The sequence below is a fragment of the Balaenoptera physalus genome (genome assembly GCF_965194825.1).
Source record: "Balaenoptera physalus genome assembly, chromosome: 6".
Taxonomy (NCBI): Eukaryota; Metazoa; Chordata; class Mammalia; order Artiodactyla; family Balaenopteridae; genus Balaenoptera; species Balaenoptera physalus.
This window is the reverse complement of record NC_138885.1, coordinates 105,353,538-105,425,626: the sequence shown is the minus strand read 5'-3', so window position 1 is coordinate 105,425,626 and position 72,089 is coordinate 105,353,538. Positions and strand designations below refer to the sequence as shown.

Sequence of the window (72,089 nt, the reverse complement as noted above, 5' to 3'; positions counted from 1 at the left end):
CATTGTAAATCAACTATACTTCAATTAAAAAAGTATTGATAGATTAAAAGAAATTAAGACACCTTATTCAACTATTACACTGACTTCCAATCACTAAGATTATACTCTCTGCTTCCAGGGAGGGCTGAAATTAGTCCAGAAACTTTGTTGTCTATCCTTTTAAAAAAAAGTCTCCCAAGAATAATATCTCATAATCTCTATTATTGAGAGGCGGTGAAATCCCTTCTCATTAGGCAGCTCTGTCTAATGGCTGACCCAACACTGTCATTGTCATCTAAGTATTTTCCCTCTTTACTAAGCCAACGAGTTTATCTCTTTTTTCTACTTGATGAAATATTCATTTACTATAAAAAGAAGTTGAATAGAATCCCATAATATTATGTCCCTTCTTAAATATGAGTGCTCCTATTAATTTTTTCCTTTCAAAAAAGTGTAATTTAATATAGCCATTTATTTATTTCTTATAGTCCACTTGCTTCCAAAAAGAAGCTGTGGTATCTCAATTTGGTTTGAGTATATTATGGAATAGAGTAAGTAAATGTTATAACTAAAATGAAAACTGCTAGAAGTCCAGAGAGGCTAAGTGATTTGAATTTGAGATCAACTCTAAATTTTTGTTAATTTTTCTGCAATGCACTAAATTCTCAATTCATGAGGAATTACCTGCATTGTAATTTGTCCAGGATGATGTCTTATTTTCATTTTAGAAAGTTTTCTGTTTGGCATTCTTACCACCCTGTTGACATAGCCGTTCCCTCTTGAGTGTAGAAAGCTTCTTTGAGATCCAAACACTTAACCTGAGAGTGGGCAGATCTTGCCTTACTTTGAGAGGTACACTTATAAGATAGAAATAGAATACTTGAACACTGAAGCCTTTGAAAATATCAATTCCCAGAATATCTCACACACCTGTCTTCAAATGTGATGCGGAAATCACTTGGATTACTTAGCAAAAGAAAAAAGAAAAGAATGCTTTTGGACATTTTGAACAGAGTCAGTTTATGATTTTGAAATTTATCTGTGGCTTAGAATCAGTGCGTCATAACCTGAGGTTCATGGCAATTCATTGTGTTAGTGGAAAAGGATGGAAACACTGGATGGATGTTACTTTCCCTTACATTCTTCCTCACTTCCTAAGTTGGTGGTGTCTTTTTTTTCCCTTTTATCTCTTCCTCCCCTGGGTGGCAAAAACAGGTCTCGATTCCCCAACTGGCATTGACTTTTCTGATATCACTGCCAACTCTTTCACTGTCCATTGGATTGCTCCTCGAGCTACCATCACCGGCTACAAGATCCGCCATCATCCTGAGCACGTGACTGGGAGACCTCGGGAGGATCGAGTGCCCCCCTCTCGGAATTCCATCACTCTCACCAATCTCAATCCGGGCACAGATTATGTGGTCAGCATTGTCGCTCTTAATGGCAAAGAGGAAAGTCCTTCCTTGGTTGGCCAGCAAACAACAGGTAACTTGTTTTCTGGTCTGCAAAGAAACTCAGAGGACTTTCCTATGCAGGTGATAGCTTCTGTGACATAGCTTTGTGTTGTCTGAGTCATCATCTCTCTCTTTTTTTTTTTTTTTTTAATTTATTTATTTATTTTGACTGTGCTGGCTCTTAGCTGCGGCACATGGGATCTTCATTGCGGCATGTGGGATCTTTTAGTTGCGGCATGCAGACTCTTAGTTGCGGCGTGCGAACGCTCAGTTGCGGCATGCATGCAGGATCTAGTTCCCCCACCAGGGGTCGAAGCCGGGTCCCCCGCATTGGGAGTGCAGAGTCTTACCCACTGGACCACGAGGGAAGTCCCTGAGTCATCATCTCTTAAAAAAATAGATCATGGTTATGAGAATATATTAAAGAAGATAATTTCTTTATCTCAAGAAATTTCCCACCTGAGTTAGGTATTTATGCGTTTCTAAGAACTACAGTTTTATTCAAAATGTAGAAAACACTCTGTTTCAAAGTTCTCTTAAAAGTTATTTTAATATAATAGTGTACTTGTTCTTATAAGATAGATGCTTAAGTACTTAGGGGAGAAGTATCATCATATCTGTACTTTAGTCTCAAATGGATTAACAAAAAGATAGAGAGAGACAAGGAAATGTGGCAAATTCCCTAAGGGAAGGGAGTATGGGTGTTCATTATATAATTTTTATCACTTTTACGTGGTTTTAAAATTTTTTAAAATAAGAAGTTGAGGGGAAAAACTCTCCAATACACTTGAACGAATCATCTTACCATGATTTGAATTGTCTCCTTCACCCCTTACTTGCATTGTTCATAATTTTTAATTTTGCTAATTTTGAGTAGTACTTACATTATTATATGAAGGAATCCTAATGGCAATGATCTGGAAAATGAACAGAAGGTGGATCTGGGCATCCTTTGAAAGTTACGGATGTGAAAACTTTCCCATGTTTTTCTAGTTTCTGATGTTCCAAGGGACCTGGAAGTCATTGCTGCAACCCCCACTAGCCTGTTGATCAGCTGGGATGCTCCTGCCGTCACAGTGAGATATTACAGGATCACCTATGGAGAAACAGGTGCGTTAGTGAAGTGCTACTTCACACTCTGATCGAGTATTCTGTCATGGGTAACACGAAAGCCCAGCAATGGATACAAAATTAAAGAAGCTTTGACAAGTCCATTCGGTGGAGCCTTGACTTTTTTCTAAGAGTATGTGGGAAATATGTACGACATAACTGGTGTCAAAATCAAGATTAAAAAGTTGTTTGTATAATACTAGAGGGGAACAACAGAGCTGAGGAAGAAGGATTTTAAATTCACAAGTATATTATCAGTGGTGAAATAAGTGATTTGTATTTATCTTCCTTTCACTTTCCTATATTTTCAAAATTTTATTTAACATGAACGTATTCCATTAAGATTTTGAAAAAAGACCACAATATATGCAACCTTGGGTTGAGGACTTACCTTCTCTCCCTTTCTAATCTTAATCTACCACATGTTAAAGCTGGAACGTTCAAATAGCATGAACTGCAGTTTTCTCTCAATTTTTTAAAATTTTCTCTCAATTTTCATCAGGGCTTACTACGTGCATAAATAAATAGACCTTTCTGTTCAGGCCCTATTTAATAGCACTTTTTTAAAGGGAATAAGCAAATGTGTAACTTACAAGCTGCTCTCAATACATTAATTCAGTTACTCAGCAATCCCTAAGTGTCTCTCAGCCCCTCACACTTTAAATTAATCCCTTTTCAAACAGGAGGAAGTAGCCCTGTCCAGGAGTTCACTGTGCCTGGGAGCAAGTCTACAGCTACCATCAGTGGTCTTAAACCCGGAGCAGACTACACCATCACCGTCTATGCTGTCACTGGCCGTGGGGACAGCCCGGCAAGCAGCAAGCCCATTTCCGTTGATTACCGAACAGGTACCGACTCCTCCCCTGGGATGACACAGGCTCATTTACTCAGATAGCTTTTACTGTGTTCTCTCAAAGTATTTTCTTCATTGTGGAATTGATTTTCTTTTTTAATAAGATGAAGCAACAGCTACAGAGTTTTGAGCCAGATATACAAGGAAGCACCCCAAGGGCAAGGATTTTTGTCTGTTTTGTTGATTGATGTATTCCATGAGCCTATAATAGAGACAGGGACAGAGGATGTTCAGTAAATATTTGTTAATGAATGAATAGATGAGCTAATAAGGGAAGGAGGCAAACATCTACAGGAAATGTAGTTTCTTTGTGAATGAAGCAGCCATCTCGAAAACAGGCAGTAGTATCAAGATGCAGGCACCACCTCCCAAAATCCTCTGTGTTTCTGCAAAAGAAACACCTGGGGGTCATTAATAGTAGTAAGAGATTATTTTATCTGTATCAGAACTGGAGATGAGGACTTGTCTAGTCTTGTCCCCATGGACTGGGGCTTCATTGGTTTCTCCTGGTTTTTATTTGTAGAAATTGACAAACCATCCCAGATGCAAGTGACTGATGTCCAGGACAACAGCATTAGTGTCAGATGGCTGCCTTCAAGTTCCCCTGTTACCGGTTACAGAGTGACCACTACTCCTAAAAATGTCCCGGGACCATCGAAAACAATGACTGCAGGTCCAGGTAAGAATAGCCAGCATCTCACATACATCAGGATAAACAGAGTAGGACCGCACTATATGCTTTTTTAAATAAATGACTACCTAGCTCTGAGTACTATACAGTTTCGTATCACATGTCAGAGTTTCCCCATTTGTGACTTCAGGGCTCAAGGCTGTTAACAGCTCCCTCCACGGTAGAATTTTTAGGATGAGTGCATTTCTGTTTTTACATGTGTAGTAGTGTTTGATGGTGTGGACATCTCAAATTATTAGGTTCGTCTTTGTGGTTTTGTTTGTCATGCACACTAAGAAGACAGAGATGGGCCTAACTGACTTAGAAAGATTCTTTTAGCTCTTGTTTTTGTTTTCATATAAAATAATTGTGAAATTAGGATTCTAAGGCAATATTTTAAAGTCCAGTTAATTTTTGTTTTTTCAAGAGCAGCATTATTCATTGTTGGTGGCATCATATTCAATTTTAGAGCTTATCCTTTAGTGTGGCTTCACTCCAATATGGTAATTTGTATTAGCAATGAACGTGTCTGTCCAAGAGGAAATCCATGTGTGACTCCTCCATATTTTCATGCTAATTCTGCAAATGAAAATTCCAGGCCACCACACGTTTACTACGGAACTCTGAAAGTCACTTGGTTGTCATAGTGAATGACATAGATGCTGCCTTTGCTTTTCACTCCCTTTGCAGATCAAACAGAAATGACAATTGAAGGCTTGCAGCCCACAGTGGAGTATGTGGTTAGTGTCTACGCTCAGAATCGAAATGGAGAGAGTCAGCCTCTGGTTCAGACAGCAGTAACCAGTATGTAACCAGTGTCTGTTTTTCATGTTCAAAGTCAAATTTTGTGCTTAGGTGTCTGGATACCTAGTTTGTATCTTGAGCTGAGCTCTTTGCGAACATTTTTCCTTCTCAGTGCCAAGGAATGAACATATAGGGAGAGAAGTCGTGGAACTACCATAGTTAGTTGCTGTGCTTTGAATTTCTCCTGCTCAAATCGCCTCAGCAAAATCTTATTAGCCTATAGCAAATCTACAAAATATTTTGCTAGCACCTTCTTTTCTACAACTGGATGGTAAAGTTGATTGAAGTGTGCCTCATGAAACTATTATGTTTCGAGCATTTGTGGCTGGACCAGACTGTGGCTGGACCAACGGTTAATGTAAATATTATATTTATATTAAATATACATACATTACAGTATTCAATGGGGGGAAGGGGGAGAGTTAAAGAAAGAATATAACAATCTGAATCTAACATTGAAAATCAACTTTGCCATCTCCAAGGTATAAAAAATCCAGGTCTGTGAGACTAACATCACGTTGCAAAAACAAATCTTGGTAGAATATCTTAAAATGAGTATAAATAAATCCTCATTTGGGGACATTTTGCAGGGTATCTCCGCATCTCATGTACACCTATGTTTTAATAAGTGATGCGACATTAAATATTTTCTGAACCAAAAAACCTTAAGCAAGGGTCAAGTAATTTTCCATTTAATAGTGGGTTAATTGGAATTTAATTCGTCAGAGAAAAATGGTATCTGCAGAACTGCTTTGCATGTTATAAAAATGCTTATTTCGCAACTTGCTTTTCACATAACCTCTTACCATTAATTTGCCTAACAGACATTGATCGCCCTAAAGGACTGGCATTCACTGATGTGGATGTCGATTCCATCAAAATTGCTTGGGAAAGCCCACAGGGGCAAGTTTCCAGGTACAGGGTGACCTACTCGAGCCCTGAGGATGGAATCCATGAGCTATTCCCTGCACCTGATGGTGAAGAAGAGACCGCAGAGCTGCAAGGCCTCAGGCCGGGTTCTGAGTACACAGTCAGTGTGGTTGCCTTGCACGATGATATGGAGAGCCAGCCCCTGATTGGAACCCAGTCCACAGGTATATCGTTAATTGCACTGCTGGGTGCTCATGGGAGCAGCGGCTTTATGCCCTGCTGAATGCATTATACTTTATCAGGCTATCGATTCCCGTGCAAGTGGGTACCCCAAAAATCCACCTCTCTATTAGGAAAGACCCTCTTTAAAGAAGAATAGTAATAAGCAATAAAATGTAGGTGACGTTTAGATAAAGTCTAATGAAAGGAAATTTTGGAGTAGCTTGGTTTACAAACACGGTCATAAAGCGAGACATTTGAAGAGAACACGAAAATTGTGGATGATTTCCTAAGCCTTGACTCCCTGTGGTTACTTATGCTCATTGTATATAAAGGAAAGAAATTTGGCATCCTAAGGAACCCAAACTGGGCCATTTCATAGCAGCAGGATTCTGAGAACACGTGGGTAAGACCTTCCTTCTCTGGTTAGAGATCATGTGCTAGGTGTATAATTTGCTTAAAGGATTGAGAATCAGACACATAGGAAACAGTTGATAGGGCAAATGCTTTCCACCTTCTTTATCCTCTCATGCTTTATTTCTAAAGCAGAGTGGAATGCTAAAGATGTCTCCTCGTGACAGCATAAACCCTGGAGGTGACAATCCGTATTATTGCTCTTTGCTTCTCTTTTCTGCTTCTGTTGTGAGCCAATTTTCTTCTGCTGCTGCACCACAGAGAATACTTCAAATTTAGCAGTGGTATCTTCCATGAAGTCCAAACAAAGAGAATAAAATCATATTCTGTCTTTGGAGGGATGAAATAGTCTGTGAGATGGTTTTCCATACAAAGATAATTTCTATCAGAAAGGGGCTGCTGCTCATCTTTTCATAGAAATGGAAAGATCAATCCTAATGGCCAATAAGCCAATTTGACTTTAATTTATTAAGGGAAAGCGGAAAAAAACAACTGCTAAAACCTTAAGTCCCTTAGAGTTTTGGCATTTACCCAAGTGCTTCCAGTGATTCTGAGCACTGCTGGATAAAAAACACATTTTTTTCAGCAAACATTTTCTTCATTTTGCATCCCCTTTTGTCCTTTCTTGTACTGAATCTTTGCTTGACTAGGGTACCCACCCAACCAAACAAGTACAACCTATCTACTTCTTGGAATTCGCTTTATTTTCCCCCTTTCCCCATTTACTGTAAGATAACCTCTAACCAATGACCATCCTGACAGCCATTCCTGCACCAACCAACCTGAAGTTCACTCAGGTTTCACCAACCAGCCTGGCCGCCCAGTGGACAGCACCCAATGTTCAGCTCACTGGATATCGAGTGCGGGTGACCCCTAAGGAGAAGACCGGACCAATGAAAGAAATCAACCTTGCTCCCGATAGCTCATCTGTGGTTGTATCAGGACTCATGGTAAGAAGTGTCCTTTTTTTCATTGGACTAAGGACGTAGGTCATTTCTTACACAGTTGAAGGTGGTGGAAATATAATATAATAAATCTGTGTTCTTTGCCTCTGCCGTCAAATTAAATTTATCATAATTTTGTATCAAGTAGAATTACTTTGTGTTGACCTAAGCTATCAGGGACAGAATTTGATGAGCAGCATTGGATGTTGCATAGCTCTTTAAGTGTATTCTGTTTATTTTAAAATGTTGTATTGTGTGTGCAGGGGGAGGCAATTTATATATCCACAGGCTGAATGCATAAATCTACTTTAGTTATGCTTTTTTCTCAGCCCTGTTACCTTTGCAAGGAATATTCTCCAGTTTTTACCAACCCAGCCTGATCCTACCTTCCTTAAGTCATTTTTAATCCTTCTAGATGTGCATGCAGAAAGTTAGCCAGGAACCTAGGAAATTGTTCTACTTCTTAACATAAGGCCAATTCCAGGAGAAACTACAGAAAGAGTCTTCAGAGATAGATTATTCTCTTTGTCTCTCTATGATCAGAAAAATTCATGATTTGCACCTGTCAGATCATAAAAGAGAAAAACAGGCTAATACCATTTTCCTCATTTTGTATCAGCTTAGCATAAATATGTAAGTTATGGCTTACTTGGGCTTAACCCCAGGTGCATTTTTAAATTCATGTAATTAAATGTGTTGTCACTGTAGGAAGGAAATTAATATAGGAACTTACAGTTCTGCGGGTTTTGCTAGCTTACTTTTTCTTTTCTAACCATTGCATTTTTTCTAATGCTGGAGTGAAAATTCCTGGGCTTCAGAAGATCACATTGCTAAAGCTTACTGCTCCCTTCTTTCTAGGTGGCCACTAAATATGAAGTGAGCGTCTATGCTCTTAAGGACACTTTGACAAGCAGACCAGTTCAGGGAGTCGTCACGACTCTGGAGAGTGAGTAATCAAACTTATTAGTGTCAACAAACGTTCTGGATAGACAAAAATTAAAGAATGGCAAATGCCTTTCTAGATCACTAAGTGAACAATGGAATGATTCCCAGTTTGGAAATTGATTTGCTTTCCCAGTTACTACTGTTGCCTTCCGTGCCTCTCCAGAAAGTGGTCTACTGGCGCATACGTGGAATCACTTCATGATGTGATAGTGTTGGTGCAGGGAACTAGGACTAACACCTAGGTTATGTTCTACTGGTTAGAATTTGTTTTCATAGAGTTAAGTTTGAGGAGGACACGTTGGCTTCTGTTGTATCTTAACAGTGCAGTAAGTATTGGACAATACTGGGCCCAGGTTCTAGTTTTCTGCCATATCAATAAGCCACAGTTATTCTTTTTCAGAAATCACATAAAGTGTCAAAGTCTTCTCATCTATGAAATAAGGATGGCGTTGCACCTACTGAGAAAAAATATGACTCTATATAAGAAGGACAAAATACTAGCAATACATTATTATATATATGAATATATATACCTTCCTTATATTATTACACATATTTTATATTATAATAACAATAATTTTAACACTTACTGAGGTATTTGTAGATATATAAAGCCAGCCTTGGGAACCACTGACAGTACTTGTAAAGCTTTTCAGTTCTTAAAAAAAAAGTACACGAGGTGAATATTTTCATTTTTCCTAATTACTGTCTGCTTTTTCTCTCTGTATGCCACAGGAGAAAATCTATACATTATTAGTCATGTGTAGAAATTGATGTATTTGTATATAATAAGGAAACATTTTAAAATATCGAAACCTTACCCATATGAGCCAGCCAGGCACTAATCTCTGGCTGTCATCCCGTGCAGATGTCAGCCCCCCAAGAAGGGCCCGTGTGACAGATGCTACTGAGACCACCATCACCATTAGCTGGAGAACCAAGACTGAGACGATCACTGGCTTCCAAGTCGATGCCATCCCAGCCAATGGCCAGACTCCAATTCAGAGAACCATCAAGCCAGATGTCAGAAGCTACACCATCACAGGTCCGGGAGCTCACTCTACTGACCACATTTTTTTTTTTTTTTTTATAAATTTATTTATTTATGGCTGTGTTGGGTCTTCGTTGCAGTGTCAGGCTTCTCATTGCAGTGGCTTCTCTTGTTGCAGAGCTCGGGCTCTAGGCGCGTGGGCTTCAGTAGTTGTGGCACACGGGCTTAGTTGCTCCATGGCATGTGGTGTCTTCTGGGACCAGGGCTCGAACCCCTGTCCCCTGCATTGGCAGGTGGATTCTTAACCACTGGGCCACCAGGGAAGTCCCCTGACCACATCTGATAACTGCCATTCACAACATAAATTAGCTTGTTAGTCTTTCTACCACTTGCACTGATTAAATTTATCTTCAGTGTTTTATGATAACCCAGCTCTATTTTTTACAACGTATTTTCATCCCATGATCAAAACATTTTGTCCTGTGAATGCCTGGTTTTGTCTAATGTTTGCCAGAGGAATGGCATAAGTCCCATTCATCAGAGATCTTTCATCAATGAACCCTCTCTTATGGGAAAAAAAATTATACATAATGCTTGAAAGCCAAAAGAAACTCAGTGATAGTGTCTAGTTCTTAACATTCACATAGACTATAAAGCAGAATTAAATTTGAAAAAGCAAACGACAGTACTTAATAGAGATCAAAGCTGTTGTCAGAGAATGTTCAATATCTGGGTCAATTTAGGTCTTTTTGAGATTGAAAATTCTGATTCCAGTTCCCAACCAGTGACCATCTGATAAAACACAGTCAGTAGGTGCTGACCCCTGTCACCAAGATAGTCACTTCTAACAGCACTTTTGGATTTCAAAGTTTATTTTAGCCAATGTCTTTTTGTGCATCTGTGCCTTTCTTTTGAGATGTCTTTCTCATGAGCAGTTAACACCCATACCGTGCTCTAATTTATTGTTCAAATGTGAACCACTTCCGTGGTCTGTATAAACAGGCAATGATAGGAAGAACCATGAAAATTGCAGATGAGTTTGAAAATTTTCCTAGTAAATGAAGAACAGATAAAAATCATCTCTTCACCAATCCCAGGTTTACAACCCGGCACTGACTACAAGATCCACTTGTACACCTTGAATGACAATGCCCGGAGCTCCCCTGTGGTCATCGACGCCTCTACTGGTAACTACACTTTCTACTGAAGAAATGACTTATATGTTTGTGTGATCAGTCACGTGAACTTGAGCAACAAAAATGAGCTGATACTTTTGTATTCCAGATCACAGTGAATCATTTTTACTGTTTACAGAACTCTCAGATTCTCTCAAGTCTGTTTTTAAGGGCTGGGAAAAGAATGTGGGAATAATTTTCTTGGTTATTCATTTCCTTAAAGAGATATAATTTGTTTTCTTTTAGCCATTGATGCACCATCCAACCTGCATTTCCTGACCACCACACCCAACTCCCTGCTGTTATCATGGCAGCCACCTCGTGCCAGGATTACCGGTTACATCATCAAGTATGAGAAGCCTGGGTCCCCTCCCAGAGAAGTGGTCCCTCGGCCCCGCCCTGGTGTCACAGAAGCTACTATTACTGGTATTGCTGCTTCCATGCTGCCATTTTCCTCTTTACTCTCTAGGACACACAAAGTGCTTAGCAGACTCCAACTGTGTCTTTGGTGCTGTACCATGAGAACAAGAAGCCCCATTGCTGACAACTTCAAAAAGCATTCTCTATGGAGGAGCTGTCAAGCTTGATACATCTCAGAATTCACAACAAAGCAATAATTTCAATACTGTCATAATGGCATAACTAGAATCTTTTTATCTGCTGTACGTTTGCCAGACAGCTATCAGTTCTTCCTAGAAAAAGACATTTTTCAAAGCAAACTAGCAAATTTTGATACTGTTCTCTCACTCAGCAACCTAAAGAATGATAAGTCTGCAGGATTTGCCAGACTGCCACCTGCGATGGCCCTCATTATCCGGTTTCACAGGATAGGCCTTGAGGCAAAGTGATTCCCAATCACCCATACTGGAGAGAGTGCTTGGGATGGGGAATAAGAGATCATAGGCCTCTGGTATTGTTTTTGTCCAAGAGATTATACGGTAAACTGTGTATACAGGTTATCATCTAGACTTAAAAATCCTATAGAACACACAGCTACCAGAAGGAGACACTGCTTCTTTAGAAACTTTGGAGACAGGAAAATAGAATCAGATATGGAAGGCGTTGAATTAGATACTTCCTACAGGGACCGCACAAAGAGTGGTCACTCTTTCCTGCAGAGCACTTTTTTGTAGTCTTACTTTTTCATTGATCCTGCCACTGAGAGCCTTCTGTTTGTTAGGCCTAAGTAGACTCATGTATACAGTCTGCACTGATCTCTCCCAAGTGTGTATTTCACTGGCAGTGTACAACGCTGATAGATTTTCTTGAATTCAAATAAGCAGATGAGACCACATGTTAACAGAATACCCAGGAAAAGTAAAGTGCTTATTCAGGTGTCAGACTTGACAGGAAGATAATTAATTTGCTAAGTGGCTGTTGTATACAGAGTATTTGAGTGTGTGCAGAAGCAAAACAAAGTCAGTTTTGCCTTTCAAGAGGCCAATGGCCAGCTGGAGAGAGGATGCTTGCTTCCCAGTAGTATCTCCTGGTGAGATCAACTTTCATTTGACTAGCTGAGCCCACAGACATAATGTGATGATCTGTCCTTCCATCAGGTCTGGAGCCAGGAATCGAGTACACAATCCAAGTCATTGCCCTCAAGAACAATCAGAAGAGTGAGCCTCTGATCGGGAGGAAAAAGACAGGTAAAGAGCACCTTCCTCGGTGGTTAACAGGGAAATGGCCAAGACAAAACTAATTACGAATGATTCATTTTGCAGGGAAAAAGTGCTCCAGGTTTCGATGCATTTCTCATGAAACTTTTTTTTTTCTCTAACAGCATATAGCATGTATACTGTGCTCTTTGATAGCAAGAATAAGCTAACCATCTGCAGAGCTGTTTTATTTTTTTCCTAGCCAGTCAACATAAAAGCCTTTTATTCATCTTTAAAAAATTCAAACCAGATATTAAAATGTAAAAACCAAGTTGCGATCGTTGCTGTTCTTCTATACATTCTTTTGAAGTTAAAAATGTTTTTATAAGAAGGGGGGAGGGGAGGGAAAAATCTTTCTCATTTGTCTTTATTTATTATTTGGTTTCTAAAACTTCGAACTAAATAATGTCTTACTTTTTTATCCAATTTCAGTTTCATTTGAAGAACGTGCTTTATTTATGCTGATAGGAGAATTTTGAAATAAATTTTATGTGTGTATTTTAATCTATTCTTAGCATTTCAAACTATGAAAAACTACTGCACCAAACCTCTGGAATTCTCATACTTCAGACGCTGATATAATTAGTCTGGATTCTAGTCCTCATAACACGATTCTCAAGTGAAAAGGAGAAAAAAGGCTGCATATTTCAGTTCCATTAGGCTTAATTTGAGCAGAGGCAGCTTCTATGGGGCTCAGCGGTTCAAAGCTTTGTGTGTATGATAAATTCATACTAACACTTTTTTCATTCCAAACTATAAAGAAAACTTTGAGAAAAATCATAAAGATTTCTTTCTGGAAAAAAAGTGTTTTGTGACCTAAGAACTGCTTATTTTCCAGGAGCTTTGATCTGATTGAAAAAAATAGTCGTTGTTGCCTGAACTGATAACGGCTCCCGAGGCTACTTCTGGGAGCTTAACGCGCTTTGCTTTTTTTGGCTCTAACCTCTCTTGGCTAGATGAGCTTCCCCAACTGGTAACCCTTCCACACCCCAATCTTCATGGACCAGAGATCCTGGATGTTCCCTCCACAGTTCAAAAGACCCCTTTCATCACCAACCCTGGGTATGACACTGGAAACGGTATTCAGCTTCCTGGCACTTCTGGTCAGCAGCCCAGTCTTGGGCAACAAATGATCTTTGAGGAGCATGGTTTTAGGCGAACCACACCGCCCACAATGGCCAGCCCCGTAAGGCATAGGCCAAGACCGTATCCACCGAATGTAAATGAGGAGATCCAAATTGGTCCTGTCCCCAGGGGAGACGTAGACCATCATCTCTACCCTCACGTTCTGGGACTCAATCCAAATGCTTCTACAGGACAAGAAGCTCTCTCTCAGACAACCATCTCATGGACTCCATTCCAGGAAAGCTCTGAGTATATCATTTCATGTCATCCAGTTGGCATTGATGAAGAACCCTTGCAGGTAATTCATGTTTCTCTTTACTTCTGGGCAGCCTGGGAAAAAAAGTAAGCTAGGCTACTGAAGTGACCAGAGCTCTGATGTCCAATGGTCATACTTCTAGAACCTCTTAGAAAGGTGGCGTGCTTAAGTCCTGATTTTCTTTTTAATCTCAGTACAGCTCTACTTTAGGGGATGTTCCAAAGAGTGTCATTAGCTTTCGTTTAGTAGAGAATAAAATCATTTCTATTATTATCGATCATTTGAGGCTCCATGGTAATATAGACAAAGAAATGATCTTAGAAAAGAGAGAGAGAGATTCTGCCTGAATTTACTTTTGTCCAGGAAGGGCTAAAATGCCATCGTTACGGTTTGTCCTTGAGGAATCCCATTACCTACAATATGTCAGAGGAGGAAGAACTTGGCTGAAGCTGTGCCTATAAGTGATTGATTCTCTGACTAAAACTTCTATGCTTTAATTTGTCTTGCTGATATCAATGTTGACTGTTTTCTTATTTTTAGAAAGTGGCAGACTTTTAAAAACTGACTACACTGTGGAGGATTTATGAGCTTAGAAACATGAGTTTGAGGATTTGCCAAAGGGTTTGAAGGACCCCATGTTGGGGTCAGATGCCACTTGCGTGGGATGCATGTGTATCCCACATAGCGCAGCGTCCACCTTTTATGGGAAGGGGGCATGGCCACGGCTGCCAGTGGGCTTGCCCAGACTGCAGCTACAGCAGGATGAAGAGGAGGCTGTCTCTAGAATTAGTGAGGGTTCCTGGTAACTGTGGAGCACGTAGGGTAGATTTTTGGCAGGAAAATCTGTCACGTAGAAATGATAGCCCCTCACTCAGGCTCCATTTCTCTCCTTCGCTGGTTGGTACCTTTACGCTCTTCATCTTTGTCTCCCTTTGCTTTGTTTACACAGTAAGAGTTACTGAGAAGAGAATAGGGAAAGTCATATCAATTCCTCACTATAATGCTTTCTCCCCTACTTTGGATGTGCTAATAATTGCAGTTCCGAGTTCCTGGAACGTCTGCTAGTGCCACCTTGACGGGTCTTACCAGAGGGGCCACCTACAACATCATAGTGGAGGCAATAAAAGACCAGAAGAGGCACAAGGTTCGGGAGCAAGTAGTTACTGTGGGCAACTCTGGTATGTGAACATCGGGCTTATTTGGGCAAAAGCTCTGGACTGCCCCAGAGATGCTTCTTCAAGTGACTGTTCCTTTCTTGCTGTTGTCTTTTGACTTTAGGAAATAATTCCATGAAGTAACTGAGCAACTTTAAATTCAATTATTTTCCCCTCAGAGTATCGTAGTATCTTGTAAAACACATACATAAATAGAGTCTCAAACAGTGATACAATGATAGACCTGGAAGGGACTTCAAATATTGTTTAGTCCAACACTGTGAGTCCCGGCTAGTGAGTATCTGGGTTGATATAGGACACAAGTCTCCCGATCTCTGTTCCCAGACCCTCTTCATCTTACCAGGTTGCTGTCCTCCTGAGTAAGTTTTAAGTACTGAAAGTGATTACCTGTAAAGGAACTGCCTTATCTGCCGACATCAATGCCTGCTGGGTTTTGGTCCTGATGTAAGATGCTACCAGCATAGCCCATTTCTGTCCAAAGAGCTCCCTTATTCCCACGTTATTTCATGATTATATAGGCCTAAAACCACAATGAGGTTAAATGGTCATTGACTCTTTGTAGCACCTGGAAAGTTCCATTAAACCAGTAGTGTATCACCCGGCTTTTCAAACTCCAGCAAGCTGGAGAGTCACCAAGAAACATGAGATAGGGAATAATCAAAATTATGAATCTCAAATTTTCCAACTGGAGGGTTCTCCGTTCCCCATCAGCAGGGAGTGCTGAATTCTGTCTGCCAAGTGACAGGCTTTATTCCTATGGCCAGTTACTTAACCTCAGCCTCCTTCCTCATTCGATAGGTGACTGTGTTCTTTTACGTGTATAAAAGCCTGTGAATTAAGCAGTTGAGTTTTTTTTGGGGGGGGGATTATTTTGTGCTTATTGTATTATATATCCATGGTAATGCACACTTTTTGCTTCATGTGGTTTTGTTAGTAGAATGCCATGTGAAAGGAATTTTCAAGAGCACAAAGCTCTTTGTGCTTTTTCCACATCATTTTTTTAAAAGATTCCATCTCCAGAACTTTGGTCAGGTGGAATTTTAACTCCTGGCTATCTTTAGGAGGGTTATTGAAACCCCTCATAGCAGTTTAAGTTCCTTCCATTTTTCTTTCCAACTCCTTGTTCCCAGCAGCAATATTCTGCATTCTAGCCAGGTTCTCCCAGCTTTGAGACATTTCAGACATCTTAGTTTCAACAAAACTCTATTTTCTTCCACTGTGATGCCTTTCAAAATATTAGACACTTCAAATATCTATTGCTTTTGAGCTTTTGATTTTTGCACTGTGAAAAGAAATATACACAGTGGGATTCAAAGTCACAGAAGTTAGTTTACTTAATTTTTAGAGAATAATTTGGAGCATGCTTTGTTTGCATAGATTATTTTAAAATAAGCTTTCCCAAAACATAAAGACCAGATCTTAGGCAACATGAAGAGATTCCATTACTTAATTTCTAAGCCATCGATATCCCATTGCTTTCTCTTATTTGGAACAGTTGGTTTTATTGATAGAGTAAAGCAGTCTGACCATTATGAAAAGACTGTAGAAAATCTAGGCTTTTTGCACTATTATACAAAAAAATGCAATAAAATAAATGCGATCACATTTTAATGGTATATAAAACTGTGACAACTTTTACATTAAAAGCAAAAGATGCCCTCTAATAAGTATTCTTTATTTGGTGAGCACTTTCTAAGTGTTGGTAATAGGCCAGTGCTTTGAATTCATGATCTCATGTAATCTTCACAAGATCCTGAGTAGGTGGAGATATTTTTATTTTTATCCCCACGTTACAGAGGAGGGAAATAAGGCAGAGAAATGTTAAATAACTAGCTTAGGGTCACTCAGGTACTGATGGAGAGGAATTTCCAGTCTTCGCATCCCACTGAAGTTCTTAATTGCCTCACGATCTGTTCCATGTTATATAGACTAGATTTACCAGAAATGATTTTTTTTTTAGAACTGAGGGCAAAAGTGAAAGATGGGCTCCTTTTAAGAGGCTTGTGGCAAGTGTTCACTAGCAAAATCTAAGCATTGTTTATTAGAGCAGTTGATGCGCTGATAGAACAGATGAGTGCTTTTTACTGCTACCGGGATTTTTGTTTTCGAATAAGTCGTTATATACAATAATTCAGTTCTCTTATGGTCCAAAACCATAATAAGATGTCTTTTTTTTTTTTTTTTTTGCCTTTTCCTCCTTTTCTTCATGTAGTTGACCAAGGCCTAAACCAACCCACGGATGACTCGTGCTTCGACCCCTACACGGTTTCCCATTATGCCATTGGAGAGGAGTGGGAGCGATTGTCTGAATCTGGCTTTAAGCTCTCATGCCAGTGCTTAGGCTTTGGCAGTGGTCATTTCAGATGTGATTCATCTAGTGAGTAGCTTGCTTTGTCCATCTCTTGCATTCGCATGCATTCGCACAATGTGCCAAAGAAGGAAGCATGTTTGGCAGATGCAACCTCTTCCAAACATGAAGCAAACGAGGAGAGACTGCTTGACTCAAAGTAACATTTTGCATCATATAAAAATGATGGGAAATTTTACTTGTTGAATATTGCTTCATCTCAAAGGTTGTATTTCAATATGACTATTAATTAAAAATAAATTTGCAATGGTAATACGATTTTTAAAAATTTTTTGTTAAATAAATAAAGTCAAACTCTTTGGAGCCAGGTCTAATGAAGGGTATCAGAGACAGAACGGAACCTCAAGTCTCTTTTAATCTGTAATGTTGAGTGAGCTCAGAGGTGAGTATTTATACTTACAAATATTCTATCTCTTTCGACACAAACCAAATATACACATATCATAGTATATATACACACTCACACACACACACTTTCATATCTGACATACACACTCATACCATACATACACATACACACATTGGGTAGCTTGAATCTTGCCAAGTAATGAGAGTACAGATAATCCATTTGTAGACAATTAAGAATCAACTTCAATTGAAAAATATTTGATTTTCAAATTATAAAAGGATTTTATTATTTAAAATTATTTTTTAGTTAAAATAATCCTAGGAATTACTTATCATGCTTTGAGGTTTAGTATTAGAATTTATAAATCCTTCATTTCTGCTTTGTTTTTAGGGGATGTGATTATTATTGAAAATTGGTTCATTTTCATAGGTGTTAATCATTATGCCTTATAACAAGCCTCCTATAGACATGTCCAGGAATTGTACTGGGTGAAATATGACATAATGATTTTTTAAAGATCTTAAGAGTATTTTACTTAACTTGTATACACGAACTGGTTTAATTCAGACTGAAATATAAAAACAACTAATTTTTTCAATGCAGACTACTGTGCTTGAGCATCTGAAAATAGAAAGAAGTGTCATATGCTGTTTAGGAGTTGGAAGTTTTAACATTTGGCATCAGTTAGGTGGTTTTTAATTTCTGAAACTGAGCTATTTTTAAGTCTGTATATTTATTACCTATGTAAGTATTAGACGCAACTGTGGGAGCAGAGCTGTAAGTTGATTTATGTGATTCTTTGGCTCAACTTACATATTCTTCACTTAGATGTCATAATTATGGACTAACTTTTTTAAAGTTTTAGGAATGACTGACGTTGATAAAATAGAAGTTGTGTATATTATATAAACTTCCAAAGTTTGTTTTGTTTTAGTATAAACTTTGAAGATTCAAAAGTCATCTTTTATGTATGGTAGTTAAAGATATATAACTGTGAATTTTAGACGTTCCTTAGAACCAGTCTTATTTGTAGGATGATAACCATTGATTTATCATTTTGTTTGTTTTTGTTTTGATACATAGGTTTATTCTTTCACTTTTCCCATTTACAAGAAACAGGTTGTAGTGTGTAGAAACCAGCTGATCTTTGCGTTTTGGTTAATTGAACTTTGTATCCAGAATCTCTGCAAATCCAAAAGTGACTTTTCATCTATTATCTATTTTTAGCCTTCCCAATTTTAAACCTTAATAGGGAGAATTCAAACGAAGGTCATTGACTATTCTTGTGAAATGATTATGATGGAATGGACTGGATCTTAAAATATCCGAGAAAATGTTAAGTGGTAAAGATAATATTTTAAAATCCAACCAAAAAAGTGGTTTTTCAGAGAGATCATGACCTTCATCTTTCCTTGCCACTCCTTCCAGATACCTGGCTTTGAAAATCTGGTGACATGTCCCAGTAGGCTCACCATCTTGTGAGTCAGAACACGCCAATAACTCCTTGCCTCTGATCTTCCCCACCCCCCAGAATGGTGCCATGATAATGGTGTGAACTACAAGATTGGAGAGAAGTGGGATCGTCAGGGAGAAAATGGCCAGATGATGAGCTGCACGTGTCTTGGAAATGGAAAAGGAGAATTCAAGTGCGATCCCCGTACGTTGCCACAAACCATTCTTAGTGCCTTCTTGAGCACTCCCACCTTCATTACTGAGCTGTAACTCTCATCCCTAGAAATGATTGGAGACTTTAGGTCTTCTTCAGGAGTGAACGGTGGGTTTGTTAATCTTTTGATTTGGGACAGCAGAGACAAGCTTCAAAAATGAGCCATAATTTAATGTTGTTATAGGGCACTTTAGCACTTTTCCGACCTGAGTATTTTGACCATAATCTGCAGTGAAATGTAACAAGAAAGCCTTACGGGTCTTTAGATTCAACTTTTAAAATATGATCTCTATCTTTACATTGAACCTTTTCCAGTTTATTAGATCTAGTCTTTGGAAATGCTGCCCTAAGATCTATACAGCAGTACCTCTCTTACGGATGATTCCCATTAACATGTGGGACATGGGCTGTGATGATATAAATTTAGGAGAGAAACAAACCCACCCCCATAGAGGGGTCAAGTCTGTATTATTGTTCTCAGTCTTACATGTGCTTATGATTTGTGTGTCCACGTAGATGAGGCAACATGTTACGACGATGGGAAGACGTACCACGTGGGAGAACAGTGGCAGAAAGAATATCTTGGCGCCATTTGCTCCTGCACGTGCTTTGGAGGCCAGCGGGTAAGACCAGATAGGCCAGGCTCTGTGCAATTTAGACAAGGGGGGGAGGTTCCTATACGGACAATTAGGAGTTATGCTTCCTGTGTGTATGCTGTGCACACAAGTGTGGTAGTGCCCCTTATGAAATGGGGAAATACTTCATCTCCTGTTGGAACATAAGGCTACTGAATACCCCTTTCCAGTTCTCCCCCTTTGTGGCAGCCTTAGCCCCCTCCCCCATACCTACTATTCTCAGACTGCCTCCGTTCTTCAGCAACTGAAGTGTTAAACGCTGGGTAGCACTGGGCTTCTTGCTCCATTCTGTTGGGCAGGTGCCCCTGTGATACTGCTGTTAAATATTTTGAATACCCAGATCTAAGAAAATACCACTTCTTTGTACCCTCTCTCAGTCCTCAACTAGATTCCTGCCATAGGTCTAGTGCTATGCTCAGGAATATGGGACACACAGAGGGAGTGAGAAATGGTCCTGGCTCTTAATGATATAGTTGGAGACATTAAATTAGCATACATTGAAAGCCCAGCTAATTAAGTCAGGTTCTGAGTGGGTCTGACAAACCCAGTTCCCACGTAGGCTGATGTCAGCAGGAAAGGTTTGGTGGAAAAGAGAAGCATGAACTGGCTGGGTTTTAGGGTATTTTTTAAAATTAATTATTTATTTATTTTTGGCTGCGTTGGGTCTTCGTTGCTGCGCGCGAGCTTTCTCTAGGTGTGGCGAGCGGGGTCTACTCTTCATTGCGGTGCGTGGCTTCTCACTGCGGTGGCTTCTCTTATTGCAGAGCACGGGCTCTAGGTGCACGAGCTTCAGTAGTTGTGGCACTTGGGCTCAGTAGTTGTGGTTTGTGGGCTCTAGAGCACAGGCTCAGTAGTTGTGGCACTGGGGCTTAGTTGCTCCGTGGCATGTGGGACTTCCCAGACCAGGGCTCGAACCCATGTCCCCTGCATTGGCAGGCGGATTCTTAACCACTGCGCCACCAGCGTAGTCCCCTGGCTGGGGTTTAGGATGGTTACAATTTGGTTGAGGGATGGGGGAAGCAGAGTGAGCACAGCCCCCTGGAATGGGAAGGAGCTGGCACATGTGGGCTCCAGTCAAACAACCCTCTGCCTGCTGTCTAGTGGTAAGACATTAAATGGGAAGAAGTGGGGGCCACTTATGGAGGGCCTCGGAAGTCTGTTATTTATGCCAGTACTTCTCAACCATTTCTAATCTGTGTCCTACTTCAATATAACAGAAAAGTGCTGTGCTTTCCTCTAATCTTTGAAATTACAAAATAAAATGCCTTATAACTCAAATAAAAGCAATGAAACATAATATTCCTTTGTTTTCAATGGAAACATACCCTCCCCAACAGCTTTTCAAATTCTGGTCCATGAAGAGCATGCTCCCTACTCCCGGGTAAGGCTCACTGGTTGATGCCTTTGGCATTAGCCAGTTGCAGGTGCCCAAGAGAAAGGGAACATGATGGAAAACGGTTTTTAGGAAGATTAAACTGGCAGCAGAGAAGGGTCTTCAAGGGTCTGGCTGAGGGCAGCCCCTGGAAGCTACTCTCATCTTATTCCACCACTCGTGGTTGGGTGGGGAAAGAGTCTCTGTCTGTCTCTCTTCAACACATATAAAGACCGTGATCACAGAACTCAGTCATCTCTGGTCATGTGCTCAGTGCAGAAAAGTGTGATGGAAAGTGAATTTGTTGAGAGGTCTGTTTTGGTCTCACTTCAGCCTCTCTGCCTTATGATTTACGTACATGAAACCTTTCACGTGTGACACCTGTTCTGTTCTAAAGCGAAGTGCGAAATGAAACACTTTAGACAGGAGTGGGAACTGTTACGTGTTTATATGATAGCGAGATTCACTGATTCTGTAAGTAGGTATTTACCCGTACTGTCTTAGGTATTATGGGGAATATGCTTTTAAATGGACAAATATGTCTGAAATATTTCACTTACAATATAAGAAAGAAAGTGATTGTATTATTTAGGGTTCTTCTGGTTGTAAGAGAAAAGCCCAACTTTGGTTAATTTAGGCAAAAGAAGGCTCACATGACTGGAAAGTCCCAGGATCTCTCAGTAGAAAGAACATGACCGGGAGTCACCCAGCTGGGTGGCAGTCCCACTCCACTCACAGGTCACTGTGTGACTTCCCTGCCCCCCAGTCAGTCATTCCTCTGGGTCTCCTTTCCCTTACCTGTAAAATGAGGGTGTCTGTCCATGTGATCTCACGTTCCTTTTAAAAGCTCTAGGATTCCAGGAAAACCTCCTCCATCATGTAGTGTGGAAAGCTTATTAAGGAAGTCAGGACTGGAGTCAGCCTTAGCAGATGGGTGGGGTTTGTAAGACATTTCAGGAAAAAGGAAAAGCACAAATAGAGGCAGCTATAAAATATGAGTAATCAGCCAACATGTATTCTGTACGTTATAAATGCATGAAATCATCCTCAAAGCTTCCTTTGTGACTAACTGCATATATTTTGCCAACTCGTAAGAGCTGAAATTCTTCGACACAAGCCCTAAGTTGCGATGTTCTTGTGTTGTCATAAACCCCATCCGACTTCATGCCTCTGCTCTCTCAGGGCTGGCGCTGTGACAACTGCCGCAGACCAGGGGCTGAACCTGGTCACGAAGGCTCAACTGGCCACTCCTACAACCAGTATTCGCAGAGATACCATCAGAGAACAAACACTGTAAGTGTATTTGCACCCTGCGTGTTTCTCCCCTAAATGCAATTAGGCACATAGTAGGGAGTCTCTTTCTGTAGGTACCTTTCTTCTGAATGAACCAATTTTAAAAAACTCTTTTAAAAGACTTAAGAGTAGAAAGAATATTGTATCCTGTAACATAATTTGGGTTCTCTTGAGTATCTCCCATTGCCCAGTATATAGCTAAGCTCTTAAAGCAAGACATATTTTCCTATGCATAAGTAATTGTCAGAGAAGCCACTCTCCCCTTTTTTCTTCTGTAGCCTTTACAGCATTGCTGTTAATTTTTCTTCTTCTTTTTTAACAGAATGTCAACTGCCCAATTGAGTGCTTCATGCCTTTAGATGTACAGGCTGACAGAGAAGATTCCCGAGAGTAATATTTCCAACCCAGAGAAACAAGCACGGATCTCTGTCAAGGTCCATCCAAACTGGAGTGATGTTAGCAGATCCCAGCTTAGTTTGTTTCTTTCTTATCCTCTGCTCTGGAGTAACTTCTCCAGCTTCAGCTCAATTCACAGCTTCTCCAAGCATCACCCTGGGAGTGTTTTTAGACTCTTCTCATAAATGGGGCAGTATGTTGCCGGTTCTCCAAAGTATTCAATACTGCTCAGTATTTTAAATGAAATGATTCTAACTTGTGATTTGGATTGGGATCAATAGGGAAGCACATGCACCAACCAAGATACAAAATGTCTTGAAAATGATATTACCAAAATTTTCAACAGGAAAGTTACCCAAACACTTCTGCTTCCACTTAACTATCTGGCCCACAATATTATAGGAACGGCATGTCCTTGTTACTGTGATATTTGAAATATCTACAGTACTCACTAGTTCCAAATGATTCTAGTAATTGCCTAGAAATCTTTCTCTTACCTGTTATTTATCAATTTTTCCCTGTATTTTTATATGGAAAAAATTGTATTGAAGACACTTAGTATGCAGTTAATATGAGGAATTTGGTCTAATTATGGTTGGTGATTATTTTTTATACTGTACATGCCAAAGCTTTACTACTGTGGAAAGACAACTGTTTAATAAAAGATTTACATTCCATAACTTGAACATCATGGCTTCTTTTTTACATACAGAAATTTGGGGGGAAATAAGAATCTTCCTGAATGTTTTTTTCTTTGCTATTCAGCAAACATTTGAAAACCCATGATGGGCACGGCTCTCTAAATTTTGGTGATTTATGTACAAGCTTTTCTATGTCTGTCATTCCCAAAACCCAGATTCAGTCTTGTCATTTTATCTCTTCAGTAATGGAGATAACTTTATATTTTCCACTTTACCAGATTTAGGTGGATTCAAATACTTAACTTGCTAGCTAGCTCTTCAGAAGTATAACCGAAACAACCTTCTCATTGTTCTTTTCTAACCATTATAATTCTTTCCTCCCTCCCACTTCCTTTCCGTCCTTCATTAAATAAACATCTATTCAAAGAGATTACCTGCAAGGAAAATAAAAAGATGACTGAGATGTTAAAACTACTTAAATCAGGAATTCTCTGGTGGTCCAGTGGTTAGGACTCCTTGCTTCCACTTCAGGGGGAGCGGGTTTGATCCCTGGTCGGGGAACTAAGATCCTGCATACCGCACAGTAAAGCCAAACAAAACAAAACAAAACAAAACAAAAAACCACCAAAAAACTACTTAAATCGCATGGCATAGAGGGGTTCTGTCTTAAGGAAACGCTGTGGTATAATAACGTCTATCCAACTTGTTAAAATGCCAGCTGACCCTGGACTGCCCCAGATGAACAAAGTGTGTGTAGTCCTGGTCTACAAAGGCCTTTTTTTTTCAATTTAACTTCGGGGAACCAACAAATCTAAAACTTTGGGATTAAATCTGGCATCCAAAATAGTAAAATAGCGGCACTGGAAATAGTCAATTATTAATTAGTAAAAGATTAGTAATTCATAATATACAAGACATGGAAAACACTTTTTTATACACCACTGTAACAAAATATTTCAATAAATACCTGGCAATAAATATTAAGACTAAATACAGAAAGAGATTTCCTCAGGGTTCATTTTTTTAAAAAAAACAAAAAACAAAACTCATGTTGGAATGGATTTAGTTTATAAAATTCCTTGCCATTTAGCATCTCATTAGGGAGAGGTTATTTTTTTTTTAACATCTTTATTGGAGTATAATTGCTCTACAATGGTGTATTAGTTTCTGCTGTAAAACAAAGTGAATCGGCCATACATATACATATATCCCCATATCCCCTTGCTCTTGCGTCTCCCTCCCACCCTCCCTATCCCACCCCCGGAGAGGTTCCACAGTCTAATTTTACAGGACTCCAGCTCAAATGAGTTTTCCTTAGCAGGACACAGACTCACACCCCGGACTTCTGTTAACATCACTAAACTTTCAGCTTTGTCAAGCCAGTAGTTACCAAGAGAGCTGCTCTGTACATGTGAAAAAAAGGAAAAATCACAGGAAGAACAGATCATGATGATATTAAATGACTGTTCCACATACATGGGTCATCATTGTTCATGGAGAGAGAATACGACCCAATACAAATTCACACACGGCGTAAGGGGAAGCCCCACTGTAGACACACACCAAAGAGAAAGCGGGCTCCTGCCTCCATCTTTAATGTGAAGAGGAAGCCCAGGTACTGCACTTGTGAAAGTCTGCACCTCAGCTCCATCCTATTGAAAGGTCTTTACATTTAAAAACACAATGAAAGAACACCTTTGGGTTGAGACTGACTTTGCTTCAAACCACTTATCTAGAGACAAACTTAAAACTATTTTCCCCAACATGAGTTTAAGTAAATCCAGTTGGACTATATTAATTAAATGGATAGTGAGCCCATCAAAACCTTGCACACTGAAATGTAAAATCTGCAAGTTCCACATTTAAGATTTTAAAAAGTACCACTTTTTCCAGAATGTCTGCTAGATTCTCAAAAGCAATATATTAAACTTACAAATGAAACTCAATAGTGAGTCAGTAACTACATTTAGATAATCAGAACAAATTAAATTTCAATGGTCTTTTATGTTTTGGCATCACAAGGCAAAACGGTAAAACTTTCTTTTTTACTATTTCTCAGCAAAATCATTTAAACACAAGGATTTCCAAAGATCTTTTACAGTTTTTACTGACTCATGTTACTGTTGTTCCTGAGAATTGTCTTAAGCAGGCCAGACTGAAAAGGCATAATTAAAAGACCAATCTGGATTCAGGCAAGAAACTGGCAATTCAAGCAAAGTCAGATAAAAGTAGTAAATATATGAGTTTAAAAAGAAAAATCATAATTTTGAAGCTATACCTTGTTTTGCTGGACGTGATTTGTAATAAAATTTATTGTTGAGTATTTTTGTTGTTTTCAGCTCTAATGACCAGAGTGAATTATGCAAGTTAGTCAGTATAACATCACTATAAGCCTGTAAGGCACACATTCTGCGGAGGTGAATAAAGAAATGCTCAGGTGGAAATTACAAGTATAGGAAATGACTTTTCCATTTAATTATAGTTCCATTGAAAATTCTATTCCATTTCTAGTTGTATGAAACTCATTAAAGTGATTAAGAAACACACATCAGCACATTTAAGTGCTGAAATTGCTTCCTATTCAGTAAGTTCCCATTACTGCGACAGGGAAAGTGGCAGCCTCCAATTAAAAAATCCCATTTTCAGGAGATACATTTCAACCACTAAAAAAAAGATCACTCTTGGGACTTCTCATGTTTGGGGACATTTAAAGATTACCACAAAGGCTGATAAAGCAGACGCAGCTCAAAGCAGGGCAGCACCTTGCCCTGCCCTGGATTTTTCAGACTCAGTTATTTTTAAAGAGTATACATGGCAGTCATATTTGAGATGCAAGTTACTATCATTGCCACATCATCCCATTTCATATTCTCATTAAAATAAAAGAGATTCAATTTGAATTGCAAACAAAAATCTATATAAATTACAACGGAAGAGAAGAAAATACTGTAAGTAATAAAAGAGCAAGAGAAATGATGCTTCAGCAGAAAGCCCCAAACGGGAAATTCCTTTTTTAACATTCCTCAGTAGAGTTAGGTATGAGATATTAAAGCATGTTTTACATTTCCTTGAATTCCTCTTTAGAGACGTAAAAGTTCTAACAATCTGAGGAGCCAAATTTATCCTATTAATGGCTCTTGTGTGGAGCCTCCAGAGGCTTGAAGTTATTAGCTTTGCTTGGAGGTGGCCAGCAAGGGGTGATTGTCAGCACCCAGTGCTGGCTAGGGCTGGAGTCACCCATCCTGCAGGCAGCCCGTCCCAGCAGACCTGCCCTTACGGAAAATACACTGCAGGCCAAGGATGCCCCCAGGGAGCTCTCTGCATCACGGCACCTCGGAAACCACCATTTCGTTCCAGAAGGAAACACTGCCTCTGCCAGGAGACTGCCGGTCAGGGCTGTACAGTGAAACCTGCTGATCCGTAAAATTCAGCATTAGTTGTAAGATGCCGAGCCAAGCGCCGAACATGCCACTTTGGTGGAGAAACTGGAACCCTTTCATACACTGCTGGTGGAAAAAGTAAAATAGTGCAGCTGCTGTGGAAAACAGTTTGGTGGTTCCTCAAAAAGCTAACCATTGAGTTACCATATGACCCGGCAATTCCACTCCTAGGTATATACCCAAGAGAACTGAAAACATATGTTCACATAAAAACTTGTACACAAATGTTCACAGCACCAGTTTTCGTTAACAGCCAAAAAGTGGAAACAACCCAAATGTCCATCAACTGACGAATGAATAAAAAACATGTGGTCTGTCCATACAATGGAATATTATTTGATCATAAAAAGAAATGAAGTATTCATACATGCTACACCATGAACCTTGAAAACACGCTAAGTGAAAGAAGTCAGGCACAAAAGGTCACATAATGTATGGTTCCATTTATACACAATGTCCAGAATAGGCAAACTAATAGAGACAGAAAGTAGATTAATGGTTACCAGAGGGAGAGAAGAATAGAGAATAACTGCTAATCAGAATGTGGCTTCTTTCTGGGGTGATGGAAATGTTCTGGAACTAAACAGTGGTGACGGCTCTACAACTTTGTGAATATACTAAAAAATCACTGACTTGCATTTTATATGTGTATTTTATTTCAACTGAAAAAAAATGGCACTTTAGTTACAGAAAACCTCAATATCCTTTTGCTTACTGGTAATGTTACCAAGGCTGTTGCCCCAGAATCACACCCCTGCCCCTCCCTTGAATGGAAACCAGTTACTCTAATCTAAGTTTCAGGAGGAAACTGCAAAGAGAAAAAAACAAGAACTGGTTAGAATCAACTAGACCCAAGATGGCAGAAGATCTGACTTCCGGTACACTTTGAGCCTCATTCTATGCTCGTTGTAATACATTAGCATGCTAACTGACACACCCACCAGCGCCACTGTGAAAGCCCATACAAAGACTGAAAAGGAGTGTCGCATCAGTCTCCAGGTCCAAACCACATCCCTGTTCTCGGATAACTCATGGATATTCCTTCCCCTCTTTCCAATTCCCTCCCTTTTACCTTGACCCTCCTATATATTTGGTGTCTCTGCTCTAATCGGGTTAGGAAGTTGATTTGTGAACTAGGTTCCTGCTTCTCCACTCTTTGACCATTAAATAAAGTTTGTGCTGTTCCAGTCTCAGCATCAGTTTTGCTATTGGCAAAAATGGAAAAAATAGGAAAAAGAACCTCCCTGGCCGAGGCAAGGGGTCCCGGCCCGGGCTAGGACCCTGGTACGGGTCTAGTCGACCAATTCGGTAGCAGTAAGAAGTGGTTTGGGAAAACAGAGTAGATGAAAGATTGAAGAGAGACTTCCCTGGTGGTCCAGTGGGTAAGACCGTGAGCTCTCGATGCAGGGGGCCTGGGGGCCTGGGTTTGATCCCTCATCAGGGAACCAGATCCCGCATGCATGCCTCAACTAAGACCCGGCACAGCCCAAATTAAAAAAAAAAAAAAAAGATTGGAGGAACTCAAACTTTCTGGCTACCTATTCAAAAACTGAGGCAAAATCCAACTTCCACACATTAGTATCATCTTCCACTACCTTCCATGCCCCAAATACACAAAAGCATTATGAAAATAAAATAACTAGCTTTTTTTTTTTAATAGCAGTATTTATCATGTCTGAGGTGGTGTTAAATATTTTGTTTCATTTACTCCTCAGAGCAACCCGAAGAGGCAGGTACTGCAACATCGGTTTATAAGTAGAAAGTGAGGAAAGGCTAAGTGAATAACCTACCATCACACAGTTTGTTAGTAGCAGAGCTGGAACTTGAACCTGACAAACTGGCCCTGGGTTGTGTGCTTTTAACCAGGAGCTATTCAGCCTCCTTGGGAGCAAATGCATCTCCATTTTATAGATGAGAAAACAAATTCCAAGAGGTTAAGGCATGTGCCCAAGATCACCAAACTGGTGAGTGGCAAAACAAGGGAGAGATGATCATAAATGGCCCAAACGTGGTTTCCTAGAAGGAAAGAGGGGGCCATAATCAAGAACAGGTATGGGGGGACATGGCAGGGTAGCTGCTGGCAAAATCCTTTTTCTGTACCTGGTTGGTGGTGATATATGTTTATTTAAAAATGATTCTTGGGAATTCCCTGGTTGTCCAGTGGTTAGGACTCTGTGCTTTCACTATCGAGAGCTGGGTTCAGTCCCTGGTCAGGGAACTAATATCTGGCAAGCCGTGTGGCACGGACAAAAAAAAAAAAAGATTCTTCAAGCTGTAGATGCTTTAAGCACTTTCCATAGGCATGGTTTTTTACAATTTATTTTTTAAAGTAAATTTGTGCCTGTCACAGTGTTTAGCAAAAGTGAGCTTTAAGAGTGTCCAAGAATGGAAGGCACTGGGAGCTTAAAGACCTGCAGGGACTTGTGCTCTCAGGAAGGGACAAGGGACTGGGCTTCAGAAAGAAGGTGCCTCTGGAGGCAACAGGATGGGTTCAGGGTGCCCTTGGTGGACTATTTACAAATGAGTGAGGGCTCATGCTTTTCTTCCTGGGCCCCAGACGCTCCCCCAATTCAACTCACTCTTTACTGATCCAGATGTTTTGTTATGGGTTTTCTGCTCAGTCTAGAGTAAGCCATTTCTCCAAGGAGTCCTGGATCCTTTTATTAGATAATGGTATTAGAAACCAAGATCTTAGCATTAGGTATGCTCATTGCCACTGGGGTGTCACACTTCTTGGCCCTTTCAGTTGACAGATGTAGTCATGCATTTTAAAGTGTAAGAATATTCATTTAAAAAATTATTTTTTAAGTTACTTTTAGATTAACTGATTGAAATATTTACAGATGAAATATCTATAGACTTTGCTTCAAAATAATCTGTGTTGAGGCATGAGAAATGGAGAAACAGATATAACTAAAGTAGTCATAAGGTATTATAGTTGGATGATAGATACATAGAATTTTACTTTTTTTGTGTTCATACCAAAATATCCATAATAAAGACCTTTTAAAAATTGAGAAAACTACTTATAACTACATACTTACAATTTTGAAAACTTAGAAAAAATGGTAAAATTCCTAGGGGGAAAAATATACCTTGCTAGAACTGACTTAGAAATAAAAAAATTATTTAAGAAACTAAAGCAATTATTAGAAAACATCCTATGATATTTATTGGTGTTTTTTTATTCTCTTAATGGCAAAGTAGATTATATTGAACTAATACCCCTGCAGATAATTATGAACACTTGACAAAAATATTAAAAAACCTATTTAAAGCCCCTGGAAGGCAACCAAAAGCTGGTTGGGAAACCAGAGGGATCAACCTTCAAAGGGGATCAACATCAATTCTCCACAAACTGATCTACAGATTCAATGCAATTCCAATTAAAATCTCAAGAGGCTTTTTTTGTAAAAATGGGCTAGTTGATTCTAAAATTTACATGGAAATGCCAAGGACCTGGAATAGCCAAGAAATCTTTAAAAAGACTATTTATGAAGCACTCACACTACCCAATTTCAAAATTTACTATTAAGCTACAATAATCAAGACAGTGTGGTGTTGGTATTAGGACAAACATAACGGTAGAACAGAAAAGAGCCCAGAAATGACACACAAATATGGTTGAGGCAACAAGGCAATTCAACAGGAAGAGTTGTCTCATCAAACGATGCTAGAACAACTGGATAAATGTATGGAAAGAAATGAAACTTGACCCATGCATCACTTTAACACTGGATATTAGATAACAAGACCTAACTGTAAGAGTGAAAACTATGATTGCCTAAAGGAAAACATAAGAGAAAAATCTTCACAATCTTTGGATAGGTAAGCGAAGGTCTCTAGTTTTTAGATGCATAAAGACGCAAAGATGAAGATGGGATACAGGATGAGATTTTCTTGGAGGAGACCCTGAGATGGGATGGGGTAGGGAAGTTGGGGGCACCAAATGTTTAGAATAAGTTACTGCTCAGATTCTAGCTTCTGTTTTGGGAGATGAGGTCACATTACTATTACATTACTAAAAATATACACATAGACCAGTCTGTCATGAACTACAGATTATGATTATTCCAATTCTTTATGTCTGAGGTCCAAAATTGAAAAATTACCTCAGAAAGTATTAAAAGGAAATACTCTAAAGAGCATTTTGAGGGGATTCCCTGGTGGCACAGTGGTTAAGGATCCACCTGCCAATGCAGGGGACACAGGTTCGAGCCCTGGTCCGGGAAGATCCCACATGTTATGGGGCAACTAAGCCCGTGCACCACAGCTACTGAGCCTGTGCTCTAGAGCCTGCAAGCCACAACTACTGAGCCCATGCACCACAACTACTGAGCCTGCACTCTAGAGCCTGCAAGTCACAACTACTGAGCCCGTGAGCCACAACTACTGAAGCCCATGGGCGTAGAGCCCGTGCTCTGCAACAAGACAAGTCACCGCAATGAGAAGCCCGTGCACCGCAACAAAGAGTAGCCCCCGCTCGCCACAGCTAGAGAAGGCCCGCACGCAGCAACCAGGACCCAATGCAGCCAAAAATAAATAAATAAAATTAAAAAATATTTTTAGAAAAAAGCATTTTGAGTCTTTAAAAATTAATACTGTGCCTGCATATCTGGGCAGTAATGGTGGGTGGAATTTCAGCTCTCACACGGTCCTCTTTTCTGCAAATGTAAAACAGTGATTAGAGAATGAATTAATTTGATAAATCTGGACATAAGTATTTATATCTAATTGAGATAGTTTGTAGTACCATTCTTTAAAATATTTATGTAAACGAGTTCAAACCATAGAGTGTTAAATGGAGAAACAATTCTTCCAATAATTATACCCTCAGTGTTAACCTTTGGTCAAGGGGAGATAGAATGCACACTTAACAAGTTATAAGCCAAAATATGTATCAGCTGTTTATTGCTACCTAACAAAGCACCCCAGAACTTTATGGCTTAAAGCAATACATAATCTGTTTCTGTGTACCAGGAATTCATGAGAAGCTCCTTTGAGCAGCTCTGGCTCAGGTCTCTCAAGAGGTGGCAGCAAGATGTCGCCTGAGACTGGAGCTCCACTTCCAAGGCAGGTCTCACATGTGGCGGGCAGGTAGTGTTGGCAAGATGGTTTCTCTTTCAGCAGGGCTGCTTAAAGGTACCTACAGCGTGGCACTGGCTAACTCCAAGAAACTAAGGCTGAAGTTGTAATGCGTTTTACGGCCTAGCCTCAGCAGTCACACATTTTTCCTACAGTATTTTATTGGGCACACAAGTCAGCCTTGTTTTCAGTGTGGGAGGGTACTAACTATACAAGGGCCGGAAGATTAGTCAATACATTAATGACTAGAAGGATAACCTTAAAAAAACCCGTCAGAAATCTTTTAATTTAGGGCAAGTGGGTTAAGGACACGGGAAGAGGGCAGGACTCAACTTTTAAGGTGAAAGATGACAAAAGGTTTCAGTTGGCCTTCGGTGTAATATGTGCACAATCAGGACCACATGGGCAGGGCACATACACGCACAATTATGTCCTGATGCAGGAAGGCGTTGCCATCCACTGTGCCCTACTTCCTTCCGGTAGTAAACCTGGGAGAATACCGGGTCCATTTCTGGGCACCAAACATTGAATACATTTTTTAGGTAGCTCCAGAGGGGACATCAAGGACTGGTTTAAATTATGGGAAACATTTCACTTAACAGAGGAAAGAGTAAGTACTGGCAGTGTCCTAATGTCGGGCCAACAGAAGCTTTAATCTCCCCTCAGTTTCTAGTCCACGGCTTACAATCTGCTGTTTGTTCAGAAGGCAGTCAACCACACTCTTTAGAACTATGATTAGAGGAAACTCATGAGCAGAATCCCCTATGAGTAAATTACTGGGACTTTAAGATGCCTGTGCCACCTGCTACGGTGGCTGCTCGTTTCTTTGGCTTACCTAATGATTTTCAGATGCTCACACAGGTAACATTTTGGGATGAGCTGAGCCCCAGGAGGCAGGGATGCTCCTGTATTTCTTACAAAGAACCATGTATAATGTTTGTCAAACTAAAGAGCCTACAACTAAGACAAATTAAATACAACTGCCAGACACTATGGCTCCAAGATTATTAAAATTTAACGCTTTATTTTTTAAAAAAGGTTATTTTCAAAATTCCATATGTGATTTTTCACCTACACATAGGCAGGGTATAAAGTAATGAGTGAAGAAGTCAGTGATGGAAGAGCCGGAGATTCGTGTGAGCGAGGATTATTCCCAGCTCATCGCAAGCCTCGATCACAACTTTGTCAGCGGTGGAACCGGAAGGGGCAGCGATGTAGGCCACGCCACTCTGAGGGGGAGACAGAGACGGACTCTCAAAACACAGCCTCATGCCAAAACATGTCCAGAATCAACCCCTCACACCCAGTAACAAGTGCAAGCTAACAACGATTCACACTGCAGACTGATTCGGTCAAGAGGCAAAATAATGGGATTTGGGTTGTCCATACAACAAAAGGAGAAGTCAAAACAATACTCTAGATGTTACTGATATATCATATCATCATAGCCTGGCTATATAATATAACTCATAGAACTGAACTGAAAAATCAGAAGCAGCATCTCTGAAATGGTTGCTGCATAATGACCAAATCCATACACACACCAATCCCATACTTACCCTTTTAGCTCTGTCTACATTGTCTCGGAAAGGAAAGAAGGCATCAGAGCTGATGGAAACTTCACTAAGTTTGTCAACCCATTCCTTCTTCTCTGCCTCGGTTAATAACTCGGGGACCTGCTCAAACAGTGCCTTCCACTTGATCAAATCTTCACCCTGTGAGTGGGGGCAGAGGGGAAAGACAGGTTTTACACCATCTTCAGTACTATCTGATACAAATCAGAATGCCAGAAAAACACTTGGGCATTTTTCCTAGGACTTAATTATAAATAATGACTCATTTATATCCAAGTCCATATTTCTAGAACCTTTTTTTGATGCTGTATAACATTTCATTAAGGAAGAAAATTAATCTTAAGTGTACCAAATAAAGACTGTACCATTTACAAGCCAGTTTATTCCAAATATATTTTGTTCTTTAATCTCTAAGTTAAATCTACTGCTTTATATCCCTGTATCAAAGCAAGCAAGGAAACAGATAATTTATAGAAGCACATTTCTACAATAATTAGTCTTAAGTACAGAGTCAGTCTAATAGACCAACCAGAGCATGACTCAACAGTATTCATTTTTAAAAAGTACTTCTATTTGGGGTTTAAGCCAAAAGGCTTAAACAATATACTTTTATTCTTATTCACATATATAAGTTCTCTTCCAGGACTTACAGCACAATTTGTTGTGTAATATCAAGCAGAAAAAGCAAATATTAAAGTAATTTTTTAAAAAAGCTGTTTGGGGCTTCCCTGGTGGCTCAGTGGTTGAGAATCTGCCTGCCAATGCAGGGGACACGGGTTCGAGCCCTGGTCTGGGAAGATCCCACATGCCGCGGAGCAACTAAGCCTGTGAGCCACAACTGCTGAGCCTGCGCGTCTGGAGCCTGTGCTCTGCAACGGGAGAGGCCGCGACAGTGAGAGGCCTGCGCACCGCGATGAAGAGTGGCCCCCGCTCGCCGCAACTGGAGAAAGCCCTCGCACAGAAACTAAGACCCAACACAGCCAAAAATAAATAAATAAATTAGAAAAAAAAAAAAAAGCTGTTTGAAGCATTTCCTGGTTACAAAGCACACTCTCCAACGACACCTGTTGATCTTGTCATGGATTCCTATCCCTGAATGGACAACCCAGTGGAGTTGACTTGCCCCCTCAGAAGACCACTGAGTTTTTGATTACCAAGCTTCTCTTTGTGTTTTGCATCCAGTACCTGTTAAGCATTTCTATTTCCAGAAACTGGGCTAAATCCTATTCTTTTAGCAGGCTACCTAATACTTGCAATTTTAATGCTCCCATATACCTGCTTCAAAGTAGGAAACATTAAAGAACATGAAATATAACACAAGTACACTGAGTTGTTAATGGAGCTTGTAGAAAACGTAGAGGGACATTTGTTACCTGCTATCAAGTAATTTGTATGCAATGTTAAATACACACCTATCACGTAGTAAGCATCATGACTGGCACTGTGACAGACACCCAAGATGGGTGAAAAACAGCTCCTGCCATCAAAACTTATAATCACGGACTTCCCTCGTGGTCCAGTGGTTAAGAATCCGCCTTCCAATGCAGGGGACGCGGGTTCGATCCCTGGTCAGGGAACTAAGAACCCACATGCCACAGGGAAACTAAGCTCGCATGCCACAACTACTGAGCCTGCACACTCTAGAGCCCGCGCGCCACAACTAGAGAGTCCACGCGCCACAGCTAGAGAGAAGCCTGCATGCTGCAACTAAGACCCGACTTAGCCAAATAAATAAATAAATAAACAAACAAACAAATAAATCTTTAAAAAAAAAGAGAAAAGCTTACAGGGACTTCCCTGGTGGGGCAGTGGTTAAGAATCCACCTGCCAATGCAGGGGACATGGGCTCGAGCCCTGGTCCAGGAAGATCCCACATGCCGCGGAGCAACTAAGCCCGTGCACCACAACTAGTGAGCCCGCGTGCTACAACTACTGAAGCCTGTGCACCTAGAGTCCATGCACTGCAACAAGAGAAGCCACTGCAATGAGAAGCCTGCGCACCTCAACGAAGAGCAGCCCCTGCCTGCCACAACTAGAAAAAGCCCACGCGCAGCAACGAAGACCCAACGCAGCCAAAAATGAATAAATAAATTTATAGGAAAAAAAAAAGCTTATAATCAACAGGGGAGGTACAAAACTAAACCAGTGGTTATAATCTAAAAAGACAGATGATCTGTAGTGTCAGAAAGGGATAAAGAACGCCAAAGAAAGGTAAATGAGACAGAAGAAGTTTAGATTAGTAAATTTAGATAATACAGAACTTCAAGAAAAGTATCTTTTCTCTTTGTAGTAATGAAGATAGTCTGTTACACAGAAAAGGGTAAAGATACTAATACACTCCACCCACACTCAACGACAGCCCTTTTACCTCTCCGATGGTTCCAGTAACATATTGATCGATGGCGTTGGAGATTTCTGCTCTCTTCACTCCAGTTTTAAACTTCATAGAAAGCACTTGTGGGTGATGTCTAAGCCACCAATAGTTTGCCTTATCCCCTGCAAGGCGTGTGCAGTGTATCCGAGACTGCTGTCCAGCTCCAATGCCAATAACCTGAAGAATGAAGAACATGGACGTTAAAATGAATAACAACACACTTCCCAATGGCTCTTTTGTGCATATTCCCCCAAATCCATCAATTTTGTGGGGGGAAAAGAAAATCAGGCTGAAATAAGAGAAATACAAATAATTTTTAAGTCATTAAAAAGGTTAAGTGTAACATGTTTTAACTATTATTTATATGTTTTACCTCTTCAGTGAAATCTGAGGTATGGCTATTAATTAATATCTGCAAGTTTCTAGAGCTCCTGGACATCAGTAGTGAAGCGTGGTCTTGCTGGAACTTATTAGACAAGTAGCCACAGTCTCCCAGGTTTTTGGTATTACAGATTAGCAATCTTGCAACAGTAGGCAATCACCTAAATTCCGAATTTGAAAGGGTCTTCCAGGTCACATGCCAATTAATATCCATCCTCCCTTCCCACTTATGGGCCAAATAATTTAACAAATGACTAGAGAGGAGCTCAAGACACTATGAGAAGAAACAGTGCTAAAGCCACAGCAAAACCAGGTTTACCCTGGAGCTAGGAGAGGCCCAGTGACGAGCCAGCTCAGCCCTGCATCCTATGGCTTTTAACTAGGAAAAGTTAAATACCTAGCTTAACATCAGATAGCAAGAGATGGTCAATATTTTGACTGTGGTAGTGATCACGGTCAAACAACTATATAATCTGTGCAAACTGGTCAAACTCTACACTTAAAAAGGGTGAATTTCACTGTATATAAATTATGCCTCAGTAAACCAGATTTTTCATCATGTTAACTCTTAGTCTACAGATTCTTGGTAAAATGACGTTAGAAGTATAAATAAAGATACCCTTTATGCTGCAAAATGATGGGCTAGTGGGTGGCAGTATGTTCTACTCCCTCTTCACTGGAAATGCTACTGATAGGGACGAGGGGAGCAAAAAAACTAGTTCCCTAGCAGCCATTGTCCCCTAACCCAAAACATGCCAACTCATTCCAGGCAAGAAGCAATAAGAACAATTTTAATACTTAGTTCCAAAGATAGTTTGTAATCATTACTGAGTAAATACTGACAAACCGGGAAGAGAAAAACTTGGCAAATTTTCCTTTTCAAGCAGTCTAGTTCCCAAGACAGATGGATTTTTGGACATCATCTTGTAAAACAACAGTCCTCCCAAGGTGAGTCTGACAGCTTGGTTACCTGCCCGTGCCTGGCATAGCACACGGAGTTAGACTGAGTATACTTGACAGCAATGGTGGCCACAGTGAGGTCTCTGAGCGCAGATTCTGGCAACTAAAAAAACACAGAATGGTAAATGGGGCTTTTTTTTTTTTTTAAACCTTCATTTAACTTTTAGCATCTTATGTGTCCCTTATAACAGACCTATAATATAGTTCTATCCCTCAAATAACGGAGTGAAATTAACTGTTCATAGGAGACACTATCATGTTTTACTGAAAGAATCATATTTAACATATTTGTCATGGAACTCTGTGTGACGCCTAATGCATCACAAACTCAAATTGATGCCATTTTGCAACAAACTTTGGCTTAAGCCTCTTTACATATCACACTAGATACGAAATACTATAACCACTCCAAAACTGACAAACAGTATTTTCTCTATCACAGTAGCACCGAATAACTGGAGATGTGATAAAATTTATGTTCAAAAAAAACACTGAGAGTAATTTTCACAGACACTACAAATAACTGTGATGCACATACAGCCAAGACTGCTCAGGAAAAACCAAATTCGGATCATTTTTTGGTTTGCCTAGAATATTCTACGTAGAAAGTATTCAAAAATGTATTATGTACTACCGGTTCAAACAGAATGAAACAACTACTATAACTAAAAATGTCCCTATCTTTAATATAAAGAGCAAATACAAATTGAAAAGAAGAATAATGATCTATGTTGGTATGCTAAGCGGACAAAAGACATAAGCACAGCTAATTGATAAATTATCTAACTGAAAAACTGTTAAGTCAGACTTCATCAAAACTAAAGCTTCTGCTCTTAGAAAAGATCCTGTATTAAGAGGATAAAAAGACAAGTTACAGACCATGAGAAAATATTTTGCAAACCACATATCCAACAAAGAACTAGTATTCACAATATATAAAGATCTCTCAAAATTCAGCTACAAGAATAAAAATATAATTAGAAAATGGGCAAAAGACATGAAGAGACATTTCAAGAAAAAGGATATACAGATGGCAAATAAACACATGAAAAAATGTCCATCACTAGGCATTAGGGAATGCAAATTAAAATTATGAGATATTGCTACACACCTATCCAATAAGAAAGCAACAACAGCGAAACCTGGTAAGGATGCAGAGAAACTGGGATCGTGCATGCGTTGCTGGTGTAAAATATAAAATGATACAGCCTCTTTGGAAAACAGTTTGGCAGTTTCTTAAACTAAATATGCAACTATGATGCCAGCCAGCAAATACACTCCTGGGCCTTTAGAACAGAGAAATGAAAACTATGTTCATACAAAAACCTGTTCATGAATGTACAATGAATGAAAGTTACAGAAAGGGGAACAGAGGAGTAGTTGCCCGAGGTTACAGAGGAGGCAGAGGCAGGAGAGAAGTGAGTGTGGCTATAAAAGGCAACAGAAGCCTCCTTGTAGGGACGGGGATGTTCTGTGTCTTGACTGCATCAATGTCAGTCATCAAGGTTGTGATGCTGTATTAATAGTTTTGCAAGACACTGTCCATTAGGGGAAATGGAGTAAAAGATACATGGGAACTCTTAAAACTGCATGTGTATCTATAATTTTTACTTTTTAAACTCAAAATTAAAAGCTTAATTAAAAACCACTGTTAGAATGTTTTAAGAGTTTATTATCCTAAGGTGCTATTGATGTATTGATAGTATATCCTTTCCTATCTGTAGTTGCTCTTTTCAGCTGCCAACTATACATTTTATTCCTTTGGTTCTAAGAAAGATTAATAACAAAAGCCAGCCTTCCTAGCTGCCTACCTTCAAATATAACCCTAGTATCCCGAGTTAGGATCAAGGACCATGAGACACGTCAAGGGGTGGGAGTGAGAGAATCCAGTGTAATAAACATGGCACATATAGTTAAAACAAATTGAAGCATTATTCAAGAAAAATGGGAGAAGAGAGAAAAATTCAAGCGTGTTCGTTAATATTTAACACACACTCATTACACTTCTCCGGCTTTCTCAGGACTGAAACCATTCTAGACCTAATAGTGTAATCTGATGATTCTGAGGCTGGAATATTAATAAAAACCTGTTTTAAAAGAAGGGAGGGGAATATAAAGGAGGATAATACCATCATTCTCATCCTTAGTTAGGTCTCCAAATTTCCATTAAAAATACATATGAACAAGTACAAAAGAATGTAGATAAAAGATTAAAATCAAACCCTTGTAAAAATATCCAAGCTAGCACAGCCAGAGGCAAAAAACCTATCAAGTGCTACTAAATTAATCAGTCCAATACCTATAAAACTACAAGGAAAACTTACAAAAGTAAGAGTCTCAATAGGTAGACACAGTTGTCAGCATGGGTACCTCTAGCTCAATACCCTTTTGGTATTTTAAAAAATACATTAACCAGCCAGGTTAATAAAGTTAAAAAAAAAAAAGGAGCCTCATTTTACTGTGAGCTGCTTAAAAGCATTGCTACCCCAGTACCTCAGGGCCTTGACCAAAGGAGTGGATTCCAAAGGACTGAAAGATCTTTCTATACATGAGTCCTACATGTTCCTTCACTTCAGGGCACCATTAAGTTTCAAAGATAAAAATGAAAGAATAACCAGTAAACCAACAAAGATCATGTCTTAATCACTATGTATTTATTAACAGAACCATCCTGATAAAGATTTTAAAGCCTACTTTCAGCATTCTACTTAAAGTCTCAGGACTCAGACCCTGAAACAATAGCGAACTCGTTGTCCACTTGTTACAAAATGACTTCTTCAGAGACTAATCCTTTTCTAAGAACAAATAAAAAAACTGAACACAGAGCTCATAAAATATCAAGTACTGAGAGGCAAGAGGCAAAGACCCCAGAGATAAAGGAAGCAGGAAGAAATAAATGTGACTATGCTTTTCCCCTCAAGGCATTTTCCAAGTTGCAAGGCAGTAACTAAGAGGTAAATGAGCTAAGCCCCGCATAAGTCAACTCTGTAAAGGGAAAAAAACACCATCCAGACCCTCAAAATATCTATATGGTTCTTTCATATTGCGGACCAAAAAACTGATCAAATAGTCAACCTACAAAAGATATGGAAAATTTTATTTGAGACAACCTGAGGAACCCAGGAGACAGTCTCTCAGAGAGCTCTGAGAACTGTTCCAAACAGGTAAGGGCGGAGGCCAGTATACACGTGATTTCGATGAAGGGGCACGTGCAATCAAGCACATTTCTCGACAGAAGGTTACTGCTATTCTAGAGGAACAGACATCTTCGTTAATGGTTTTAAGTGCTTTTCTAAGTATGGGAAGATACAAGAAACTGGGTTCACAAAATCTCCTGAAAGTATCTAACTATCTGAAGGCCAGTTCTGTCAGTTTTCCCAGAGCACAAAGTACCTCATCCTGAATTCCTTTCAGTGACTGCAGTGGCTAAAGACTTGATTCTTGCAAAACTGGATGGTGGGCGACATTCTTTATTTTACGATCCCCTCCCTTTTGGTCTTAATTTCAACCAAAGTTTGGGAGGCATTTTGTGACTAATTTGTCCCATGGTGCTAGGAATGCTCATTCAGTTCAGGCAAGGATTTCGTTGATAAGCCACTCGATGTGCTATTACTGGACTAGGCCTTGTTGGCAGTAACCAAAAGCCTCTGGACCACCTGCCTTACTAGTCTATTATGGTCCAGGAAATGGTTCCCTCTTGTTGCTTCTTCCCATATCTATAGTTACACTATTATAATCATTGATCTTACAGAAAGATGTATTTGGCCAATCATTTCAACTCCCCTAGTCATCGTTATTTTTATCAAACGCTCAGTCACATATTTGGAAGAAACAGTAATCTTGTAAAATAGGCAGAATAGAAATAAAATAGCTAGTAATATTAATAAGGTCATAAGTAAGTATTTAAGCTAAGAACTCCATTAGGTGCAGCCCAGAATCTCCCCACGTTGTCTGACCAGCCTGCTCTGTACCAATCACTATCTTTAAGGGAAGTGATATGTTGGCATTGTACATAAAGTTCACCAAAGATGTCTGCATGCACAAGGCAGAGTGGTGGGTCATCATGACCCCTCACAGGATTGAGAAAGGAATGTTATCTTCTAAGGAGCGACGTGGCTGGCACCAGAAGAAGAAAAATTGAGCTTTATGGTTGAGCAGGTATTTCTGCCACTGAGGACGACTGGTTAACGCATAATGCAGATGCACAATGCACGCTAGAGGGGAAGGAGGAGGCCAAAGGGCAGAGAAGAAGTTTCATGTTTAAATTTTTCTTGCCTTGCCTTAAAATATGAAATTTTTATTTCATCAATATCCAATGCCCAGCATGCAATCAAAAATACCAGGCATACCAGCAGATAAGACCAGAAAAAAATGAAGTCAGTTACACATCTGAAGTACTGAAAAGAAAGTACAGCCAACATTAGACCCAGCAAAAATATCCTTTAAAACTGAAGGCCCAATTAAGGGATTTCAGAAAAACAAGTACTACGCTCATCCATTTCCTTATAGTATAACCTTGGGCAAATGTCTTAACTGTCCTCTCTGTCACAATTTTGTGATCTTTACAACAGAGTTGACAGCAGTCACACCCTGCCCAGAGGGAGCTGTGCATATTAATTGATATAATACATGTAAATACAAAAAGAAAACCATTTTTATCCTAGGAATATGTCCTTCTAAAAGATGACAACAGGACAAGAGCAAAATCGTGACTATGTGAAAACATCAATCACAGCACTGAAAATGGAAACAACTTAAAAATCCATCATAGTACATGGATTACCACATGGCCTTTCAGATGAAGATGTGGATCTATGTTTCTTGATACAGAAACACACTTGTAGCTCAGTGCATAGAAAAAAAGGCAAGTTACAGAACAGATTTATAAAAGACATGATCCCATATATGTAGAATTGAAGGTAAATAACTACATATATACATATGCACAGAAATTTCTAATATGGTCTTCTGTTCATTTTTTAAGTTCTCAAACTTACTTGACAACTCAAAGATGAGCTAGCTCTTTGCATATCGACCAGTTTTAAATACGGGCCTTAATAAATGCATAAGCATATAAATATTAAAAACAGATCTACTGAATTACTAGTATTCAGTTCAGATATTTTCAGACTTACATCTTTATTCTTGGTAACAACGTTGCTAAATAATGACCTGTTGACGACACTATTATTTCTCTTCTGGCTTAAACGAAGACCAAAGAGAGTTCGAACTTCGTTTTCATCTGGACTGTAAGACTGGTCCATCTAAATAAAACACAAATTTAAAGACTTAAAAGAGTAAAAAATATGTCTACATCCCTCAAAATTTTTCACTTAATTTATGTTCAAGATATTTCATTATAAGCAAGGCTATATGCATTTTTTCTAACTTAAGCAGGTACAAGATCATTTCAGGATGGGTGTAATAGAATGGCCAGGCACCAATATTTTGCTCCAAAATTTTTTATAGGTTTTATAATCTTATAGGGTTTTGTAACTTATACCAAACATTAGAACCAATGATTCCAACAGAGCATTTCTGGTTTCAGTAACTGAAAGCACTGTACATATGGTTTTTAAAAAAAAAAAAAAAAAAAAACTAAAACAGATACGCTAACAAACAGGCAGTGGCATAAAAACTAACCTCTAATTTTTTTCTAAAAATCTATTACAAATACTTAACTAAGACTTAGATTAAAAAGTTAAAAGAGTGGGCTTCCGTGGTGGCGCAGTGGTTAAGAATCCGCCTGCCAATGCAGGGGACAAGGGTTCAAGCCCTGGTCCGGGAAGTTCCCACATGCCGCGGAGCAACGAAGCCCGTGTGCCACAACTACTGAGCCTGCACTCTAGAGCTCGTGAGCCACAACTACGGGAGCCCGCGTGCCTAGATCCCATGCTTCGCAACAAGAAAAGCCAACACAATGAGAAGCCCACACACGGCAACAAAGAGTAGCCCCTGCTCGCCGCAACTAGAGAAAGCACGCATGCAGCAAGGAAGACCCAACGCAGCCAAAACTAAAAAAAAAAAAAAAAGTTAAAAGAGAGAGAACAGCATTTGTAGTCTGTGTCTGTGTTATTTGAAAAGGAATACGTCATCCACTGCTTTCTTCCTCTCCCAAATTTTTAACTGAAATGATAGTAAGACATGGGAATAATCTGCAAAAGACCACTCTCTCCCTAAACATTTTTCCAAATTTGACAGTATTTCTTCATTTAACCTTTGGATGATCTTTGACTTAGAAAGCACTGATACCTGTAACTTATAAGCAAGCCCTCATATTAATTCTGCTTAGTCTGCATTTTCCTGAATTCTAAAATGGTCCTTTTCCCTTTGTATTATAAAATTTCTAAAACTGAGATGTGCCTGCCTATTAACTGATGTCATAAAAAAACCTCTCGAATAAACAAAATATTGAGGAAGCCCTGGTGTTCTTTTGACACCCTGAAACATGATACTGTCCGGTGGTAAAGAGGTCATGATCAGGGTCAGGCTCAGGATTTGGAAAACATTCTCCATGATGCTACAAGTAATTGCTAATAGCCATAAGTACTTACTACTCTTAATGACAACAACAACAAAAAACAGTTAAGAGTGAAGAATACAGTGGCAGCTAACTGAATGATTAAGTAGCTTTTTAAAAAGCTACTTCTGTCAAGTAGCTTTTAAGAAAGTATTACATTTAATGTCGTATTTTTGTTTTCTTTCCTTGAAAAGCTGACATGGAATCTATGGTGAACCATGTAATTATTGGTTTCTTAAAATGAAGAATAATAACTTTCAATATATGGAATTTGGATTCCACAAATTTTTTTTTACATTAATACCTTCTGAAAAACAGTACTATGAATTTTAACTTTCAATTCAAATAACTTTTTGCTTTATCCATTTATGATCAGACTATGGGCTAATTTCCCTAATGTATAAGAGCTTGTAAAAATCAGTAAGGAAAAAATTCAACAATCTATTAGAAAAGACAGGCAAAGAACATGGGCAGACAGTTCATAAAAGGGAAGTAAAAACACTCTTAAATGTGAAAAGATGTTCACCCACACACAATGAGAAACTAAAACTGCAATGAGATGCCATTTTCATCTATCTAACTGCTAAGATAAAAATGTTTAAAAACTTGATGCTAGCAAAGGTGTTAGGAAATAGGCACCCTTACACATTCCCATTAAGACATAAAACTGGTTGTACAACCTTAACATGAGCAGCATCTATCAAAGTCACCAATACAGATAGTCTGCAACCCAGTCCTAATTTTATTCTCAGGACTTTCCCTCTAGCTTATTCACTGCAGGGTGTGCGTAATAGCTAAAGACTGGTGACTGGCTAGATAAGATACACAGATACGGGACAAACTTCCAAGATGATGAAGCAGTGTGCATTTGTGTCAATGGGGAGAAAAAGAAGAAATGCAAGTGCAAATATTTGCTGAATATGTATAGACTACCTATTTCAGGAAAGGTGAGCAAGAAATTGAAACTATTACTTTTAAAAAAGGTAACAGAGTGGCAGAAGGGAAGGATGAGGAGACTTCATCAAATAACCTTCAATACCTTTTGAATAGGAAACCACATTAAATATATTATTTTTAAAGAAATGAAAAGTAAGGGTGAGAAAGCTATCTTGATCTTAAACCCAAAAAATTAATAGGAAGAAAAAATTTGCAGGGTTAAGGATAAAAAAACCATAGTAAAGAAGGATAAATTAGAAGGGTGTCAGTATAAAGGAAAGATTAAATATGGGGAAAAAGAGACAAAATAGAAGAGCAAATTACTGTTTCAAACATGAATTGCACTAACCTGAAGAACACAGTAGTTCCCATTTTTCTTTTTAGAAAGTAATTTCAAAGCTTCGTCTTCATATCCCGGGGCAATAATACCATCAGATACCTATATGTGTATTAAATATTAATTTCTCTTTTAAAAAATTAGAGAACACCGCTTAAATGATCTAGAGATAATTATCTGTCGTAAATAACGCAGTGGCAGTTTCTGGTTTCTGCCTCCACCAGATAACACAAATACTATACTTGGAAAAGGTAAGTCTATGCTAGAATACAACTTTCTACAGCTGATCTTATCTCATTGGCTGTCCTTTTGGTTGTCTGTTTCAATTTTAACCAAGAATATATGAATGATTCGCTGTAATACATGTATCTTAGGAAGAAAAATGATTTTTTACTCTTCTGTTCACGGGGTGGTTTTGTGCTAGAAAGAGCATGTTCTTCTAATTCTGGCTCTGCCAAAACCTGGCTAAGTGACCCGAGGCAAGGCAGGCTCCTCAACAGCAAGAAAAGCGGTCAGAGGAAATCAGATTTAACACGTTATAAAGACACGAAAGTCATAGCTCACACCCCAAAGCCTCGTGCTGTAACCTGTAACGCAGCATGCCAGCTCCACGGCAGCTGGGGAAGGTAGGGGTGATGGTAAGGATCCCTAAAGCAACTAAATATTGTCAAGTCACAGGCCCTGTTAGCCTTAACTGCTAACTGTTTATTTCCCTCCGAGGCACCTAAGCTCCTTCATTCTTCTTCTCTATCTCCCCAGCCCCACCCCCACCTTTTCGGAATGCCTGTTTGGTACTCAATTGATGGGGGTTAGTTTTTTAGAGTAGTTTATAATCCCCCCCACTATACAGTCTCCTTCATTACAGACCTAATGAAAGTTTACAGCCAGGTTCATTATTACATCACCATCCAAGATAGCATCCTCTATTCTTCAGAAACAGTAACTCTGGCATTAAGACAATGACTACTAGAAAATTTTAAAGAATTAAATATATAAAAGTTGATCACATTAGCCAAATACAAATATTATAGGTTATGGTTTCAATAAACACCATGAACAAATTAAGCTCTACTTAGTTATGCATGGGACAAGATACAGAATGTCCACTAACCTCTCTAGAGATAATTTTGGCAGTAGGGACATCACAAATATCAGATAATGCAACAAAATCACCAAAGGAAGACATCCTATCAGCCCCTGTAAATAAAAATTAAAATGTAGTATTTATCACAGATTATCCATCCTTATACAGAAAAAGGTAATGTTCAACAAACCCCAATGTGATCATACAAAATCTAACTTGACTAAGATTTAAACAATAGATTAATAAGTCATTTAACTGAAATAATCAATAAGAAATATTCTTTCATTTTACCTCCTAGAGCAACATTCAGCAAACTTTTTCTGTAAAGGGCCTGATAGTAAATATTTTTTAAGCTTTGCGGCCACGTGATCCCTGTTCCAACTCCAAGACTGTGGTTAGCAATCGGCCACCGACAATACTATGTGGCCCTATTCCAACCAGACTACATTTACAAAGCTAGGTGGTGGGCTGGATTTAGCCAATGAGCCAGTTTGCTAACCCCTGTTGTAGAAGGTAAACCATGAGAAAGTGTCTCAATAATCTCCCATTAATTTTACAATAATATTCACAGGTTATTAAGCTCATGAATTAGATACTTGTGAATTATATAAAATATAACTTTAACCAAATTCAGTGTACTTAAATAATCATACAATTTAAATTTAGCAATACAAATGCATTCAATAGCCTAATCTGAAACTTCACGCACCAAATTCCAATTGTGCTTCCCTTTATTACATTAAATACTAAAACTAACACACACTTTTATAAACAAATTTATTCCAAGGCTCTCATAGAGTCATTCTGAAGTATTAAGAAAAACAAATTAAGATAATTTGACATCCTATAACAAAACAAAGGATATTACTACTTTAAGATAAAATATTGCTTTTCCTCTCAAAAAAAAAAAAGAACAGAAAAAGCGCTATTATTCTTCTGACCTCTTGCTCTTGCATATGCAGTGGATATGGGTGTGAGGGTTTTGTACATATCATAGACCATGCAGACTTTGGCTTCATCTTCACTGAGTGGAACTCCAACAGCAGCACCTGGTATAGAAAACCATAAATAAACCAAAAATCTCAAGTTACTACTTATCAATTCCTAAATCAGGACATTTTTCTAAACATCTAGTCTAAAACATCTAGTCTATATAGCATAATTTCTAGTGCTTGGGCCAAATTAAACAAAAACCTGTTTGGCCAGATAATTAAATGCTAAAAATATAACTGCAGGGGAGGGTGAGGCGGGGGGAATCTCTTCTCCAGCCTCTGAAAACAGAGCCACTGTCTTGAGTCTGCCAGCACCAGGCGTGTGTATGAAGCTACTTTACTTCATTACTGACTCTCTGCCCTGCTTGATATCACACACCGTTTATTTCCCTGCCACTCCCGTTGTTTTAATATCCAAAAACTATCTGAGAACTAATTATGTGTTGAATTGTCAGTAGGTGATATAAATAACTAAGCTGTAAAGCTGACTTAAACATAGAAGAAAAAAGGTCTCTCATACAATGGCCTTAAAAGTTAAAAGTGCCATAAGAACAACTTCTTTATGTCTACTCAGTTAAATTTGCAACCATGTGGAAAAATGTTTAGTTTAGTCATACTGCATTAAGCAATATCACTTTTATTTTCTAAAACATGTTTCCACTACAAATAAAACTATTATCTGACGTTCCTGTCTCATAATAGTGTTACATATTATATATATGTAAAAGATATGTGCGCATGGTATTGTTATCAGATTTTATCCAGTTACTACATTGATATTATTATTAACAAGAGTGGTTTCGGACTGCACAGAATGTCTATATTCGCTTTTGAGTCTTGTCAAACTTCCAAAAAGTTTTTAAAAAAGTGTATTTTGAACAGTTCCAGAGAATCCCAGAGTGCAGTGCTTTACCTGCCGGGCTGACATGTTTGAAAGAGGCAGCGGCTGGAATGCCTAAAGCTTCTTTGAGTTCCTTCACCAGCTGCCAGGCATTCAAAGCGTCACACAAGTTTATAAATCCAGGGGCTCCATTCAAAACTACATATAAAAATATAAATACACATTAACAAGCCAGGTCAATAAGATCAGATATGTGTACATTTCCTAGAAAAATTTTAAAAACACATATATAAAGATTGCACAAATATGTTTCAAATAAAGTAAAACGAAGAGGCAAACAGATATACACGAACATACAAGAACTTGGTGAGACTGAATAAAGCACCTGAGTCTGAGCCCATCTTAACAAACACACACACACCACAGAGGTGCAGGAACACACACGTGTGCACACACCACTGGTAGACCAAAGCCAGCCAATCCACAAATAAATCAACAGAGAATTCAGGAACAGGAAAAAAGTATGACTAGACTAGTGATCAACAGGGATCCACTTCAGTACAGAAATAAGATCAAACAACTGTGGCAACTTTACTGTACAATTTATAGTATAAAATTTAAATTGTAAGTCATGTCAGTTTAAGAAATAATGTTACAAACTAAATCAAGAGTTTAGTGGGTGGGAGGGATGGAGGGAAAAACGTGTGTTGGGTTTCTCTTCTTTTATACCAGACTCGGTAGACTCAGCCTAAAGTTGAAATGCAGTTAAAAAGGAGACTACAACTTTTTCACTGCCTATTTTCTTAACAGCGGCAGGATTTTTAAAAGCCAAAATCTTGTGAATAAACATTTATAAGAAGTTCAGCGCACACACAAAACTAGTGGGCCACTAATTAAAAACAACTTCATAATTTCATTTCCTTTGTGTTATCTTGGATAGCAGATAGTTTTAAAAGCAAAACCTTGCCAAACATCTACTGAGTGCCTACTACAATGTTAGGCACTGTTCTAAGAACTTGGGATATTATCAGTGAATAAAACAGTCCCTCCCAAATTACTGTCATCGACAACCCTCTTAGATAGCCTCATCCAACAGAGGGCAGACAGCAGAAGCAAGAAGAACTACACTTCTGCAGCCTGTGGAACAAAAACCACATTCACAGAAAGATAGACAAAATGAAAAGTCGGAGGACTTTGTACCAGATGAAGGAACAAGATCAAACCACAGAAAAACAACTAAATGAAGTGGAGATAGGCAACTTTCCAGAAAAAGAATTCAGAATAATGATCGTGAAGATGATCCAGGACCCTGGAAAAAGAATGGAGGCAAAGATCGAGAAGATGCAAGAAATGCTTAACAAAGACCTAGAAGAATTAAAGAACAAACACAGACGAACAATACAATAATTGAAATTAAAAATACACTAGAGGGCTTCCCTGGTGGCGCAGTGGTTGAGAATCTGCCTGCCAATACAGGGGACACGGGTTCGAGCCCTGGTCCAGGAAGATCCCACATGCCGCGGAGCTACTAGGCCCGTGCGCCACAACTACTGAGCCTGCGCGTCTGGAGCCTGTGCTCCGCAACAAGAGAGGCCGTGATAGTGAGAGGCCCGCACACCGCGATGAAGAGTGGCCCCCACATGCCACAACTAGAGAAAGCCCTCGCACAGAAACGAAGACAGAACACAGCCATAAATAAATAAATGAATAAATAAATAAATAAATAAATAAAACTCAATCCCATTCCTTCCTTCCCTTCCTCCCTCCTTCCTTTAAAAAAAAAAAATACACTAGAAGGAATCAACAGCAGAATAACTGAGGCAGAAAAACGGGTAAATGACCTGGAAGACCGAATGGTGGAATTCACTATCATGGAATAAAGAAAAAAGAATGAAAAGAAATGAAGACACCCTAAGAGACCTCTGGGACAACATTAAATGCAACAACATTCGCATTATAGGGGTCCCAGAAGGCGAAGAGAGAGAGAAAGGACCCGAGACAATATTTGAAGAGATGATAGTCGAAAACTTCCCTAACATGGGAAAGGCAAGAGCCACCCAAGTCCAGGAAGCGCAGAGAGTCCCAGGCAGGATAAACCCAAGGAGAAACATGCCGAGACACATAGTGATCAAATTGACAAAAATTAAAAACAAAGAAAAATTATTGAAAGCAACAAGGGAAAAAAGACAAATAACATACAAGGGAACTCCCATAAGGTTAACAGCTGATTTCTCAGCAGAAACTCTACAAGCCAGAAGGCAGTGGCATGATAGATTTAAAGTGATGAAACGAGGGGCTTCCCTGGTGGTGCAGTGGTTGAGAGTCTGCCTGCCAATGCAGGGGATGTGGGTTCGAGCCCTGGTCTGGGAAGATCCCATATGCCGCAGACCAACTAGGCCCGTGAGCCACAATTACTGAGCCTGCGCGGCTGGAGCCTGTGCTCCGCAACAAGAGAGGCTGCAATAGTGAGAGGCCCGTGCACCGCAATGAAGAGTGGCCCCCGCTCGCCGCAACTAGAGAAAGCCCTCGCGCAGAAACGAAGACCCAACACAGCCAAAAATAAAATAAATAAATAAATAAATAAGCTTTCATAAAAAAAAAAAAAAGTGATGAAAGGAAGGAACCTACAACCAAGATTACTCTACCCGGCAAGGATCTCATTCAGATTCGATGGAGAAATCAAAAGCTTCACAGACAAGCAAAAGCTAAGAGAATTCAGCACCACCAAACCAGCTCTACAACAAGTGCTAAGCGAAATTCTCTAAGCAGGAAACACAAGAGAAGAAAAGGACCTACAAAAACAAACCCAAAACAATTAAGAAAATGGTAATGGGAACATACATATCGATAATTACCTTAAACGAGAATGGATTAAATGCTCCAAACAAAAGACACAGACTGGCTGAATGGATACAAAAACAAGACCCACATATATGCTATCTACAATAGACCCACTTCAGACCTAGGGACACATACAGACTGAAAGTGAGGGGATGGAAAAAGATATTCCATGCAAATGGAAATCAAAAGAAAGCTGGAGTAGCAATTCTCATATCAGACAAAATAGACTTTAAAATAAAGACTATTACAAGAGACAAAGAAGGACACTACATAATGATCAAGGGATCAATCTAAGAAGATATAACAATTGTAAATATTTATGCATCCAACATAGGAGCACCTCAATACATAAGGCAAATGCTAACAGCCATAAAAGGGGAAATCAACAGTAACACAATAATAGTAGGGGACTTTAACACCCACTTTCACCAACGGACAGATCATCCAAAATGAAAATAAATAAGGAAATGCAAGCTTTAAATGACACATTAAACAAGATGGACTTAACTGATGTTTACAGGACATTCCATCCAAAAACAACAGAATACACTTTCTTCTCAAGTGCACACAGAACATTCTCCAGGATAGATCACATCTTGTGTCACAAATCAAGCCTCATTAAATTTAAGAAAACTGAAATCATATCAAGCACCTTTTCTGACCATAACGCCTTGAGATTAGAAATCAATTACAGGGGAAAAAAATGTAAAAAACACAAACACAAATACATTACTAAATAGCCAAGAGATCACTGAAGAAATCAAAGAGGAAATAAAGAAATACATAGCGACAAATTACAACGAAAACACGACAATCCAAAACCTATGGGATGCAGTAAAAGCAGTTCTAAGAGGGAAGTTTACAGCAAGCAATACAAGCCTACTTCAAGAAACAAGAAAAATCTCAAATAAACAATCTAACCTGACACCTAAAGGAACTAGAGAAAGAACAAATAAAACCCAAAGTTAGTAGAAGGAAAGAAATCATAAAGATCAGAGCAGAAATAAATGAAATACAAAGAAAGAAAACAAGAGCAAAGATCAATAAAACTAAACGCTGGTTCTTTGAGAAGATAAAAATCGATAAACCATTAGCCAGACTCATCAAGAAAAAGAGGGAGAGGACTCAAATCAATAAAATTAGAAATGAAAAAGGAGAAGTGACAACAGACACCGCAGAAATACAAAGCATCCTAAGAGACTACCAGAAGCAACTCTATGCCAATAAAATGGACAACCTGGAAGAAATGGACAAATTCTTCGAAAGGTATAACCTTCCAAGACTGAACCAGGAAGAAATAGAAAATATGAACAGACCAATCACAAGTAATAAAATTGAAACTGTGATTAAAAATCTTACAACAAACAAAAGTCCAGGACCAGATGGCTTCACAGGTGAATTCTATCAAACATTTAGAGAAGAGCTAACACCCATTCTTCTCAAACTCTTCCAAAAAATTGCAGAAGAAGGAACACTCCCAAACTCATTCTATGAGGCCACCATCACCCTGATACCAAAACCAGACAAAGATACTACAAAAAAAGAAAATTACAGACAAATATCACTGATTAATATAGATGCAAAACTCCTCAACAAAATACTAGCAAACAGAATCCAACAACACATTAAAAGGATCATACACCATGATCAAGTGGGATTTATCCCAGGGATGCAAGGATTCTTCAATATACGTAAATCAATCAATGTGATACAGCATATTAACAAACTGAAGAATAAAAACCATATGATCATTTCAATAGATGCAGAAAAAGCTTTTGGCAAAATTCAACACCCATTTATGATAAAAACTCTCCAGAAAGTGGGCACAGAGGGAACCTACTGCAATATAATAAAGGCCATATATGACAAACCCACAGCAAACATCATTCTCAATGGTGAAAAACTGAAAGCATTTCCTCTAAGATCAGGAACAAGACAAGGATGTCCACTCTCGCCACTGTTATTCAACATAGTTTTGAAGTCCTAGCCACAGCAATCAGAGAAGAAAAAGAAATACAAGGAATACAAATTGGAAAAGAAGAAGAAAACTGTCACTGTTTGCAGATAACATGATACTATATATAGAGAATCCTAAAGATGCCACCAGAAAACTACTAGAGCTAATTAATGAATGTGGTAAAGTTGCAGGATATAAAATTAATACACAGAAATCTCTTGCATTCCTATACACTAATGATGAAAAATCTGAAAGAGAAATTAAGGAAACACTCCTATTTACCATTGCAACAAAAAGAATAAAATACCGAGGAATAAACCTACCTAGGGAGACAAAAGACCTGTATGCAGAATACTATGAGACACTGATGAAAGAAATTAAAGATGATACCAACAGATGGAGAGATATACCATGTTCTTGGATTGGAAGAATAAATATTGTGAAAATAACTATACTACCCAAAGCAATGTACAGATTCAATGTAATCCCTATCATATTACCAATGGCATTTTTTACGGAACTAGAACAAAAAATCTTAAAATTTGTATGGAGACACAAAAGACCCCGAATAGCCAAAGCAGTCTTGAGGGAAAAAAACGGAGCGGGAAGAATCAGACTCCCTGACTTCAGACTATACAACAAAGCTACAGTAATCAAGACAATATGGTACTGCCACAAAAACAGAAACATAGATCAATGGAACAAGATAGAAAGCCCAGAGATAAACCCACGCACCTATAGTCAACTAACCTATGACAAAGGAGGCAAGGATATACAATGGAGAAAAGACAGTCTCTTCAATAAGTGGTGATGGGAAAACTGGACAGCTACATGTAAAACAATGAAATTAGAACACTCCCTAACACCATACACAAAAATAAACTCAAAATGGATTAGAGACCTAAATGAAGACTGGACACTATAAAACTCTTAGAGGAAAACACAGGAAGAACACTCTTTGACATAAATCACAGCAAGATCTTTTATGATCCACCTCCTAGAGTAATAGAAATAAAAACAAAAATAAACAAATGGGACCTAATGAAACTTAAAGGCTTTTGCACAGCCAAGGAAACTACAAACATGCCGAAAAGACAACCCTCAGAATGGGAGAAAATATTTGCAAATGAATCAACAGACAAAGGATTAATCTCCAAAATATATAAACAGCTCATGCAGCTCAATATTAGAAAAACAAACAACCCAATCCAAAAATGGGCAGAAGACCTAAACAGACATTTCTCCAAAGAAGACATATAGATGGCCAAGAGGCACGTGAAAAGCTGCTCAACATCACTAATTATTAGAGAAATGCAAATCAAAACTACAATGAGGTATCACCTCACACCAGTTAGAATGGGCATCATCAGAAAATCTACAAACAACAAATGCTGGAGAGGGTGTGGAGAAAAGGGAACCCTCTTGCACTGTTGGTGGGAATGTAAACTGATACAGCCACTATGGAGAACAGTATGGAGGTTCCTTAAAAAGCTAAAAACAGAATTACCATATGACCCAGTAATCCCACTACTGGGCATATACCTAGAGAAAACCATAATTCAAAAAGACACATGCATCCCAATGTTTATTGCAGCACTATTTACAATAGTCAGGTTATGGAAGCAACCTAAATGCCCATCGACAGATGAATGGATAAAGAAGATGTGGTACATATATATACAATGGAATATTACTCAGCCATAAAAAGGAATGAAATTGGGTCATTTGTAGAGACGTGGATGGATCTAGAGACTGTCATACAGAATGAAGTAAGTCAGAAAGAGAAAAACAAATATTGTATATTAACGCATATATGTAGAACCTAGAAAAATGGTACAGATGAACTGGTTTTCAGGACAGAAATAGACACAGATGTAGAGAACAAACGTAGGGACACCAAAAGGGAAAAGTAAGCTGGGGGGGATGAACTGGGAGACTGGGATTGACATATATACACTAATATGTATAAAATGGATAACTAATAAGAACCTGCTGTATAAAAAAATAAATTAAATTAAATTTAAAGAAAATTCAAACATTAATCTGTTTCTCTATACTTCTTCCAAACAATAAAATGCTCTTTGAATTAAAAAAAAAAAACAAATTACTGTCATCATGGAGCTTATTGGTGGAGTTAGAAAGGAAACAAAATGCGCAATAGAATTATACAATAGAAAATATTAAGTATTTACCCAAATGAGTTGAAAACTTGTGCCTACACGAAAACACGTACACAAGTGTTTATAACAGCTTTATTCATAAACTGCCAAACAGCACCTTACATTCTTGATGTCTTCAAAAGGTGAATGGATAAACTGTGGTTTATCACACACAAGGAAATACTATTCAGCAATAAGAGGTAATAAGCTACCACACAAGGAAATATTACTCAGCAATAAGAGGTAATAAGCTACCAAAAGACACAGGAGGAAACTTAAATGCATATTGCTAAGTTAAAGAAATCACTCTGAAAAGGCTATATACTATATGTTTCCAACTATATGATACTGGAACACAGCAAAAGTATAAAGACAGTGAAAAGATCAGTGGTTGCTAGGGGTTAGAGGGGTGGAAGGGGAGGAGTTTTTAGGGTGGTAAAACTATTATGTAGGAAAATATCATGGTGAATACATTATACGTTTGCCCAAACCCGTAGAATGTACAACATATTCTGAATCTAAACTATGGATCTTAGTTAACAATAATGAACCAATATTGATTCATTAATTGTAACAAATGTACCACACTAATGCAAAGTTTTTAACAGGGGAAACTGGGGGAAGGGGGACATATGAGAATTCTTTGTACTTCTGGGAAATTTTTCTGTAAATCTAAAACTGCTCTTTTTAGGGGACTTCCCTGGTGGTCCAGTGGTTAAGCCTCTGCACTTCCACTGCAGGGGCATGGGTTAGATCCCTGGTTGGAGAACCAAGATCCCGCATGCCGTGCAGTGTGGCCAAAAAAAAAAAAAAAAAATTAATTAAAAAAAACCCAAACAAACCTGCTCTTTTTTTTTTTTTTTTTAAAGATTTATTGATTGATTGATTGATTGCTATGTTGGGTCTTCGTTTCTGTGCTAGGGCTTTCTCTAAAGCAGCAAGCGGGGGCCACTCCTCATCGCGGTGCGCGGGCCTCTATCGTGGCCTCTCTTGTTGCGGAGCACAGGCTCCAGACGCGCAGGCTCAGCAGTTGTGGCTCACAGGCCCAGTCGCTCCGTGGCATGTGGGATCCTCCCAGACCAGGGCTCGAACCCATGTCCCCTGCATTGGCAGGCGGATTCCCAACCACTGCGCCAGCAGGGAAGCCCCAAACCTGCTCTTTTTAATAAAACTAGTTGGAAATAAAGTTACCTCAAGCAAAAAAAAAAAAAAAAAAAAATTACTGTTCTCATGGAGCTTATGTGAGAGGCATAGAAGAGACAAAATAGGCAATAAACAGTAAACAACAAAAGTAAAATACCTATAGGACATACAACATGCAAAAATTAAATGAGACATCTTTTATAAAACTCCCCCATCTCCCTTTTTTTTTTATGTAGTTTAGACTAATTGTGGTAAGTAGGAGAAAACTTGGCTTCTGAAACATTTCAGTTAGTTAGAATAACCCCTTCAAATTATCAAATTTCCAAAGACACTAACAACTCTTTAGACACAAGTGCTATAGAGAAATGTTTAAAGTTGTTTAATCTATTAAACAGTTGAAACAAAACAGAACTCTTCTCGTTTCCAATCACAAGAAAACCAGTCATTAACATCACTCTCACGCACAAACACACACACACACACACACACACAACTCTAGGGCTGAGTATACGGGCTTGGGCAGTATTAGAAAAGATTCAAAATATATCTGAGGCAAAGTAGTAATAGCCCTTACCAACTGTCAAGAGCAAAGAAAAGAGTATTTTAAATGCTCCTTAAACTTCCTGCACTGCTTCTCTCTCCTCCCCTCTCTCCGCTGGTAACAGGGAGCAAACAGCACCAATCTACCAATGTGCCCTCTGAGCTTGCCTTCTCAGTGCCTGAAGGAAGCTGCCCGTGCTCTCACCCAGGGCAGCCCCCCACCAACTTCAACCCTCCGAAGTCTTCACACCTACAACTCTCTCCTCTGCCCGCTGGACCCACTCTTCCCTTCTACCAGGGAGTAGGACGTGCTTGCTCATTAGATCGTCCACCTTAACAACAAAACAGAACCAAAAACTGTAAAACCCCTCTCATAACTCTACAAATCCTTAAGCCCTGACTAATTTCTCTGTTCAAAGAATTATCTTTATCATTCTTCTTTCCTAACCTCACATTCCTATTTTGGCCCATTTTAACTGGGCTTCCAGATCCATCATTCCAAGGAAACTGTGTGTTTGTAACATTCCCAAATCAAATAGCCACTGCTCTCAGCAGCATTCCGACTGGTTGAAACTCTACAGGTTCTCCTCTGATGGTTCTCCACTGCCACGTCACGGTTTGGTCCTGACCGTCTTCTCCAAAATTCAGCCATCCCATCTTGCCCTACATCTTCAAAACCATCTACACACCAGAAATTCGAATCTGTATCTTCAACTTGACTCCTCTCCAGAACCCTGGATTATCTCAATATTTTTTGTTCACAAGTCCCACTGACAGCTCAAACTTCAGGCAACTATAAGAGGTACTATGTAATTTACTTTATCTTCTAAAAAGTGAATCACATCTGATACAATAGAGACAAAGACACACACATCCAGACACGGCAAACGGTGCCACGTAACGCTCAGCTTTTACCTGTGATTGGGAGCTTGGGCTTCAGGGTATACAACTGGGCAGGAGTTTGATGAGGGTTCATTCCATACCTCAAGGGCATCTGAGATATTCCTTTACTATATTCTTTCCTGAAGTAATCTGAAATTGCTTCATCATATTGTGCCGTATGAGTGAAAGCCTAGAATAAGAGTTAAGATTTGTGAAAATACCCGCAGTATTTCTGAAAGTGAGGTAAAAATGGTTATAAGTAGTATATGTCAAACTACAACCCACAGCCCACACACATGCCTGTGTAGGAAAGACACCAAGTAATAATAAATAGCACAAAGAATTATTCCCTTTCCATTTCTCTTTCAATCTTTTGACAGACTACCTCTCTGACAGTTGGTCTCTGCATTTATAACAAAAGGATAGCAGCTCCAAGCAGAACCCTGGAGGGTGATGTAGTCTGGTGAGAACTGAGTACTGTTAGTTTTGCAAACACTGCACTAGATAAAAGCGTGTCCGCACCTTCAAGGCTAACTGGCGTCTTGTCTCCAAAGACGTGTCTTTGCTGTCGGAGCCCTGCATCTCTGAGGACACAGCCGCATAGTCCTCTGGTTCACACACTACTGTCACTCGAGTGTGGTTTTTGGCTGCCGCTCTCAGCAGGGTTACTCCCCCTTTGAAGAACAAAAGACGATTTGCATTTTCGTATCAGTTTCACCTCTTTCAAATCAAGTCACTGTACGCATACTTACTTCTACTATAATTCTTGCCTTAAAAATAAGAGAAAAGGGCTTCCCTGGTGGTGCAGTGGTTGAGAATCTGCCTGCCAATGCAGGGAACACAGGTTCGAGCCCTGGTCTGGGAAGATCCCACATGCCGCGGAGCAACTAGACCCATGAGCCACAACTACTGAGCCTGCGCGACTGGAGCCTGTGCTCCGCAGCAAGAGAGGCCGCGATAGTGAGAGGCCCACGCAGTGCGATGAAGAGTGGCCCCCGCTTGCCACAACTAGACAAAGCCCTCGCACAGAAATGAAGACCCAACACAGCCAAAAATAAATAAATCAATTTAAAAAAAAAAAAAAGAGAAAAATAAGCCAGATGAATCTCTACACAGAGAAAGAGCTCAGAAAATACAGATGAATCAGTCATCCCATCTGGGGGCAGCGACTATTTGCTAGGCCCTTAACAGGGAACATCCAAGAGTCATCTTGTTTACAGTGTAAAGAAGTGTCTCCTCCAGCAGTCTTCAAATATGGTTTTTCTGACTTACCAATATCAATTTGCTCAACAGCCACTTCAACAGTTACAGCCGGAGAAGCCACCGTCTTTGCAAAGGGATACAGATTACAAACGACAACTCTAAAAACAAAGAGGAATTCAGCTGTCACTAAAAACTCAAACTTCCATGGTTTACACACCTCAGTCAGTAGCTGTTAACATGACCAAACCCCTTAAGACCTAAAATATCAACTGTGAGCCTGACGTTTTAAAGTTCTAAAGTTACTTTGAAACATCAGGACCACCCACATTTGCAAGAGCATAGGTATGCAGAAGGGGCTGTAGTCAGCAAATGCTCTCAATACACATTATTCCCTCCAAATCATATTGCAATGTTGCTGCTTGGGTAACCTTAGCTACCCACTGTCCTATCAAGCCATCAAAATTTAAAAACAAAATTTTAACTGAAATAAAATACAAGGCTACCGATAATATCCTCAATTTGGAATGTGATCGCCATTATTTACGACATTGGATTTTACACTCTATTTCCAGCGGATTGTGTAAAATGATGAAAAATGATAGGTCATTCTAAAGGGGAAAGATTTGTTTTGTCTTCAGAAAGGTCATACACGATAACGGTAAAAGGACAAAAGAGTAATTTAAAGGACAGACCTGATCTAAAATTCACCACCAGTGAAACAGAGATCCACCCCTAGGGCTGCAATGTGAGGAGATATGTGGGCTGGTTCCCCAGTGAAATAAGCACAACTGGTAAAAACTAACAAAAAAAGAAAAACAGAAGGGGGGGTGGTGGGCAACACTTCCCAATGCCTGATACTAAAACCAGACAAAATGTCGCAAAAAAAAAACCCATTAACAGTATCTTATGAATACGGACCAAAAAGTCCTTAACATACTACCAAATTGAATCCAGTAAAATATAAAAAGAAGTACACACCACAGCAAAGTATGGTTTATCCCAGGACTGTAAGGTTGATTTAATATCTAAAAGTCAATTGTTGTAATAGCTATGTCAATAAAATAAAGGACAAAAACCACCTGATTATCTCAATAGATGCACGGAAAGCATCTGATAAAAACTGAACTCATTCATGATGGAAACACTCAAAAATTAAGAATAGAACTTGCTCAACACGATAAAGGATATTTTAAAAAAAAAACCCACAGCTAACATCATACTTCAAGGTGAAAGACTGAAAGCTCTCCCCTAAGATCAGGAACAAGACAAGGATGTCCACTCTCACCACTTCTACTCAACCCTATACTGGAGGCTCTACCCTAGTCAATTAGCAAAGAAAATGAAACAAAAGGCACCAAGATTGGAAAAAAGTGATGTTATCTCTATTAGCAGGTGACATGATCTTGTATATAGAAATTCCTAAGGAATTCACACAGAAAAATCATTAGCACTAATCAGTAAATGAGTTCAGCAGGGTTGTAGGATATAATCAATTGAACTTATACACACTAGCGAGGAACAATCCAAAAGTAAAATTAAGAAAACAGTTCTACTTACAATAGCATCAAAAACAAAAACAAACAAATTTAAGAATAAATTTAACAAAAGACTATGACTTGTATCTTAAAAAGTACAAAACAACGTTGAAATTTTAAAAAATCTTTAGAAAGAGATCCCATGTTTATGGACTGGAAGACTTAATACTGTTAGGATGGCAATATTCCCCAAATTGATCTACAGATTCAAGATAATCCCTACAAAAATTCCAATGCCCCTTTTTGCAGAAATGGGCAAGCTGACCCTAAAATTCATATGGAAATGCAAGGGACCCTTGCAAATACCCAAAACAATCTTGAAAAAGAAGAACAAAGCTGGAAGACTCACACTTATCACTTTCACAATTTACGGCAAAGATAATGGCGTGGTGCTGGCATAAAGGAGGTATAGATCAAGTGTACCAAGATCATTCAATGGGGAAAGAATAGTCTCTCCCACAAATGATGCTGAGACAACTGGATAGCCACATACTAAATAAAGCTGGACCCCTACCTCACACCCACATATAAAAAAAGTAGCTTAAAAGGAATCAAAGACCTAAGCATAAAAGCTAAAACTAAAGAACTCTTAAAAGAAAATATAGGCATAAATCTTCATTATTTTGAATTATGAAATGGTTTCTTAGAAATAACACCAAAGGCACAGGCAGCAAAAGAAAAAATACAGGTAAGTTGGATATTACCAAAATTTAAAACTTTTATGATGGTCAAAGGATACCATTAAGAAAGTGAAAACAATCCACAGAATGGGATAAAATGAATTCTTACAACTCAATAATAAAAAATAACTCAATTAAAATGGGCATCTGAACAGACATTTCTCCAAAGGTATACAAATGGCTTATGCTCATGAAAAGATGCTCAACCTCATTAGGAAATGCAAATCATAATCACAATGAGATACCACATCACAGGATGGTTAGAATCAAAAAAATCAATAACAAATGTTGCTGAGTATGTAGAAGTGAGAACTTTTGAACGCTGCTGGTGGGAATGTAAACTGATGAAGCACTTTGGAAAATAGTCTGGCACCTCCTCAAAAGTTTAAACAGTTACCAGATGAACAAGAAATTCCATTCCCAGGTATATACCCAAGAGAAATGAAAATATATGTCCACATAAAAATTTGTACATGAATGTCCATAGCTGCATTATTCATAACATCCAAAAGTGCAAACAATCCAAATATCCATCAACTGATGAACTGATAAATGGGAGTATATCCATACAATAAATTACTCTTCAGCAATAAAAAAGTGAATTGATATATGCTATAACATGGATGAACCTTGAAAACATGCTAAGAAGCTAGTCACAGAGGACCATATATTATACAATTACACTGATATGCAATGTTCGTGTAAATCCATAGAGACAGAAAATAGACTGGTGGTTGCCTAGGTTGTTGGGGGAAATGAAGAATGAAAGTTAATGGGCAGAGTTTTTTGGGGGGAGGGTCAGGGTGGGAGGTGGGGTGATGAATATACTCTAACATTAACTGTGGTAATAATTGTACAACTCTAAATATACTAAATTACTAAACTACTGAATTATCTACTTTAAATTGGGGAATTGTATGGTACATGAATTAAGATGAATAAAGCTGTTATACATATGTATTAAAAAGAAACAGTGAATATCATTATGCAAATAACTACGTTACTTATATGTACGACAATTTAGATCACAACTTCCTAAAAAAGCAAAGGTTGTTTAAGCATAATTATGTATTTTAGCAATATAAATTTGGCAAAATCAAAATGTTTACCCACATACGTCACAAAGGTCCTCAATAAATGTTTATAGTAAGTGATCAGGAAACTAAACCTAATGCTAACCTTGATCTTTAAAAAGAGACACCAGATTTGGCTTCTTTGTCTTTGATTCCTAATGTATTAAAAGTTCAACTTTGGGGCTTCCCTGGTGGTGCAGTGGTTGAGAATCTGCCTGCCAATGCAGGGGACACGGGTTCGAGCCCTGGTCTGGGAAGATCCCACATGCCGCGGAGCAACTAGGCCCGTGAGCCACAACTACTGAGCCTGCGCGTCTGGAGCCTGTGCTCCGCAACGGGAGAGGCCACGATAGTGAGAGGCCTGCGCACCGCGATGAAGAGTGGCCCCCACTTGCCACAACTAGAGAAAGCCCTCGCACAGAAATGAAGACCCAACACAGCCAAAAATTAATTAATTAATTAAAATACTTATTAAAAAAAAAAAGTTCAACTTTGAGTTTTTACCTTATAAGACTGAAATCAAGCCTGGCCATGTCAGCAGTATCTTCTGGGATATTACGAGCCAAGATGCCTAATTTAACAAAGTTAGAGTATTAGGTTCAAAAAACAAGTCAGAATAAGGTACTTCTTTCCAACATGATCCCATCAATCAAGTTAAAGCCCCTAGCATTGCCTAATTAAGAATACCAGACAGTACAAAACTCAGATTAGTGGGTATACTTAAAAATTGTTTGCATCAGTTCCTGATTCCCTTTTTCTTGAGCAACAAAACATAAAAGGAATTTTCATATAACTGTTGTCAGTTCCATCACTCCATGTACTCCCATAAATAGTGAAGCATTTTGAAAGAACTCCTCTGAAAGTCAGTTACACTGTGATGCTTTATTCTAAGTTTGGAATCATCATAAAAGTTTTTTCACACTCTAAAATGTAAGTATTTTCATTAACTCCAGCAGGAAATATCACACTCTAACTTATTTATCAGGCCAGGACTAATAGCAAGCAGAGGAATCCATCAGGTAATAAAGCAAACCAGATTTTAAACAGGTTCTAATGTGTTATGAACTTTAGCAGCACATGTGACAAAACCAGTATAACCTCACAGATAATTTTTTTTCAGCTATGACCTGCCTTTTTCCTTATCCCTTTGTTTATTCTACAAAGTAACTGAAAACCACTGATTGTTTTAAATTGAAGGTATCAACCACTTACCAGCATGGACTGCAGGATGCAAGGTTTTCACACGCCCCCCTAACATTTCAGGAAATCCAGTTACCTCAGAGACATCTCTGAAAACAGATAAACAGAATATTGCTAGTGCTTCTGCTGAGTTGTCATTTTACATTTTACACCATTCCAAAGCCTCTTCCAACATTTTTTCAGAGCCTGGATTTTCAGAATTCAGAAAATGAATCATAAGCCATACTAATGAAATATTAAGAAATAAATTCAACTCACAAGTAATTTGGCAATATACAACAAAGTATTAATATTCTAATCTCAGAAACAGACTAAAGAGAAAGCAAGGATTTATTTTTATGATTAAACAAGCATAAAGACAGCAAAGTAAATGAGTGGGGCAATAAAGATTGTTTAGTAAAGTGATGTTGGTATTAGAATAACTGGTTAACACTATGCAAATACAAATTCCGAATCAAAAGTTTGAGCACTTTAATAAAAGTACCAAAATTAAGTATGTGAGGAATGCTTTCAAAACATTGAACAAAGGACTGATCTATGTAAATTTAAAAACTTTTTACTCAATACATGAAAAGAAAATGTAAGCTGGAAAAAGATAATCACAAAATATGACAAAGGGACACATAAAAGACAGCATTTAAATATCGATCCATATCACCAAACTTACCTGAACCCTCTCTGCCAGAATTTACAAGCAAATTTTTAAAAACCCACAATATGTGAAAAAAGCAAGAAGCAAGACCATCTATCTTCTGTATGAGCTATGAAATAAAAAAATATGCTTATAAAAACACTGGAAGGAAACACATCAACATGTTGAACATGGTTACCAGAGATGCTAAGAGAAGAGAGACTGACTCTTAAGAGTTGAATTTTAATGATGTCTACAGTTTCACTAAAGAGCCAGTCAAAACAGATCATATGCATCCTGCAAATCACAACCTCCTTCTTGCCCAACAGACAGTCCACCTAAATTAATCTGTTGTGGCTGAGGAGGGCTCTGAAATGAGGACTCTGGGGGGTCCCAACTCCTTACTCTGTAAATATGAACAGAAGTTACTAAATTTCTCTGGGCCTCATCTTCCTCTTCCACAAAGGTGGTTAAGTAGTTTACCAATCTCACAGCCTGGCTGGGAGGAGTAAATAACGTTATTTTACTCAGTGCTTGGAATACATTACTTTCTGGTCAACGTCATCACACTAGGTTCTGATTGGACTTAACTTAGAAAGCAAGTTGTGCCTTACCTGACTGCCAGACCAGCATCTCTGAGAGCTTTTGCAGTCCCTCCAGAAGCGATCAGATGCAAACCCACAGAAGCTAGGTTCCTGGCAAATTCCACAAGGCCGGTTTTGTCAGAGACACTAAATAAGGCTGAAACAGAAAACATTTCTCATCACTCGCTGTACATTATATTCCTCAAGGCCGGGAAGCGGGGGTTGTATATTGGGGGCAGTCGGGAATCTCAAGGCCCTCACTACCCAGACCTTGACCCGGGGCCGGGTCTGCCGCCAGCGAACCGCACTACCGCGGGCCGGGGCCTAGCAGACCGCAGCGCCGCCTCCCACCCTGCCGGGCCCACGCAGCTCCCGCCCGGCCGCCGCCATTGCCGGAGTTTAAGGTCGCCGCGTGACACGGATGCCGATGGCGCGGCACCTCCAGGGCGCCAAGGGGCTCACCGAGCTGGCCGGGTGCCATGGCTGCAGGCGGCGAAACCCCAGGGAGCGCGGGGCACAAAAGCGGAGACGCCACGTGCGGAGGGGAGGGGCGGTGCGGCCACAATTTATGCCGGAAGGAAGCGGGGCGGACCCGGTGGGCACCTGATCCGTCACGTGACCCAACCCTCCCCCTGTTCAATTTCAGACGCGGAATTGGAGCCTCGGGTCTGTAAGGGAATGCGGGGTGGGGTGCGGTGCAGCTGGCTTCCTAAATCCAGAACTGGAAGGGATCACCGCCTACAGTCTCACACTCCGAGAGTTGATTTGTCCCTGCCCTCAAAATGTGGTCGCCCCAAGCCTCAGGAGCTAACTCCTGTTGCCCAGGGCAGCCTGTCCCGGAGGCTGATCAAAGTGTCAGAAGCCCTGACGGAGGAATCAAGAAAAACACGAGGAAAAGTTCTTAGAGCAGCAAAGCTAGAAAGCATCTTGGCAATCATCTGCCTTCCTCCCGTTTCAATATATTAAAAAAAGTAAAACGAAGGCCTAAAGATTAAGTGACTCCACAGTTCCCAGAGGCAAAATGAAGTGAAATTGACATTCATTTGCGTTTTGGATTCCACACTATACAATAGCCTGAAATCTGCTTATGAAAGGTGGTGTCTTCTGGCAAATCGGTAAATATTTAACTCAAGCCTGGATGAGAGGAATGATAATGGTTGGGGTGGGGTCGAGGGGAATGCCATTTTTTATTTTGGCTGCGCCTTGAGGCTTGAGGGATCTTAGTTCCCCAAAGGGGATTGAACTCGGCTTCCTGCAGTGAAAGCACCGAGTCCTAACCACTGGACCGCCAGGGAATTCCTGGGGATGCTTTTCTTAATCCATGAAAAATAGGGAAAGCAAAACTGAACACATTCATTTCTTTTTGAAAATAACATCTTTGCCACAAAATATACACATGTTGCTGTCTAAAGAAATCTTTTAAAAATGTTCCTTGTTAGAATTATATTACAAAATAATAGTGCTGCCTATCTTTTATACTCTGTCTTGGGCTCACAGCTGCAGAAAAAAAAAAGTCGTCTCTTACCCACATGCTATTTATTTCTGTTTTTCCTCTTCTCCGATTTTTCCAGTCTCTTCTTTACTCCCCAAGGTGTATACCTATTGGCTAGAATCAAGGGCTGTATTTTATAACCTCTGAATATGTGAACACTTTGCTCTGAATATTTCTCACATTTCTAAGAGAAATATATTAAGATTATAATGGTGTCTTCAGAGTGTGTTTGCCAACTTTGAATTTAAAAAGACAAAGTTCATAGCTCGTAATAAAGGAAATTTCCCTGGCCAGTCACTGTAGGTTTTTATAGGATACAAAAAGCAGAAAATAATGCAGAGATTTAGTGATAAGAGGAAAATAAACAGCACTTAGGCACTGGGCATTTTTCCTGCATGTGAATTTCAAATATTTAATATAATAAATATTTATTGAGCCCTGTCTGCCTGCATGGCAGAAATACAGTGTCAGAAAGACAAAGATGAATATCAACTAATCACTGTTCTCAAGGAGCTCATGATGGAATGTAAGTGTAGCAACATAGTTAGGTACAACTAGAAAATACTAATAGAAAGAGAAAACATGGGATTAAACTGATTTTTGTAGAGGTCCTTTGGAATGCTGCCATATATACTAAAAAAGAATGAACTGTGGGTTCCAGACCAAGATACAACTCTCTTCATTTAATGATGTTTGCTAAGATTAGTTCTAACTAATCCTGCCATAGTGTTAAAGTTCAGACTTGATAACTATCTCATATGTTAATGGCAAGAGGAGTAAATGAATTTTTTACTAGCTTTGTGATTCTGACCACATCACTACATCTTTGAGGACTTTAGTTGCCATGTGTGTAATAAGGGCATAATATTTGTTCTGTAAGCTTCAGATTGTGAGATGCAAATTAATTTATTGAAAATACAAACTATAAAGTGACTAATAAGGGGAACAAAGAAGCATATTTCCTTCTTGGTTCATTCCCTTGATATAGTTGACCAAGTGTGTATCTCTCTGGACTTCATAGTATGCCCTCCTTAAAAATGCTAGCCACAAGCAAGCTAGTGTGTCAGAAATGAAACGAGAGATATTTTCATAAAGATGTGGATTCACCTTCTAAGGGTCTCTCACTAGCATTCCTGTTCCAGACAGACAGAAAAGAACATGCGTGCACTATAATGATTATATTTTCATTTCTTCTCTTCTTACTTCACACCCCTCCCAAAGGAAGCTTAAAGAACCTGAAATCGTCTTTATATATCTAAAAACATTTGATATGTTTATAAGTAATTTCAATTTCTCAAGTGTGCTATTATCTGTTTTTCTTCTATCTTGTTTATTCTTTGTGTAAACTTATCATTTCCTCCAAAAAGCCTCCATTCTACTCCCAAATCTGTGAACTCCTACTAGACTCTAAGGATTAGTAAGGCTGCTCATTTTGGGCCAACTTGCTCTAAGGGTTTACCACTCACATGGATATAGTCTGCCATATAAAGTGATTCCCAGGAGCTTGGATAATCGGATTAATGCATTAAGGATTATCAATAAAATTTCTCTCTAATCTACAGGTTAAACTATCTTATGACATATTAATGAATCTGAACATTTTCCTTGAAGGTTCTAGTGAAATAGGAGGGAAGGGGGGCAGAGCACAACCTTTAAAAGAATGACATAGCTTGAGGACATGACATAAACTGATTAGAACCAGATAGATCCAAGATGGCTAGACCTTGAGCTCACTGTAACACATCAGCAAGCAAAATGACACACCCATAGGCGCCATGACAGTTCCAAGGCAGACCATAAAGATCAAAAAGTGGGCGGTGGCCTAATTCCTAGAAATCCCCACTCCTTCCCCAAAATAGATGGAATACTCCTCCCACTCATTAGCCTGTGAAATTACCCACCCCTATAAAAGCTGACAACCCCCATACCCTGGTGCCATCTCTCGCCTTCTGAGCTGGCCCACACTCTGTCTGTGGAGTGTGTTTCTTTCTAAATAAATCCGCTTCTTACCTATCACTTTGTCTCTCACTGAATTCCTTCTGGGACAAGACATCAAGAACCTGAGCTTCATTAAGTCCTGAGACCAGGTGTGTGATCTCAGTTAAAAGACCGTGGGTTCAAGTCCCAATCTGAGTTGCAAGGTTTCACTAGGGGTGTTCTGAAATGTAAAGTTGGCAATAATACAAAGAATGAATTAGAAGAACTGTAATCAGAAAAACCACTTAAGAAATCACACAAACCCTAATCAAAGACCTAAAAGCATGGAAAAGAAGAGATTTATTGCAGAGAAAATCAGGGGTAAAACCTCCAGCACATGGAGATGAACTGCATAAGAGAAACATGAAGTGGAAAGAAATAAGGGAGGCTCCACCATTTCTAGCTTGGCCATCTGAGTTGCTGTGAAGCAAATCACTAACATTAGAAAAAAGAGAGAGAGAGAGAGAAAGAACAGTTTTGGTGTGTGTGTCTATTTTTATTTGAGGTCAACGTGAGCATTTGGGTAAATTTGCATTTCTGTTACCAAGGCTGTTGCGCCAGATCCTACCGCGGCCCATCCCTCGAATGGAAACCAATTATTCTTATATTCTTATATAATTATATTCAATTATATTCTAAGTTTCAGGAGGAAGCTGCAAAGAGAAAAAAAACAAGAACTAGTTAGAACCATCTACGCCCAAGATGGTGGAAGATTTGACTTCCAGTAGACCTTGAGCCTCATTATACACTCATTGTAACACATTAGTATGCTAAATGACACATCCACCATTGCCGTGACAACAACCCCAAAAGCCCATACAAAGACTGAAAAGGAGTGTTGCATCATTCCAAACCACACCCCTGTTCTTGGATAACTCATGAATATTCCTCCCATTTTTTCCAATTCCCTTGCTTTTACCTCAACCTTCCTATATATTTGGTGTCTCCGCCCGAATTGGGTTGAGAAGTTGATTTGTGAACTAGGTTCCTGCTTCTCTATACTTTGGCTATTGAATAAAGCTTGTACTGTTGCAGTCTCAGCATCTGCTGTTGGCTGCGTGAATCTGCTTGGAAAAACAACTTCCCTGGCCGAGACAAACGGTCTTGGCTTGGGGCTAGGACCCTGGCATGTGTCTAGTTGACCAATTCGATAACATTTCTAGATGTTGATTTTGAAGTATAAATAACAAAATGAAAATATACAGTAAGTTTTTGGGAATACAAATGCAAATCAGGAATGGACATGAGGCTAAAGATAAATAGATTTGGAAATTTAATGACACTGAAGTAGTAGTTGAAGTCTGAAAGATGATAAACTGCCTTAATTAGGCCCAGCAAATAGCTTAAGTCAGAAGGCCAAAGAAAGGATCTGCTTGAGCAAACACTTAATGCCCTAGAGTGCATGTGGATTTTAACCATGTAGCCTTCGTATAATTAATACAATGGCTGATAGAGTAATACAAAATTGGTATTACGGCAAGTGTTCATCTGGTGAATATTTATTGAAGATGATATTCATTCACTCACTCACAAATTCATTCAAAAAATATTTACTGGTGGCTTACTATGCAATGAGGATGCAAAGGTGGACCAAACAGATTAAAAAAAAGAAATCTCTGCCATCACAGAATTTATATCTCAGAGGAGGAGACAGTCAATAAACAACAGAAATGCATAAAATGTACAGGGTGTTGGATACGGAGACACTTCATCCCTGTGGGAAAAAATAAAGCAGGGAAGAGGGTAGGACAGAAGAGACCTGCAATTTTAAGTAGGCTCATCAGAGAATTTCATACTGAGAAGGTACATTTGACTAAAGAACTGATGATGGGGGAGGGGTAGGAAGTCATAAGGTATTTGGCAGAGACTATTCCAGGCAGAGAGAATAGCAAGTGCAGCGGCCCTGCATAAGGGCGTGCCTGCCAGGTTGAAGGAATGGCAGGGAGGGCAGTGTGGCTGCAACAGAGGGAGCAATACTAAGAAAGAAGGAGCAATGTTGGCAGTCAGATTGTACAGGGCTTTCTGGGCCACTGTAAAGACTTTGGCTTTTACACTGAGAAGGGAAGACGCTGGAGAGCTTTGAGCAGGAGTGAGGTCCAGCTTATGTTTTAATGTGTTCACTCCAGTTGTACAAGAGTGAGGGTGAAAGCAAGGAGATCCCTAAAGAGACTCCCTGTGCTATGCGGCTGCTTCCCACTAGCTAACTATTCTACATTTGGTAGTGTATGTATGTCGATGCTACTCTCACTTTGCCCCAGCTTCCCCCTCCGCCCGTGTCCTTAAGTCCATTCTCTACATCTATGTCTTTATTCCTGACCTGCCTCTACGTTCATCAGTACCATTGTTTTTTTTTTTTTAGATTCCATATATATGTGTTGGCATACAATATTTGTTTTTCTCTTTCTGACTTACTTCACTCTGTATGACTGACTCTAGGTCCATCCACCTCACTACAAATAACTCAGTTACATTTCTTTTTATGGCTGAGTAATATTCCATTGTATATATGTGCCACATCTTCTTTATCCATTCATCTGTCGATGAACTAATACCTTTTAAATAAGTAAGTGTTTGCTAGAAGAAGAGATAGGGGAGTAGAGACTGTATTCAAGAGAGGAGAAACCAGTATGTGCAAAAGTCAAGAGGAAGGGAAGATTACCATCTATGGAAAAAAGTGGAAGAAGCCTTGTATATCTCAAATGTAGAAAGTAAGGGGCAGAGGTATAGCTGGGGTATTGGAATGGGTCTATTTGAATAGTGAATTTTAGTCTTATTTCTAAGGGTAATGATAATAAGCAACTGAAGAGTTTTAAGTAAGGAAGCAACTCAACAGATTTGAATTTTAAAAAAACCTTCTGTTTGCTGTGTGGAAAATAGTTTGGAAGGAAACTGGAGGGGATGTAGGCGATGACAAAGAGAAATTGATAGTAGTTTAGATCAAGGTAGTGACAATAGTGATGGAGGAAAGTGAATAGACTCAAGTAATGTTTAGGAGGTAGAATCAATAGCATTAGTGAATGACAGGATGTGGCAAATGAGAGAAGAAAGAATCTTAAATAACTACAGTTTTCTCTTTTGAGTAACTGCCATTAACTGAGATGGGGACACTGATAAAAGGACAGGTGACAGTGGGGGTGGGGGTGGTGGTGGTGGGAGGGGGTGGGAGATAAGGAACTCTGTTTAGGACATATTACATTGGAGGTTTCTGACAAAGTTGTTAATGGAAATGATGAAAAGAAGTCTGGCCTGGAGATGTCAGTCTGGCCCCTCAGCATATCAATGGTAGTGAAATTTCCCTGGATGAGGAAATTTGGGGAAGGGGATTGCCGAGTGAAAAGAGGGCTTTGGACAAAGTGTTCAGGACAAAGCTTAAGATGTCACAAAAGCCAAGGACAGAGAGTAAAAAAAGCTGTCAAATATTTTAACTATTGTTGGAAAGCAACACGAAGACCTAAAAGTGACTGTTGCGATTAGCATTGTTGTCATTGTCGAGGTCAGTCGTGGTGTTGGTAAGATCAGCTTCAGTGGAGTGGTGGTAGCAGAAGCCAGGCAGGAGGAAGAACGCCAGGCAATACTGAAATGCGTCCGATGTTGATGATGGTGAATTTATAGAGATTGTTGAAATGCGTGATTTTCCTCTAGCAGCTTGGTAGTCCTCATACAGACACAAAGAAGGCAGATGGTTCATTTCATCCAGGATTGGGGTTTTGACAGGAGGATGAGAAAAGAACAAGAGTCAATGGACTTTGGTATTTTGGTAAGTGTGATTGACTTGACGGGCCATGAAATATAAGCTGGGTAGGGAGAGAAGTAAAAGCCAAGAGGAAGGCTGTAGCACGTGAAGATGAAGAACAGTTAGGGGTCATGGAAACCTGGAAGGATGGAAGCACTGTTTTAGAGAGTGGGTTTATAGGGTGGAGCAGTCTTGGGTATTGACAATATTCAGAATGTGACCATGGGAGTGGGAAGTTAAGGTGGAGTGTGGGGAAGGTCATTGGGATGCCCAGGACTGTGCCAGTTTATGTCTCTTGTCCTAGGGTACTTGTTAATACCACCAACTTTTACTTTCAAAAACATGCCTATTTGGACAATAAATTGTATGGTCCAAATGAAGTTTTATCATTTTGATAATTGAATAATATGTAACTCTATAAGAAATACCAATTCTAATAATATATAAGGTAGGAATTTCTTAAAGGCAGTTATAATGGATTATGTTCATAAATTCATATTACGTTTAACATTTTCAGGTACCTTTTTTCATTTTGGCAGTTACTTTAGCTCCTCTAGATATTTAAGGAATTTAAAA

At 39.2% G+C, this 72,089-nt stretch overlaps 2 protein-coding genes across 2 annotated transcripts in view; one reads left to right on the top strand and one right to left on the bottom strand.

Moving 5' to 3' along the window:
• The window catches only part of FN1 (fibronectin 1), a 67,182-nt gene extending 43,778 nt beyond the window's left edge, over positions 1-23,404 (top strand). The window contains exons 26-44 of the mRNA XM_082464720.1: positions 1,195-1,464; positions 2,427-2,543; positions 3,227-3,391; positions 3,920-4,075; positions 4,757-4,870; positions 5,695-5,964; positions 7,136-7,323; positions 8,176-8,263; positions 9,131-9,307; positions 10,351-10,440; positions 10,675-10,854; positions 11,985-12,074; positions 13,040-13,506; positions 14,504-14,642; positions 16,852-17,016; positions 18,888-19,013; positions 19,539-19,645; positions 22,212-22,322; positions 22,645-23,404. Coding sequence (XP_082320846.1) covers positions 1,195-1,464; positions 2,427-2,543; positions 3,227-3,391; positions 3,920-4,075; positions 4,757-4,870; positions 5,695-5,964; positions 7,136-7,323; positions 8,176-8,263; positions 9,131-9,307; positions 10,351-10,440; positions 10,675-10,854; positions 11,985-12,074; positions 13,040-13,506; positions 14,504-14,642; positions 16,852-17,016; positions 18,888-19,013; positions 19,539-19,645; positions 22,212-22,322; positions 22,645-22,716 — 3,092 coding nt within the window. The 3' untranslated portion in view covers positions 22,717-23,404. The remainder of the gene's footprint in view (positions 1-1,194; positions 1,465-2,426; positions 2,544-3,226; positions 3,392-3,919; positions 4,076-4,756; positions 4,871-5,694; positions 5,965-7,135; positions 7,324-8,175; positions 8,264-9,130; positions 9,308-10,350; positions 10,441-10,674; positions 10,855-11,984; positions 12,075-13,039; positions 13,507-14,503; positions 14,643-16,851; positions 17,017-18,887; positions 19,014-19,538; positions 19,646-22,211; positions 22,323-22,644) is intronic.
• A 9,477-nt stretch (positions 23,405-32,881) lies between these two features.
• On the bottom strand, positions 32,882-64,926 carry ATIC (5-aminoimidazole-4-carboxamide ribonucleotide formyltransferase/IMP cyclohydrolase). Its single transcript, XM_082467476.1, has 16 exons — positions 64,774-64,926; positions 64,342-64,468; positions 63,109-63,185; positions 62,401-62,467; positions 58,678-58,766; positions 57,928-58,079; positions 57,439-57,595; positions 47,956-48,081; positions 46,992-47,099; positions 46,078-46,163; positions 44,979-45,068; positions 42,309-42,437; positions 37,184-37,276; positions 35,827-36,009; positions 33,444-33,599; positions 32,882-33,113 (listed from the first exon to the last, which is right to left on the bottom strand). The coding sequence occupies exons 1-16, from the start codon at positions 64,790-64,792 to the stop codon at positions 32,994-32,996; spliced, it is 1,779 nt and encodes a 592-aa protein (XP_082323602.1). The 5' UTR covers positions 64,793-64,926; the 3' UTR covers positions 32,882-32,993.
• Between the last annotated feature and the right edge of the window lie 7,163 nt (positions 64,927-72,089).

Bases quoted from the DNA above. Each gene is read 5' to 3' on its own strand.
- ATIC (XM_082467476.1), bottom strand. The intron at 46,164-46,991 runs GTCAGAAGAATA...TTTTATTTACAG, and splicing joins TGCATATGCAAGAGCAAGAG to GGGCTGATAGGATGTCTTCC. The intron at 33,114-33,443 runs GTAAGTATGGGA...TCTCCCCCTCAG, and splicing joins ATGTAGACAGAGCTAAAAGG to AGTGGCGTGGCCTACATCGC.